We start from the raw sequence: 72,089 nt of genomic DNA, 5'->3' as shown, positions 1-72,089 counted from the left end.
GCGGACTCGGCTTGGGATCTTTTTATGCTGCTGTAATGATGTAATGACTTCAGCGAAAGAAAAGAATATAGTTGATATGACAGACATGCTGTCTCACAATGAGCTCCTCTGTTACTGTGCTGGTGAGAGGGAAGAGAGTCCCTTGATGAATGTGTGTGCCTGGTTCTTGTAGCTGCTATGCATCCACTGAGGTCTGCTGCTAAAAAACTCAAACATCCAGTTTATTGTACTTTTAGAAAAAAATCTCACAACACAACATATAAGGGTTGTTTAATGTTAAAGTTACAGTTTTTCTTTCTTTTTTTTGTACTTATTAGTGGTCAGTGTCTTACCTGCAGCTGTTAATGATCAGAGCGCTTCTTGCCTTGGGGAATTATAGCAGATTTGTTAGGGTGGGAGTCTTTAGGCACCTCACGATTTGATTGCATTCGATTATAAAACGATTATCAATGCATTTTGATTATCTTGAAACTTAAATGACTGTTTTTTTTAAAGACATAAACAGTGTTTCGTTTGGCCTCTTTAATTTTTCCTTTACAAGTAGTTTTAAAATTTACATTTCTGTCACGTTTCTCTTGTTTAAAGCTAAACTAAACGACAAGCAAGCTTGGTCTTCTCCGTCAGGTCTTCTCAGGCTGTTTTCAGTTTTGTAGCACATGACCTCCTAAAGGCTAAGACTGAACATCAAGAAAAAGGAGTAGTGGTCATCTTTGATCAAGATTAAAAGAGCTGCATAAAACTGCTACTTAAAAGAGGAAGTATCACAGAACAATTACATTAACATAAAATATTTGTTTGCTCCTAGGACACAGACGGTGTAGCCATTTATTTGAGCTGGACAAACATCCTGTTTAAAAACGGCCATCTGCCTTTGGTGAAACAGTAACAGGAGAACAAACTCATTTTGAGCCAGTCTTACAAATTAAACACGACAGGTAATCCCCTGATTACAAACCCATTCTTTTTTTATAAACAACGTGTCCAATATTGTTTGATAAGGAAAAGGTTTGATTTGTTTGTGTCTGAAAGTACAGGTGGGACAAAATATAGATAGGGCAAACTATTATCCTTTTTTTAAGTTGATATGCTAATATCTGCACAAAAATGGTTCTTTAATGTGAAAAATAAGATGTTTCCAGTGTTGTTACTTCCTGACTCTTTGCAGAGGTGCTGAACACCAAAATGAAGAAAACTTGACACTTTGATAATGGCAGACTGAGGAAAAAAGACAAGGAGCACTTTTCATTGTCACATGCCAATAAAAGGAGAAAAGAGTCATCTCTGTCTGCCTGTTACCAAAATACCTCATAAACCACTGGATTCATTTTAATGAAATGTTCAGAACGTATTTGATGTACCTCTACATCAAAGTTAACCTGATTCAAGACAGTCAGCACAGCTAATCAAACTCTGCAAACACAAAAATGACTCTAACCCAGACAGTTTTATAGATATTGAACTAAATTTTGATGCTTTAGTAGTGGAGAGGCATTTATAACACATACTGTACTCTGACCGCTAACAGGTCAGGAGATTTAATGCAAGATTGCTCACAATGGGATTTAAGGTTTGACAAAAACGACTACAACAACAACATTTCTCATCATGAGACAATTTTATTCTAAAACTCATGAATGAAACGTCGATCTGCATTCCTCCAAAGAATCCTAGTTCTTTATTTATGATTTTTTTTTTTATTAATACCTAGACAGATATTGTGATATGTCATTTCAGAATTGGCTAACATTTTATTTATCAGTACTTGTATTGTTACATGAACGTTTTCAGCCACATATTGTGTATTGTATCAAGTTAAGAGGTACTCTGGGAGTCCCATGCCTAGTCTATAGGTTGTAGGTCAGCTAACTTCACCCATGAAGTTTGCTATGAAAGTGAAACTTTTATCAACCCATTTTACATTTGTACACAAGCAGACTGTGTGCCAAACTAATATGGAGGATTCCATCTAAATGTATGCATGCAAGCTGAAAGGCACATATACACAAATGATCACAGTTGCATGCCTCATAGACACGTCTCTTTGGTCTCTCGGTGGCCTCCCACCACGCCAGCGCACATCAGAACTCACAAGAGACTCGGAGTATCAGTGACAGTGCACCCATTAACTTTTGACCCTATATGTGAAAGAGGAGAAGAGGTTTTGTTGGTGGGGTTGGGATTTGGTGTTAACTGGGCTACAGGTGGACAGCTACACAGTTATAATGCAGCTAACAGCAACACTGTTAGCATGCATGCTTCGTGCCAAGTTTTGTATTAGAAAAAAAGTGCAGCTGTGCATAAAACCTATTTCCCCTTCAAGCATTTTTCTAGTCGATGCATTTCATTTAGTGAAAAGCAACTAAAAATGACTGAATGTCATGCCTAAAATGACTGCGTGCACCTACTTCCTCAGACAAACAGTGATGTAAACCAATACTCCAGGATTATTTCCCTATTCAGAGATGAAAAATGGCACGAGGAGCAAATGGCACTGAAGCGTATCGTTTTTCCAGCTGTAGGTAGCGCTCATTAGCCCAGAGGCTAGCTACATTAGCTTCTTTTCTATGCTGTTGGCAGCATTTACACAAATAACTGGAAAAAATGACCTTTTACAGCTTTAAGATGGAAACAGTCTTCACTAAACCCCTTTTATAAAAACTCATTTGTGGAGATTAGTGGGAGGCCTGAGATCTTGCTCAAATCCACTTTAGCGTGTTATAAGAAGTCACTCCTACTGCTGCTGTCATAAAAATGCAACTAATGCTATTACCAACATAATGGATTAAATGAATAAATGCCATAAACATTATTTTGGCATAAACCTACAAATCAGTCAGCACATTTTTGCTCTCATGTCAATTTTGTTTTAGCTTTACCAACATGATTTAGGGTTGCATCCCTAAAGTTCTCTCATACACCAAAGAACTGGACCACTTTAACATTTTGAAGAGGAGGAATGTTGGATATTTGCCCAACACCCATCCACCACCATCACTCCCACAAGAATAAAAGTCCATTTCTACTGATGCTGTAGTCCTTAAAGATGCAATACATAGAAAATCTATTTTTAAAAAGGGGTTGGTGTTGTTTTGCAGCACTAAGCAATTCAATTTATTTACCGTAAGGGTAAGTGTACTTTCTAGAAGAAGCAAATGTTCCACATATAGAGCTTTTAATGTTGGCAAGTATGCCTATTGGGATGGACCAAAAACCTGTCCGGGGTGAACTTCTATGATGACAAGAGTGAAAGAAGGGAGTCTGCAGCCAAACAAACATAAGGTTCAGAGGAAACTCACACTACCCTGTGAAAATGAGCTGCCAGCCTGTTACTGGCACAGATAAGAACTTTTTGCAGTCATTCTTCAAGTGTGTTTTTGCTGTTAATGGGTTTTCAGCGCATTATGGTTTTTTATTTTTATTTTTTTTAAAACAGACCAAAGATAAGCTTTAATTTCAGAGGGAGAGTATTCAGTTTCTGTCTGACACACCATCCTCATCAGATGTATTTAAACAAGGTGGATTATTTTCATGAGATGTCTTGTTTTAAGTCCTGTAAACCTAAAAAGTTTGAGGAAAAGCAGAAGATGTTTCTGTGCATGTTCCGACTGAACATTGGATTAGTATGCAAACAGCAACATACCATTTTAATTTGCACCTCACAGCAGAGAGGGGAAGGCCCTTTCAACTTAAAAGACTGGCTTTTAGTCCCAGAGGATTCTGTAGTCAGTCAGAGATGAGCTGAAAAAAGCAAATGCACTCAAGCTCTGATTAAATATTCATCAATTGAAGGAATTAAGACTACTTTTTTGTACTCAGAGGCTCCCCTTTCTGAAATGAAAGGATCTTTACCTGAATGACTAACTTTCTAGTTTAGAGGTTTGAGTGTAAAATGTTCTCCCCTCGCCCTCATTTCACCAGAGCTTTGCCTCAACCTGAAACCTGGCAGGTTGTGACTGTGCACAGAAAAGTAATACATTCCAGTCATACCATGGGGTCAGGGGAGTGGAAGAGCCAATAGTTGGCCAGCTGAATGATCCCCGCCACAATAGAGAACAAAAAACAAAAAAAAATAGACAAAAAAGTATATATTTGAAACCCAAAGATTGACTCAAAGAGTGGAAATGAGTGGGGGGAGGCAGATACAAGTTGGCCTCAGGCAGCTTTCAGGTTGATCGGGTGCTGCTAACCTTCTTATTGGACACTAACTCCCATCTTGACCCTTGATTTAAAATATATTTTGTATTTTCCTAAGCTCACCCAAGAAATAAACTAATAAACTAATTAGATAATAGCAGACATCTTAGAGGGGTTTACGAAAAACTTTTTAACTGAAATAAAAGATTGGGGCCCTCAGGCTTAACTTTAATCCTAAACTCTGTCTCAGTCATGGATGCACCAATGATGCTTTGACTAGTTTCGTTGCCTCTTTTGGACATTTTTTTCCACAAATATCCAAACTACAACTCCTTCCACAGAAAAGGAAACTTGAAACAGCTTCTGCATTGCAGATTGCGGGTTATAAAAGACAAAAACGGAGGACTGGACTTTAAAAGCAGTTCAAACATTCAACATACAGCGAGTAAAATAAGTACTGAACACGTCACCAATTTTGTGAGTAAATATATTTCTAAAAGGTATTATTGACATAAAATTCTCACCAGATGTCCATGTAACAACCCATCCAGTCCACACAGGCAAAGAGATCAAACCATAGATGTCCATAAATTAAGTTATGTGTAATAATGAGAAATGACAGAGACACCAGCACAAATCTATCAGTAATTAGAAAGCAATCCTGCCAATTAGTGAAAATATTAGTTCTGTAAATGAAAGGTTGCCATTCGGTCACAAAACCAAGGTCCCTTTCTTTATATGTCAAAAAAGATTTTGTGTTTCTTTAAGACTGAAGCTTTAAAATAAAACAAAATATGGCTAAGACTCGGGTTGTTTCTTTTATGGTGCTCCCAAAAGTTAACTAAGACTAACATAAGTGTTTGTGCACTACACTAAACAGGTTCCAAACTTACTGTACTGAACCTGGAAAATATTCGGGAGTCAGTTTCATCGTCAGCTGGATCAGAACTAAACTTGTTCACTTTAATTAATGGCAAAAGTTATGTTTTATTTGGGGGAAAAAAGTGATATTGCACATTAAATTGAATGTTCAAAAGGTCATTTGATAGATATACATCTAAAAGTGATGCAAATTGCTCACACCTTCCTCATTTTGGGTTGCAGATGCTGACGATCCCTCAGACCCAGGGCCAAAGTGAGAACTCGTATGTCAGCAGGACAGTGCTGTCCATTCTATGAACTGTGGTTCACATTAGTCTGCTACTCTGAAGAGATTACACTGATAAGACACGTTTTTTTTTGCTGAGAACACAGAGGAAGTGGGCTGTGGTTTACAGTTTTCTTCCTGCATAAAGAGAAACAACGGTACAGATAAGCAGCTTATGAGGATGTTGTGTAGTCGCGGATGTGGAAGGATGGAGAGGCCGCTGTAATTAGAAAAGAGAAATCCTACACCGAACGACTGCCCAGTCTGAAGAACTCTCAGTAAAGATGCTGCAGAGGAAGTCACGTATTCATGTCGCTGAAACTCAACTAGGCCCATTCTCATGAACCACATTACTCACTTCTACCAAAAACCAGTCAAAGCTCTGTGGATTTATGTCTCGGTAAAAACAACGTCTGAGTGTTACAGACCAGCGAACACGTTTATGAGGAAACACAAATCCACTTCTGTCAAACAGACCTGATTAAAGGGTCAATGGGGAAAAAAAGTACAGACCACTTCCTCCTTTCAGCACAAGAATATACGTAGGCATCTTTTCCATACAACCTGTTTCTACGGGGACCTGTAATTTTTTTCCATTATTTAACCTCACCTAAATAGGTTAGGACACACAAATGGAACAGAGTTCAATGATTTGAAAAGCGTTGTATCGCAAAATGAAAATAGTAAAAAGAAGTTATTCGGTTATTAAAATAGAAATTGCTTGTGAAATAATTACCACCATATTATCTGTGCCTTCTTATAGCCGTTAGCGGATAGGTAGACTATAATGTTTTTGCCTGTGTCAGTGTTGGTTTGTCATATTAGCAAAATATCTCATAAACCAAAGAGCAGATTGTATTAAAACTCTCAGAAAATAATTATTTAATGTGCCTCTACAACTGATTAACTTTTGGAGTCAAGCCAAATCAAGATAGCCACAACAGCCAACTAAACTTTTAAAAGACAAATGGCAACAACTCAGTCAGTTTCACAGATATTGAGCTAAAATCTGGTATGGTAGTAGCCGAGAGTCATTCTCAACACGTACTCTCAGCACCACATTGTGTTTGATCTTAGTTTAAATTTTCACTATTAACTACTGGAGTCAACCCTGACTATCTGTTGGCAAAATATCTCATGAACCACTACACAGATTTGACTAAAACCTACAGAAAGTAATGACTGGATGCCCGTGTAAAATTGATTAACATTTGGAGTCAGCATGATTCAAGATGGCTGCCAAAGTGCTAACATTATGTGAGATCTATGATCCCTCACATTATTTTTTGTTTTGGCAGTCAAAGGTATCGAGCAATGGACATTCCCTCAAGGACAGCAGGGCCTTTTTTGTTTTTATGCAATTCTGCCTTAGAGGTCAAAACTTTTATTGATATAACATGTTGTTTGAAAACGACTAAACTTTGCTCCCTGAGTGTTTCACTGTGTGGTTAACCTCACCCAATTTAAACCTCTGAAAAAAACTCTCATGTTCAGTCATGTTTCTGAACTGCTACCAATTAAACTCATTAGTTTTGCAATGCTCCACCATGCATTTCTCACTGTTTTATTGCCCCTGCCACTCTTCTTTAATCACATTTGAACTGAAAGTACATTTTCTCTGCATTCTTTGCTAAAACAAACTTGATGCATTGAAATCACTATAGAGGCCAAAGATCAGTACAGTGCACCTGTCCAAATGTTTAAATACAAATAAAAAAAAAATGGTTTTTTATCAATTTTAAAAATCTATTTGACAGGTAAAAATTGCACCCAGGTTAAAACATAGAGGAAAACTGCAGCCAGCTCAGCAGTCAGTCTGGTTTTCAATGCCTTAAGGGCACACATACCAGAACACCTGTGCGTTTTTTTTCTTTTTTTCCAAATAAACACTTTATATACCTGATCTATAGCAGTTTGAACTAATTTGTTCTTCAGGAAGTCTCAAAAGATAAGTTAGTGTTCCCAAGGGAGCAACTGGAAGTTAAACACTCAGTCGCGGGGGTTTTTTGCACAGGTGAGCTCCTAATGAGCAGCAGGTAAAGGTTAGCTCATTTCCTGTATAACCTCGGACATGGTTCAACTCCTACATTAGAGCGACTGTGATTGAAAGCGTGCCCCAACCCAGAACTTACAGGTACTTTTTGGAGCCCTTCGTCTGCTCGTGCAGGGCTACAGAGAAGCCGAAGAAGCTGCCTTTGGTTTTCCCTTCTTTGATCACAGGAAAGCGTGCGTCTATATTAAATCCACTGCAGGTCCGAGTCCCGTGGTGCGCGGCCAAAACAGCGCAGAGTAGCGCCGATAGTCGTGGAAACAACATGTTTTGAGCTTCTTTTTTTTTTTTTTTTTCCTGTATCGCCCCCCTCCTTCCTTCTTCTTCTGTCCTCTGCTCCCCGATCAGCTCCAACAGGTAGCACCGCAGCTCCTCTCAGACTTCCCCCATTGAGAGCCGCCTGCTTCCCCCCTCACTGCCAAGGTGTCGGTGCGCGCCTCCCTCCCTCTCTCTCTCTCTCTCTCTCTCTCTCTTGCTCTCCCTCCCTCCTCTCAACACCTCCACACCCTCCTGAAACAAGTGCACTGACTCAGATTGGATGTGGTCGGTTAGCAGTGAAAACTTCCTGTCCGTGTGTCCCTCCGTGCAAAGCAAAACTCTGAGCAAACCTGTAAGTTGAAGAGAAAACAAGCGCCATCAGTAGCTCATTGTCTCAGTCATGCAACAGAGGACTGCCTGAACTACAAGTCCTTCTTATAGTTGAAGCTACTCATTGCAAAATATGAAATCACATATTTTAAAAAAAGGTTATCCTGAGCGGTATCAAATGGAGCAGTTTGAAAGAGTTTACTCCAGTAGTTTTCCACATACACTGATATGAAATTCAGAAATGTGTGTAAGCATTCATTGTAAACAAAGCACTCAAGTGAATCTGCTGAAAACCACGTGGAAGCTTGAGTCACATGACATTAAGTTAAAAATTTCAGATAAAAAAAATACAGACTTGATTCAACTCCTACATCTGAGTGACTGTTCTTGAAAACATGCACAGACCCATAACTTACAGTTTGTTTTGGAGCTCTTCGTCTGCTCGTGCAAAACTACAGATAACACAAAGAAGCTGCCTTTGGTTTTTTTGGTTTTCCCCTCTTTGACCACAGGAAACCATTCCAGAGTTTTTTGGAGAGTGTTAAATTCTCATCATTTGAATTGTTTAAATTTTTACTCCAGTATTTTAGTTAACAAGTGAAATATATAATATCGGTTAAATAATAACTTCTTCTGTTTTTCCAACAAAAAAAGCTCATAAAATTTACTTTTACTGTTTACATTTTTTTAACCAGAATTAATTTGCTTTACCAACTTTTCTTTCAGTTTCTTTCGATTAGAATGATGAAGATTATTATGATGATGATTATTGCCCTGAAAGCTGTGTTTCTTATGTATTCAAATAAACTTTTAAGACATTTTAAAGTGGAGATCTGTTGCAAGAATAAAATAAAATATTTTACCTATAATAGATAGCTATATAAACAGCCTCAGTTTAAACAAATAGTTTAAATCAGAGACAATTAATGAGCTCATGACTAGACAGTACAGGGCTGATACCAAAGTGGATTGCTGTCATTTTTATATTTCTTTAATAGCGAAATGCTTATGTTTGCCTCAGCATGCACTTCTAGTTCTTATAAGAGACAGCAATAGATCCAGCTATAGATGTAGCTGATTGTGTGTATTGTTGGAGGGACTAAAAAACTAGTCCTCTCTGAGCTTACAGACTCAGTCCTTCCTCACATGAGGACTCTTGTGACAGGCACCCTCTGCCCTGCTTCACTGCCTGTTTCTCAAACCTGTGGCTTCCAATAGGCAGTTCATTAAATCCTTAATCTCCTTATAGAGCTCCTGAAGCAAACCAGAGGTTTTCATTTTCTCCCTTTCTCTTTTGAATCTCCCCTCATTGCTGATTTTTTCTTTTTGAAACCTCTGCTTTTACCCAGACTTTTCCTCAAATCTCCTCTTCACCTGTGTGAACATCCACAAAGCAATGTTCAACCTTTCATCATGTCTGCTTTATTGGCCCAAATCTGGCTAAAACGTGAGATCAGTGACCTCCTCTAATTGAAGAGACGAGCTCCCGCTCTGCATCTCCTCAAGCTTCGGGAGTTTCTCTTCACCCTAAAGTAATCAGCCTTTCATCTCAGGTGAAATAGTTCCTTGAGGGAGTTGTTGTTCAGTGTGCACATTCCACAGGCCGGAAGCAGAAGCTTTTACTTTTTCTGAATCAGATCCTCAGGTATTTTGTAGATAACACTGTTTTGTAGATAACACTGCTCTGATGCGGGGGAGCATTTTGTATAAGATCTGCTGCGCTGCACACAGGGCAATAATTAGACAACAGTGAGTCAGACAATAGAGCTGTATACTGATTTTATTAAAAGCCTAGCATTCCTTGAAGGAACGCATATGGCCGGCCACCTTTCATGCCAGAGTTTAAACTAAGATAATCTTAAGCTGAGAAAAAATACATTTGGAGTTGTTTTGGTCAAACCTTGAAAATAATATTCTGCACAATTTCATGCATGTCACACTAACCATACTTGTTCTAAATGACGCTCAGCTACTACCACATCAAGTTTTAGCTCAATATCTATAAAACTGACTCATTAATTGCCATTTTTGTGTTTTTTATAAAAAATCAGTTAGCTGTGGCGACCATCTTGAATGAGGTTTGCCCCCAAATTTAAATAGCTGCATATGTAGATCCAATGATTAGTTTCATAAAAATCTGTCCAGTGGTTATTGAGATATTTTGGTAATAGACAGATGCACACTCAAACAGAAACAGGTAAAAGCAGTATCGTTATTATCGTCCACCTTTTACCTTTTGGCGATAGGCAATAATAAAAAGTGTATTTGTGTAACAAAGGAGCCTCGTATTGTTGGTGGAAGCCACATGCCTGACACTTTATACTACTATGGTAAACCAAGAAAGTCATAGTATCTGTGCAGCCCCACCCTGATTTTAGAATACTACACATTTTTACAGTTTATCCAAGATTAGGCGCTCACTTTATCCTGCAAGTGGAGGCTTCTCATCCCAAAGGTGGCTGCGTAACATGCCAGTAATTAGTGTGTCAACATCCTGTTGCATGTGACACTAAATAGATTCGTGTCATCATTCAAGTACAGAGCCTGTCTTGCTTGACTCGATAGAAGACAAATGCCCAGAGAGGGGAGGAATTTTAAAGTAATGATAGAACAACAGGCAACAAAATCTGTCCACTTCACTCCCACATCTCTTTGTTTTGGTTCATGCAGTTGATTTATTTTCTGAAAGGTCTGCCAAGCATCTGATCCTCAACCCCATTTCTCCCTTTTAGCATGATAGCATGATACTGACCATTATATCAATATGTATTGGTAAAATGTCCTTACTAAGGTGTTAATCATTAATGTCTGTGTCTCCAAAAGAAGAAAAATGTGACAAATTAAATGTGTTCTGAAACCTTTAGTTAAAAGGAAGTGATTTCACTTTCAGTCCCTGCCCTTAGAGTTACAATAGAGCTAAAAACATTTAGTTTCGGCCCTTAAATACATATTCCCCAGCCCTGAATGTAAGCCAACACTTTGTGAAGCACAGGGACAAAGGTCTGCACGCAGCTCCAGAATCCCCCCTGTTCTAAAACCCTTTACCCACGCAGCACACATGGAATGTAATTTGCAATTTATCTTGCAGTTTCCTGTTTTTTCCACACCAATGTGACCACCATCCCCACCCCCGTTGTCATAATTTGACCTCCCCCCTTTAAAAAAAAAACACCTTCAAAAACATTGATTTTCCTCTTTTTTCCTCCTACTTCTCCTAACACCCATGTTTGCCTTTTCGTCTCATAAAACCCATTTAATTGAACAGATTGTGGTGACACACTAAAAGTCTGCGTGCTTTCCAACAGCTTTGTGGTTTATCGTATATCCCAAACGGCTCCACACAGTCCTCCGAGGGCATCCTTTGAAACACTTAGGGCTGTGTGGATGCTTTGTGGAGTTCCTGATGTGAATGTGTGATAATAAAACTGCACTGGCTATTGCAGAATGCTGCTAAGAGAGAGGACTAAAAGTCAGAGTGCATCAATATGCTCCTTGAAAAAGTATTCACTTTTCCACATTTTGTCACGCTCCACACACAAACTTCAACGTAGTTTACTGGTATTTTATGTGTAAGACCAACACAAAGTAGTGGATAACTGTGAAGTGGAAAGAAAATGGTCAATACTTTGTAGAACCACCTTTAGCTGCAATTTCAGCTGAATGTTTTGGGGGTGTATCTCTACCAGCTTTGCATATCTACAGACTGAAATATTTGCTCATTTTTCTTTGCAAAGTAGCTCAAACTTGGTGAAGAACAATTTTTAAGTCTTGCCAGATATTCTCAGTTGGACTTTAATTGGACCATTCTAACACATGAAAACACTTTGATCTAAATCTAAACCCTCCATTGTAGCTCTGGCTGGATGTTTTGTATCGTTGTCCTGCTGGAAGGTGACTAGCTGTCTAAGTCTCAAGTCTTTTGCAGCCTCTAACAGCTTTTCTTTCAGGATTGCCCAGTTCCAGCCATGTTCCAGTCAACTCTGACCAGCTTCCCTGTTCTTGAAAAGGATCCCCACAGCACAATGCTGCCACCACCATGTTTCACAGTGGGGGTGGTATGTTCAGGGTGATCTGCAGTGTTAGTAATCCTCCACATGTAATATTTTCATTTAGACCAAAAAGTTCAAATTTGGTCTCATCTGAGCAGAGTAGCTTCTTCCACATGTTTCCTGTGTCTCCTACGTGGTTTGTGGCAAACTGCAAATGGGACTTATTATGGTTTTCTTTCAACGATGGCTTTCTTCTTGCCACTCTTCCATAAAGGTCAAATTTCTGAAGTCCCTGACTAATAGTTGTCCTGTGAATAGATTCCTCCACCTGAGCTGTGTGTCTCAGCAGCTCCTCCACAGTCACCATGGGACTTTTTGGTAGCTTCTCAGATTAATGCTCTTTTTGTCAACCTGTCAGTTTACGTAGACAGCCATGTCTTGGTAGGTTTGAAGTCCCATTTTTTCGATTTTTAGATGATTAACTGAACAGAGCTCTGTCAGATGTTCAAAGCTTGTGGTATTGTTTTATAACCTAACCTTGCTTTAAACCTCTACAACAATTTTATGACCATGACCGGTCTGTGTTCCTTGGTCTTCATGATACTGTTTGATCACTAATGTTCTGTAACAAACCTCTGAGGCCTGCACACAACAACTGGATTTATACTGTGATTAAATTACACACAAGTAGTCTCTATTTACTAATTAGGTGACGTCTGAAGGTAACTGGTTGCACTGGGTTTCAGCTAGGGATATCAGAGTTAAGGGGACTAAAAACAAATGCACACCACAATTTTCAGGGTTTTATTTGCAAAAAATGTAAAAGACCATATATAATTTTCCTTCAACTTCACATTTATATGATATCACATAAAATCTCAGTAGAAGACTTTTAAGTTTCTAATTATAAGCTGACAAAATTTAGGCTTTTCTGCTGCATTTTGTTTTCATTGGTGGTTATACAGTCATAACAGAGTAGATTGCATGTATCCATATGAGATCTGCACAGAACAGCCTTTTGAGCTTGAAAATAACAGATTGAAAAAGGAACAGCTGCCTGAAAATAACCACAGCAGCCTCGTGTCACATTTTCATGAATATTAATCTGCATTAGTGAGACTGGGTGAATGTAACATACAGACAAGGACATTGGTTGGATATGAAACACAGCACGCTCTCAGACCGAGACCTCGCTGCACAGTGACGGCCAAGCTGCCCGTTGCCATGGCGCTGGGAGTTGCTATGAGGCCAGTATGTACCGAGGGGTGGCAATGGGCTCTGTTTAAACACCAGCCAGGACTCACGCTGGGATAAAATGACTTTTTGCTTTTCGAGAACAAAAACATAAACAAAGAATTAACCACAAGAACTAAACATATTTATGCACATGTGCAGAGCGCAGAAATGGGTTACAATAACAGTGATTTGAGGCACTGTGGTGGCAACAAATTTAATTTTCCAGTTGACTTTTGGCACTTTTGCAGAATGTCAAGTGAACTTTTGCACACCCCAAAATACGAGAAAAGACAGTAAATCTTAACATTTATACTGTAAGTTAAACTGAATGACAAAAATACAGGAAATGAGGATCGTATTTCCTGAGCTTGTGCATGGATGATGGAGTCATCAACCTCTACTTTGCAGACAAAGCAATGGCAGGCAGTCTCTTAAAGGAGGGAGAATAGAAATTTGTAACAGGTACTCTACATTTCCTCTTGAAATGGTTAGTCACTGTGGGACCACAAACTGTGTTAGTCTATACGAAATACAGCAAATAGTATAGAACAAGTGGGCTGAGTGATTCAATCAATCAATCAATCTTTATTCCAGACCAAAAGGTCCATAAAAAAGGTAAGAAAAAAAAGAAAAATAGGAGAAAAATAATAAAATAAACATGACATTCACTGAGTCACAAATAAATGATGACACCAATTGTTTGATTGTTTCTGCTGTTCGATTTATATCTTTAAGGGGTGGGACTGGGCAGGGTGGGGGTTTTCTTACAGATGTATAGAACATGTTCAGATGTGTTAATCCGAGTGTGCAGGCTGTGTGTCAGCATCAACGTGTGCTTTTTCCATCATGTGTGTCGTATACAGTTGTGGTCAAAAGTTTACATACACTTGTAAAGAAACATAATGTTATGGCTGTCTTGAGTTTTCAATAAGTTCTACAACTCTTATTTTTCTGTGATAGAGTGATCGGAACACATACATGTTTGTCACAAAAAACAGTCATAAAATGTGGTTCTTTCATAAATTTATTATGGGTCTGCTGAAAATGTCACCAAGTCTGCTGGGTCAAAAATATACATACAGCAACATTAGTATTTGGTTACATGTCCCTTGGCCATTTTCACGGCAACTAGGCGCTTTTGGTAGCCATCCACAAGCTCCTGGCAAGCTTCAGGTCGAATGTTTGACCACTCTTCTTGACAGAATTGGTGCAGTTCAGCTAAATGTGATGGTTTTCTTGCATGAACCTGTTTCTTTAGCACTGTCCACATGTTCTCAATGGGGTTTAAGTCAGGACTTTGGGAAGGCCATTCTAAAACCTTAATTCTAGCCTGGTTTAGCCATTCCTTTACCACTTTTGATGTGTGTTTTGGGTCATTGTCTTGTTGGAACACCCAACTGCGCCCAAGACCCAACCTTCGGGCTGATGGTTTTAAGTTTTCCTGCAGAATTTGGAGGTAATCCTCCTTCTTCATTATCCCATTTACTTTCTGCAAAGAACCAGTTCCACTGGCAGCAAAACATCCCCAGAGCATAATACTACCACCACCATGCTTGACAGTAGGCATGGTGTTCCTGGGATTAAAGGCCTCACCTTTTCTCCTCCAAACATATTGCTGGGTGTTGTGGCCAAACAGCTCAATTTTTGTTTCGTCTGACCAGAGAACTTTCCTCCAGAAGGTTTTATCTTTGTCCATGTGATCAGCAGCAAACTTCAGCCGAGTCTTAAGGTGCCTTTTCTGGAGCAAGGGCTTCTTTCTTGCACGGCAGCCTCTCAGTCCATGGCGATGTAAAACACGCTTGACTGTGGAGACTGACACCTGTGTTCCATCAGCTTCCAAATCCTTGCAGACCTGCTTCTTGGTGATTCTTGGTTGACTCTTGACCATCCTGACCAATCTCCTCTCGGCAGCATGTGATAGCTTGCGTTTTCTTCCTGATCGTGGCAGTGACACAACTGTTCCATGCACTTTATACTTGCGTATAATTGTCTGCACAGTTGCTCTTGGGACCTGTAGCTGCTTTGAAATGGCTCCAAGTGACTTCCCTGACTTGTTCAAGTCAATAATTCGCTTTTTCAGATCCACACTGAGTTCCTTTGACTTTCCCATTGTAACTTTTGTAGCTGACTCTAATCACTGGGTCAAATGAGCCCTATTTAAATGGGCTCATGAGAAGTCAACAGCTGTAGTCAATCAGAATCACTTACAAGAAGTGAAGAGGCCATGACATGAAGCTAATTTGATTGACACAACTCGCTACATCACCAAAATTGACAAATTTTGTTGTTGTATGTATATTTTTGACCCAGCAGACTTGGTGACATTTTCAGCAGACCCATAATAAATTTATGAAAGAACCAAATTTTATGACTGTTTTTTGTGACAAACATGTATGTGTTCCGATCACTCTATCACAGAAAAATAAGAGTTGTAGAACTTATTGAAAACTCAAGACAGCCATAACATTATGTTTCTTTACAAGTGTATGTAAACTTTTGACCACAACTGTATATGACAGAGAGTACAGCAGGGATTTTAGACACACACGGGGCTTCGATGGTTTCCAGGTCTCCAGTTTGTGCTGGAGTGTAGGAATGTATAGCCTGAGGAGGAAGGTGAGGCTGTAGACACCCTCCCTCGGTCCTGCAGCACCTGTTTTTCAGCTTAGTGTTTTCAGATGGAGTGATGTCAGACAGCAGCACATACTCGAGAAACAAAACAGCTGTTACACAAACTCATGCCGGTATAAAAGTACAAGGACTTGTTCTTTATTTCTACTTTTTTTTTTGTTATAAAAGACAGTTCTACTTGCCTTGTTATGAAGCTTGCAGCTACATTCAGTTCAGTTTACTCAACAAGGCTGTATTCTTAGTTAAAAATGGAAACTTGGAAATGTGTCGAGTCCTTTCTTCAATTAGCAATTTGCATAGCACTGATTAAAATTAAGCATAAGCAAAACACATCTAAATTGTTACTCGTGCATGACTAGGAACCTGTCAAACTTCATACTCACAACAATGCATGGAAACAAAATGAGAAAAATTGCACATTTTATACTTTTATGGTACAGATTCTTTTTTTTTACTTTCAGGGATTGTAAGGTAAGAAGTTTTCCATTTCTTGTCATTTTAAAAGCTTCCCATTGTTAACAGATATCCTAGTAAAACTGATCCCAAATCATAGGAAGACTAAAATAGAGCACATACTGTACATTTAGTCTTTCTTAATACTAAGGACAGAAATAAGTTTATTGTTTTTTTTAGACAAAATAGGCCTGATTCACTCACATTTTTTATACAATGTTGCTTTGCTAGAAATATGATTGTGAAATGAGGCTGTGCCTAAACTTGTTTTAGTTTCAGTTAAATGAGGTACACATCCATATCACTAGTGTTTGCTTTGCTGGGCTGTTTGAAGACCTATTTTTGTGTCACATTCTCAACATTAACAAAAACAATGTGCCAGTTAAGGTACCTAAATTGCCAAAGTTTTAAGTGTTCATTTATTTGCCAGGACATATGATTGCGACAAAACAGAAAAGAAACGTTTTTCAAATGGTCAAACTATTTCTTTACAACACAGGTGGGCAACATTTTTCCATAGAGGGCCATGTTGACTTACCTTATCGGATTGGAGAGCCACAAATTGAATGGAAACAAAGGCACATATCATCAGAAATACACAAATAAAAGATAGCGTGCTTTCTCACAGCAACATAAAGCTGAGATTTGTCGCGTTTCTTTAGATTGTTGAATGCTTTCTGATTATTCTTTCAAGCATGTATGGGTTTTTTGGTTTCTCTTTTTTTATAACAGCAAACTTACCATGCTTGGTCAAAATAGAAACATATGCTTCTATCTTGGCAGATCAAACATAGTGCCTGGGAACTAACTTGTGTCTGTTTGTCAGTCCAATTTATGGCCTTGAAAACTTAGCAAAGGAAGGCCTATTTTAGTCAAAAAAAACACTGTTTTCTAAACTGGAAAAAAAACCTGAAGAGTTATTACTAAAATTCTGGTTTTCATAAATTAATCTTCAGTTGTTTTATATTTGTATGATGATGTTGAGTTGCTAAAGGGCTGCTTCTGGCCCTCAAGCCTTATTTTGCCAGTGTGTGCTTTAATAAGTCCGACTGGAACCAATTACTGTCACAACTAAATGTAATGTTTAACTAAACTAAATCTATTAGATCAGACTGGCAATGCTTAGAGATGTCAGGCATTTTCTTTAATGGAAATAATAACTATCTTAAAGTGCATGTAAAGCCAAGTTATTTATTCTTCCTCCGGCCCAGAGTCAGTTTTAAAGCACTTTAATGCAAGAACAAATCATTGAAACAAGAACTGCATCAGAGAGGCCTTTGTCCAAAGTCCACAGCTTTGTCAAGTGTGAGAACAATAGCAACACGTGATGGAGTAAATGATCTACAGAGGGAGGGGAAATGAAATTAACCACTTACAATCTAACAAGATGTTTTTTTTTTTTTTTTTTTTTACAAAACCTGTCAATTCTCACCAGAAATATGAACTCAAAACATTTTGCAAGGTTACACTTTCTGCTATTATTTTATGATCTGAGAAAATCAGTGTGTGCAGCTCTCTTCAGATTTTAAAGGTGTGTCCATCGGGTCAAAGCAGGTTAAAACACTTGCTGTACAGTTGCAGCCTCTCAGAAATGTTCAGCCATTAAACAGGAGTTGTAGAATGCTGCATTCCTTTCTCTGCCAGCAGAGACACTTTTGTTTGCGTGAACAATTCTGTGTGGAGGAGTTGTATGTACAGAAAGAAATATTTTAAGGGGAGGCTGGAGGTGGTCTGGCTCCTTGCCCAGGTGGCTGATAACCTTGACCATCAGTCTGATAGGACATCTTTTTTTTAAGAAAAAGGGAAGTATCAACCAGAACACAAAGTTCTTCATGTGTATTTTATTAGTCATAGTTGAAGTTCAGCTGTAGATCTGTAACGTGAGTGTGTGCTTAAAGGGAGACAAGTTTGAAGTTTAACATCTCTCTGTGTTGTGTCTGAAGTAGAACTTTACAGCTTGGTCAAGACTAGACCTTTCCCTTCCTCTCATGGGACACATTAACTTGATCCAACCTTGTGAATACCACACAGTCACTTGTGTGCAATGTTTACTAAGGGAGCAGCTATCTGTATCCAGCTTTCTGACTCATTCTTCTGAATTTGCTGCTACCTTCACTGCAGAAAACATCCTTAATACAAATTAACTGTGTTATCGCTGGAGATTATGAATGCCCTGAAGTGATAGAAAATGTTGTCTGACAAATGTCCCTGAAAGCTGGACAAACATGATTTTATACACATTTATGTAATCAAATTGTTAACAGTCTCACCACTCTTCACCCTGGATAATAGGTAAATGTAGGGAGCAGTAAATCTGATGCATGGTGCAGGTAACAGGCCTAATGCAATTCTGTGGCCAGAAGGCTGAGTAATGACACAATCTGGAGGCTACGCACAATAAATCCGATCCACAAAACCAATGCTACCTCTGCGCCACGTCGCTTGTTCTCTCTGCTGTGTTAAAGTGAGACGCTGTGATTTACGGAGCTCCTCATAAAGCCTCCTTCCTGTCTGTGCAGCATCCAGGCTGCCTGGTTTCCTTGGTTATCCCTAATATATCTTATAATCCTTGAAGATTTTTTAGTCCTATTGCCCTTTGATCGCCTGTTTGCTGTGGATTCTTTGTAGTGCCATTTTGTTTTCTGACTTTTATGACCTGTTGATACATGTCGAGACATAAAAGAGTGGGTTTTTCATTACATACAGACTGTATGCGCTGATTCTAAACAGAGAGATATTTGGTCCCTGTCTTCTGTTGTGAGTGTAAGAGCAGCAGATGTTTCTGATATGTGTTCAGGGGAAAAGAGCAAGAGAGTAAATTGGATCCTTACATGACATTTTATGTTTGAAAACAGTGCCTCTCGTTCTGGTGACTTGTTAAATATTCAGTGCCAGCATGTGAATCCGCTGCGTCCCTCTCTGCTGTGCTTGCGCCTTTTGTTTGATACAACAAGTGGGGCTGTACTCTGCAGACCTGCACATTTTCCACTCAATTGAATGGCCCTCTCAGATCATTAAATGTCCATTCATTAGCGAGGGACGTGGCAAGACAAATACAGAGGGGCCTGTTTGGGGGGGAGTGTTTGCAGCCTCCCACAATGTAGCCTGCAAACACTGTGGGTGGTAACAGCACTCAAGAGTGTCATCTGAAATAATCACCTGATTCTAGAAGTGGATACAGTACAAATCTGTATTAAAATGTTTCCCAGAATACAATGTGTCCACACATTGTATTCAAATGTCCGGGCTCTTAAAATCAGCAAAACTAATACAATCTAATTTTTTTTAAACTATTTTAATTCAGATATGGAAGGTAGAAGTCTTCAAATTGGAGATAAAGATGAGAAAGCATGGTGAGATTTGTGTGTTAGCTTCTGAGGACTAAAAAGGAGAAAGGACGAAAACTCCCATCGTCCGCCGTGCTCCGACATGCCTGGAAAATTGACGGCTCTTCGAGCTGTGTTAACAAGCCCACCTAATAAGTAGGTAGATGTCTTACACAAGACTTTTCTGTGATTTTTCTCATGACAAAAGATTTTCAGTAAATGGCAAAGATAAACTTTTGTCCTTGAATGTTATAGCAGTAGCAGCCATTTAAGTTTGCCCAATTAGTTTAACAAAAAATGATGCAAAGATTGAACAAGTTACACATTGAAATGATTTAAGGAAGCCTAACTTAGTTTACATTTTTGTACTCATTTATTAATGTTAATAATTAAAAGTATTAAAATTAAAAATATCTAATGAACCACTGGACAGATTTTAATGAGGCTCTCAGAAAGTAATCATTAGACTTACATCTACAACTAATTAAATTTTAAAATCAACCCCAATTCAAGATGGAGCCACACTTAAGCAACCCTACAAGCACAGAATTAGCTATTACTCAGTCAATATTACAGCCGCTGAGCTAAAATTTGGTTGGCTGAGAGTTATCCCCAAACACATACTCTAAGCGCTTAATGATTACACAAGAGCTGTTTTTACTACTTTGCCATTTGAGTCGACTCTGTTTGTTACCAAAATATCTTATGAAACATACAATGGATTTTACTGAAACTTTCAGAATGCAATCAAAGGTTGTCTATCTACAACTAATTAAATTTAGGAGTCAACCCAATTTAGGATGGTCATCACAGCTACCTTAACTTACAAAACATATAAATGAGTATAACTCATTCGATTTCACAGATATTAAGCTATAATTTGGCAAGATGGTAGCTGAGGGTCAAGTACAACACATACTTTGAGCATTTACACATTGTGCAACATCTTTGCTAAAATCTTTGGCATTAACTGTTAGAGTCAAACCTGCCTGTCTGTTAGCAAAATATCTCATGAACCACAAGACAAATCTTAATGAAGTTCTCAGAAAATTGTTATTGAATGCACTTCTACAACTGATTAACTTTTAGAGTCACCCCAATTTAGGATGGCCTCCTCAGCTAATTCACATCCGTCAAAACAAATGTAGCTCTCACTTAGTCAGTTTTACATATATAGAGCTAAATTTTGTGTTGTAGTAGCTGATAATCATTTCCATGATATACTCTTGGTGCTGGAACATCTCAACAGTTCTCACAATATTGAAAGACTGCAATGGGACCAAAACGGCTGTAACTCCCTTCTCATCATAAGATGATTTCAGTCTAAAACTCTGGCATGAATGGTGGCAGGCGATATGCATTTCTTCAAAGACTGTTAGATCCTTAATTCTGCATAAAATTACCCAGTGACTAAAGAGGATATCCACTTATTTTAGATGCATATTCAAATAAAATATGCACAGCCACTGTGAGTTTCTGTGGCCTTGATAAACAACAAAGAAGGCCAAATTCACTAGAACCGCAGGAAGTTTATGTGGTTGTGTTCTGATGAAATCTGCTATCACCCTGCCTGCAGAGTTAGTACAGATAATGAGTAGACTGAAGGGAGCAGTTTCATCTAGTCCTCCGTTTGTTTCAATTGGTTTCAGGGTGGAGCTTCCTGCCAGAATCCTGGGAGAGCTTGAGTTAATCCAAAGACTCGAGGAGATGGCAGTCGTCAAGGGTATGTGTTCACTCTAGAAAGATAAGCACCAAAAATAAACCCAATGACATTGTGACAAAAAAGGTGAGGTGAGGGGTCAAGCTGAACTGTAGGATATGGGATACTTGGATTCCTTAGAGACATTTACAAATATTACAGCTGAAATAAATCTCAGCGGGAAGTAAAGACAGAACTCTGCCACTGCAGATGGGTTTTAAGAGGCTAAAGTATACGTGCATTGTACTGTGAATTCCCTTGGCTTGCAGCCCCACTTAGAAAGCTGCCCTGGTGAATGGAAAGGTCTGAGTGGAAGGTGAACAAAGAGGTCGTAATCAAAGAAGTCCCTCTCTTTCTTTTGATCACTCCCTGAACAGCTGTTTCTGCAGGCCTCTCTTACTCATGCACTCTTGGCAAAAGAGGAGCCAGATAATAGATGCATTCTTGTCAGGGGGGCTGGGGTTGCCAGGACGGGAACATTTATACAGATGCCTCTGTGCAGCCTCTGGATTTAGTGCCAGCTATGAAGAGCACTGGAAGGCAGAGGAAAGGATGATATTACAGGCACAACAAATTATTGTGTAACTTATTGTACAACTGAAGTGTGAAGGAGCAGAAGTGAGCTTAAACAGACAACACGTCAGATGTTGGTGAAGAAATTGTCTTTGTCTACCTCATCTTTTACCATAAAAAGGATGCTCAGCTACTACCATACCAAATTTTAGCTCAAAATTTGGACAATTGACTGAATTATAGCCAGTTAATTTCAGTTACAGCACATTCAACGACTACTTTCCGAGAGCTTCATTAAAACTTGTCCAGTGGTTCATGAGATTTTTTGCTAACAGACAAACAAACAAACACACAGGCCAAAGCTTTCAGCTTTCAGCGGTGGGTGATAAAAAAGTGCTTTAAATGTGGCAAAAGTGATCTGTACATAATTCTGAAATAGGAGCAACTGTCATGGTATCTGGCAATTTACGAACCCACATGCAGAAAACTACACTGAGGTGTAGAAAAGGTGTTATATTTATTGAAAACAAACAGGTAATGAAAAGGGTGTTCTGAAGCGGAGAACTGCCTGGCTGGGTCTCTGGGGATCTTGTAGGAAGTGGTCCAGGTGTATAGGGGGGAATTTGAGGCTCCGGGGTCGGCGGGCTGAGTTGGCGATGGAGGAGGAGGAGCGGACAGGTAGGTTGGTAAGTCGTCTTCTTCTGCACAAGGATAAATCTGAGGATTGAACAAGAGGAAGGATGTCACAGAGGATTCACAAGGATTCTACACAAAAGAGTTCACTGCGGCCGAAAGTACCATTACTGATCAACAATCAGGCATCGAAGTACCAACAGCTCCCAGTAGATATACCCGTCCACTGATGAGGAATCTGCTGCAGGTGTGTGCAGGATCATCATGGACACACCCTCCAGGAGAAACGCCTCTCAGCCCCCTCTGGTGGACAAAGAATGGGAGAACAACCCCAGAACCCCAACAGCAACATCTGCTGCCATCTACCAAAAGTCAGTTTTGGTGGATGGCAGTTTTATTTTTTAGAAACTTTTAGTTTTAAATATTAAAGCTCTACGCTAAATTAGTACAATAAGAGGTGTGGACTATTTGTGCCTGATTCTGATGCAAGCATTTATGGGTATTTCGTTTTTAAAGTGAAAAAATTTGGTGAGAAGGATTTAAAAAAACAAGCCTCTTAGTGCCTGATAGGACTGTGTTTTTTGTCAGAAACCTGCAGCTCTGTATGATTTTGTTCTTCTGTTTCTTTCTTCTTCTTCTTTATTTTATTTTGCTTCATTGTTTTGTACAATTGTCAGGAGATTTATTGCTAAGATGTTATCATCCTGACTTAATCCATGTCCCAGAGGAAGTGTAACAATGCCAGAGGGCAAGGATGCACTGATGCACGGCAGGTTTGTTATTTCAGTTCTTACTGGAATAAAAACTTATTTCCAGATATTGAATGGGTGGACAGAAATACTTAACATTTAGCTCAATGTAAAAGGGTTTCTTTTCTGAGTTTTGGCTCCATTGGAGTTGTTCATGACTTTTCTTCACACGCAGTAAGTCTGCTGGAATAATAAAAAAATAATACGTCTGAATGTAGTTACACTGAAGAGCCTCACAGCATTCGTGTGAGGGCAGGAGTTTGTTTGGTTTTTTGATCCGAGGATTGTATTGCGTGATGAAGGTCAGGTTCATGCTTGCAGCCTGTGTGGGAGCTACACAAAGGCTCTTGGCGCCAAACCAAGCAGCTGCTTATGGCCCCTTGCTGGCCTGGGGGTCCACAAGAGCATTTGAACATTCACATAAAGCAAACTGACACAAAGTTTAATCTACATTAGCTGTAATCAGAATGATAACAGTGTGGTAAATGAGTGCTAATTTATTATTGTCTGCTTCTTTGGTCTGAGCTGTATTTAATACACACTGTGCATATTTTGCTAACAGACAAGCAGGGTTGACTCCAGTAATTATTAGCACGATCTGTAATGCTCAGAATATATGTTGTGGACGACTCTCGCCTATACTACCTCATCAAATTTAGCTCAGTATCTGTAAAACTGAGTTATATGCATTTTTACTAATTTCTATTAGTTGTGGCAGTCATTTTGAATCAGGTTGACTCTAAGCATTAACCATTTGTAGATGTTAATTACTGAAAGTTTCATTTAAATCTATTTGGCGGTTCATGAGATATTTTGCTAACAACCAGACAGAGTGGACTACAGTTAATGCCAAAGTTTTAATGAATGATCTGGTGCAGTCAGTCAGTTACCACGTAAAGTATGTCTTTGCTTGTACCACATCGTATTGTAGCTCAGTATTTATGAAACTGACTGTTTTATCTATTTTGAGTTTTTTTTTTCTGAAGTCATCAGTCCAGCTGAACTGATTAAGTTTTGAAGACAACCCAATATAAGATGGCCGCTACCTTGAATTTGGTTGTTTTTGAAACTTTATCAGTTGCAGAGGTATCTCCAATGATAAATTTTCAGTCAAATCTGTCCAAATCTGTTTACATGATATTTTGCTAACATGCCAGATGAATCCCACATGCACCCTCCCACACACACACACACAGACATGGGCACAAGCATTATTGCTTTTTGTCTTTTGTGGCAGGCAATAATAAAACAAAAACAATATAAAAAGTTGAGCTTAAATTGAATTAAGGTCCCCAACCCTACTCGGTGCTGTAAGTCCCTGATTATTAACATGTCTGTTTGTTTGTTTCTCTGCACCAATTTGTGCTCCTGCTCTGAGAAAATAAGCTGTCAGGGTGTGTGTGTGTGGAGGTCGGTGCAGTTTTAGGACTTCACACACAAGTGCTGTTTCTGATTTGCAAACAGACACTCATTTGCATGGCTTTGTAAAGCTGCCTCGTGTTTCTTCGTCAGGGATAGCTTTGTTTATTTCAGCAATGCAATACAAATCCCCGTTCTGCACATCTTACAGAAGCATTACTTTGAAAACCTTTGAAACAATGGGGCAATATTTTACTTTTATAATGATACGATTTTATTTTGTTTGTTTTAGCTTTTCCATTCTCTCCCAGTTTCCTAAAACCTTGGTCAACTAAGTACATTTTATAAACAATTCTTTATGGGGTTTCAAAGACAAATCACAAACTCACTTGCTTAAATTTTTACATTTCACGTTGGCACAGCTTCTTTGGAATCCCAGTGGTTCAACAGTAAACAAGCAGCGGGTTGCTGGCCTTTCTATTGTCCAGCTCTTTTTAGCCAGCTGGGCTCACAGCTGAGCCGGTCCTCATCGCTCAGTTAGCACAGTCACTGTTTCAGATCCTGATGGACGTGGAATGCCTTTCAGGTCAGAGGCCTGTTGTCTCTGTTTGTGGGGTTGTTGGCTTAAGTCTCTGCTTTCAAAAAAGGCTCAAGACTAAATCCTTGTTAAACTTGTGTGCAGCCACAGTGGGATGTGTATTAATAATATCTATGCTGGGTGATCTTGTGTTGAGAAATGACAGTTACAGCATCTTTGGGCAAACATTTAGTCAAGTCAATTTATTTATAAAGCACATGTAAAAACAATAACTGCAACCAAAGTGCTGAACAACAATAAATATCAAAAATAAAACATTCGAAGAAAGCAAACCTATACATAAAACAATACTAAAATGAACTCACACAGGGTGAAATGTCAGTGAGAACAGATGTGTTTTTAAAAGAGATTTTAAAACAGGAAGTGAAGATTTCTGTCTAATGTTGGGAAGCAGATTGTTCCAGATTTTAGGAGCCATAACAGAAAATGCCCGATCTCTTTTGAGTTTCAACCTGGTTTTCGGGACGACCAAATACAGCTGTGAAAATTTCAGAATCTATTCTGTGACGCATGGGAAGCCAATGGAGTGAGGATAAGATCGGTGAAATGTGTTTAAACCCACGAGTTCCTGTTAAAAGTTGAGCTGCAGCACTTTGGACAAGTTAGACCTGACTGACCCTGGCATAAAGTGCATTAAAGTAGTCAAGTCAGGTTGTCAAGTTGATTCCTGCTCTGACACACCTGATCACCTGAGAAGTGCTCAGAGTATGTTTTGTGAATGCACCTCAGCTACTACCACATCAAATCTTAGCTCAATATCAGCAACACCGACTGACTTTTTACTCAGTTACTCAGTTTTGTGTTTTGTGTTTCTAAGGTCAGCTGGCTGTGGCAGCCATCTTGAATTGGGTTGAAGTCAACAGTTAATCAGCTGGAGATGTACATCTTACTTTCTGGGAGTTTTAATGAAATTTGTCCAGTGGTCCATGAGATATTTTGTTAACAGACACACACACACACATGCATGTATGCAGGCAAATACAACGTCTCCCACCTTTTGCATTATTGAATTAATTAATTGGATTAATAATTTTATTAAAGATAAAAAACACTGCAATTTCCTGAGATTTTGTAAAGAGTAATGTGTTAATTTAACGTGACAACAGTGAGACAAGTGTCATTAGTGCGCCATTAGAGATAGAAAATGTTCAATAGCTGTGGAGGAGCAGCAAGGATGGAAGACATCCTGCAGAGGAGCCTTTACCTCCAGACGGTGTTACTATGCGTGTGTGCGGGTTTGGCTGGAAAAGGAGTCATGCCCTTTAACATCTTGACACACATGTCTTCCATTAGGTCTCTGACTTTTTTGGCAGCTGTGCATCCCTGGGAACACATTATTCAGGCTGTACCTGAGAGCTTTCCTCTGCTCCCCTTAAACACACACATACACCTCCTCAACCCCGGCCCGTGTCCTGATGGGAAGCAGTCTGGGAACTCCGTTCCATGCTGCTGAGGCCCACTTCCAGCGCCACTGGGAGCCCGGAAAGATCATTTGTTCCAGGAAGATCCTGGATCAGGTTGTGTGTGTGTGTTTGGTTGCTCTGAAAATGTTCGCCATCATCAAGGGAACTTAACTGCTGGCCTTTTCTTTCACTTTGTACTGTTAGATTGTTCTTTAGATCATTATTTGAGGAGAGTATTTTGCAGATGATATAGATAATAAATTCTTTAACTTGTTGCTGTTTCTTTCCTTTTTTAATCTCAGTTCAGGACTCAGAAAAGGGAGAGGAAGAAAGAGAGAATTAGTAGTTTAAAGGACTTCCACGTCTCCCACTCATGAGAGTGCCATGACTCCCTGAAGGGGGCTGAGGTGGGGGTCGAGTGTTCAGTGAAATCAGCACAAACTTCATTATCTGCAGGAGCTCCTCGGTGCTCCCTCGAACTCTTCAAAGGGAGGTGAAATTGCGTTGATGATTGCGTGGGTGTAGGAAGCAATGAGCAGCGTTTGTTTTGCTGGTGTCCCCATCCCGCCATAATTACAGTCCCAGCATCCTCCACAGTGTAGGTGTGTGTGTTTAAGATTAGGTGCATGCTATTGATGAGGACCCCTTTGTTGTTTTGCGTGTGTGTGTGTGTGTAGGGGGGTTAAATGCAAAAGTAGCTGCTGCAATAAGAGGTTTTTACAGAACAAGCAGAAGAGTTCGCATATACAGTAAATACAATAGATTTAAGTTGTAGCTCTTTTTGTGAGACTGAACATATTTACAATGGGAGGAAGTTTTACATTTTAAACTGAAAAAAACAAATGTGGAAACTTTACGACACAGTTCAGAATTTCTTGGAGTGGGGCTTTGTAATGTGTTTATCAGCAGTCAGTATCTTACCTGCAGTAGACAGCTGTAATCAGAGTAAGCTCAGTTTGGCGACTCTGGAAGGAATTCCTAATGAGAAGTCAAGCTAACAGCAAGTTAGATTGATGCCTAATCCAGAGCCACTTTCAGTCATTTAAAGTCATTGAAATCTCAAAATATTTTCAAACTAAAGCAATGTTATGATCGTTTCTTGCCACATTACCTTGTATCAGACTGGGAATATTTAACACTTTCTGTTTTCCATGAAATATGATGCAACACACTGTGAACCTACACTTTAAGCTGCAATTTGTTTGAACTACTTGTATCTATTAGGAACTATGTTGTATTTAATAACAGGAATATAAGAACAGCTAGATAGTTTTTAAAATAACACATAAAAGTATTCCGGTGCTTTAAACAAATTGTAACACCTAAAACCTTTACCCAATGAAGAGTTTTAGGGTAAATTATCTTCAGCATTATTTTGTTTATATAAAAAGAGTGAATTCATTTATTAAAAGAATTCTTATTTTTATTTTTAATTGGCTTTATAGTGTTACTTTAAAATGAAAACAACTATTATTGCAAGATATGCAAGGATTATTTTCTCACTGCTTAGCTTTAATTTAAAAAAAGTGAAAAAATGCATGTAAAGTTTTACTGTTTTTATTTGTATTTCAGCTCCTGTTAATCTAATTTAAAGAACCATCTGATGTATTTGCTTGCATCAATATCAGACTTGATGTTTAGCACTTTGTCTTGTCTTTTTGCTGAAAGGTGCTATATAAATAAATTTGACTTGACTTGACTGAAAGGGCTGAAATTCACTTCGAAATGACTTCTCTCCTCTTCATACTGAGATTGTTCTAACTGATGTCTGTTGCAGGTAGGTTACTGACTAATAATAACTACTTCATGGAACCCCACTTCAAAAAAAATAAAAATAAATCCAATTCCTCCTACGCTATTGTCTTCTTATCCTGAATAATCTGAGCAAACAATCAGGCCTTATTTGATTTTCTTTCATGTATCATTTGTGAGGGAAAGTGTTGCTGATTTTGGCCTAAATGGGCTTCCTTAATCACACTGGCTTGATAGAAAATTACTTTCACTGGGGGAAAATTGCACCATTTGTAATGCACAGAACAAAAGGCACCTATGGGAAATTCTTGCCAGTGATCAGACTTAATCTGCTGGTAATTGTAGAGTTTCGTCTGTCCAAAGTCTGAGCTTTTTGTGTTCTGTTGGATCAGAGCCAGCTGCTCCACTTTTACACACTGCGATAGAAAGAGACAAAACACTTCACTGAGCGCTGTGTCGTCTTACTGCGTTGAGACGTTTAAGGTTTGTGGGGTTTCTGTTTTTAGGAAATGCACTGAGACAAATTACAATGTAATATTATACTAATGATACATTTGGGCCACTCTGATCATATCTATTTATAAACTAAAAATCTAGGAGTAAAAGCTGCATTTTCTTTTTTCTGATGCTCAGACAATAAATTGTGCATCAAAGTAAAACAGAAACCTTCCAGAACTGACTTCTGAGACAAAGAGTTCCTGTCAGCAGCTATAGAAAATAATTATTTCTGTTACCTCAAGTGTTAGTATACTACTAACAAAGAGCAATTTTCATGTAATTGTAGCTTACCTGAACTTAAAATCTGTTTAGAAATTCAACTCACTTTGAAAGGAAATACTGACAAATTTAGTTCCTTTAGTTTGAAAGCTAAAATTTGATATAATATATTACAGAAGTTATTTTTTAATATGCGATTTCTTTTCAGGATTAAACCAGTGGATTTTGCTCTGTATGCAGCATTCCCCTCACTGAAGTGAAAAACATACACACTGACACTGTTTGTTTTAAACTAGAGAAGAGACTGCTCCGTGATGATGTCACATCCTGTGTGCCCACAGTCTAATCCCCATGTTGGAAGACCAGCTCCACTAGAAAAACATAAAGGATACAGAAAACAGAGTGATCAGTTCAATCATAATGGTCATGTTTTGTGTAGTTTTCAGCTGTTTGAAGAGAGCTGACAGAGATAAAAAGTCATACTTCAGAATTCCTGCAGTCCAACAGAATGATTTGGATTATTTATCCATTTCTACACAGACACATCTTTATAGAGGTCAAAGTTCAGTAATCTCTATTTCTGCTAATATTGTTGTACTCTACTTGAATATTGTTGCTCTCCTGATGGCTCAAGTACAGTAGCCGACATGTGCAAACAAGCAGAAAATGGCTAAATGTGACACAAACACATGAATGATGCAAACTCCAAAGCACACAAACCCAAAAAACAAATGCAAAAGAAAAAGTACTGCAAATAAAAAAAGCACCAGCAAGTACGAAATGCTTTGCATTTTTGTATTTTAACTGTTGTCAAAATACAAAAATGTTGAAATGATCAAGCTTTGCATTGTTAAAGATAAAAGAAAAAAAAAATTAGAACAAAGATATGCTTTAAAACACATTATTTTCTTATTCTTTAAATGCACTGCGCTCATCAGCTTCATCTTCTGTTCCAGGTTTTGTTTTGTTTTTAAACAGAGCACCACTTCCTTGAAATAATTTACTGTAAGTAATTGTTTAGATAATTAAATATATATTTTGTAGTGTGATTATAGGAGGTACAGACATAAGATAAAACTTAACTGTTCTCCAAAAAACAACCTCACAAAGAACTGAATATTTGTTTTACAGGTTTGAGGACATTTTTGTTGTTTTCTTTGGTTAAACAGCAAACAAAATGACTGTTTTTGAATCTTCTTTATTGGGGAGTAAAGTCAGTATTTTGTAACGCATCTTGTGTCCTCAAGTGTCAGAGCATTTTAAACTGACTCCCTAACAATTATTTTTAGGACAGTGTTCCACCTACTGGCTGCTCTGTCAAACTATAAACAGGAACTCATCGTTTAGTTCACATTTTATACTGCAGGTCTGAAGTAATTTGGTGGGTTGTTACAAAGTAGGATTTTTATCATTTTCCAGAGGGTTTTATTTGTGCATGAAAGTATACAATTGTAAAATATTTTGATTTTGGTGTATTTTGGAAAATGTTAAAAAGAGTCTTTAAATTTCAGGCTGAAGATGTGACATTTAAGGTGTTTTTGATGACGCTGAATGTCAAAACGGGTTAAATTTGACCAGGGTCAGGGTCAGGGTTAAAGTCTGATTAAAAGTATTCAGATGTGAATTGTGTCTCTTATAGACTGGCACTAAAACTGAATCACATTAAATATATTTTAGATTGTTTATTTAAATAGAATAATACACATGGCTTACATTGTATTAGACACGGGCATAGCTATTTTTCCACTGCAGCTCTTGGACAATCTGAAGAATACATAGTTTCTTTACAAAAACTAACTCAAAGTAAATTTACAACTAATGAAATAATCTGACTGAGCAGCACAACAACTAAAATAACAAATGTTGCTGTTTTGCTTAAACTGTGAAGAATTATAAGGCTGCAACTAAAATGATACAATGCCACTTTTCTATTTTTATTAGTGTTTTAGTTTTAGCACTCTGTTATTATAGATTTTACACTTCATGTTTTAATATTACATTCATAGCTACTGTGTTCAAACCTTTCATTTTAAGTATCTCACATTTCCTTATTAAGGGCTTGTGCTTCCTCAGTTCTTTCTCTTCATATTAGAGTCATCATTAGTTATTCCTTTTGCAGCTCCTATCCATCCTAAATTAGTGTGCATGTACATTTTTTTGCTTGTTCCTATAATTTTGTTAGATTTTATTTTTATTTAGTCACTTTACTGTATTAAAGGTGTTTTACAAATGAAATTTGATTTCATTGTTGACTGTCTGTTAGTGTAAATTTGAAATATAAACAATCAGGAGAGTTGAATTTAACTGTTGTGCTGTATTTTAGAGAACAAGTAAAAAAATATAATTAAAGCTAAAAAATCAAATATTTATTCACATTTAATTAGTAAATAATGAAGGCATATTCGAACAACCACTAAAATAAAATAAAAATATTATTTTAGAATAAGGTGAATAGATATTACTACTATTTAACGGGTTAGAAATATGATTCTGTGCTCTTTTTTAAATTACAGGAGAAACTTGCTCAATAAAAGCAAACATTGGATGTAAAAAAACTGCATATTTAATATCGGCGAATTGCATTAACTGTCCCTATAAAGGAGCCTTTAAAACATTATGTCTGCGCTGCAGCCTTTGGTCGCTAGAGGGCGGCAGAGTTTCACAGCTGAAGGCTTCCAGAGCAGCTGATGCTAAAGTTTATGTTGTTGTTTTTGTTTTATTTAAAAAAAAGCGCAAACCGAACTTAAAGTGTTATTTGTAGGTGTCAAACAACACGGTGTGGGGTTCTTAAAGTCTCTAAAACACCATTTATTTCCTTTACTTGAGAGACACAGGAAGTTTATTTCCCATAAAATACACAAGGAGGCGCTGTGCACCGCCTAATCAACATGACCAACAGATCTCAATGCTGCAGATAAAAAAGAGAAAAAAAACTAACCTCTTTAAATTGCAGATGTGGTTATATTTGAATTTTTGTTGCTGCAAAAATATTCCTCAGTGGGAGTTAACATGTATGTATTTCCTGCAGAGTCTCTGGACGTGACTCTGGGATGATTTTTATCATTTTAGTCATTTTCTAACTGTTGATTTGCATATTCTCCTGCAACAAGAACAAAGCAGAGGAATTCACCCTCAGGCGATATCAGTTGAACTAGTTTTTTTTTTTTTTTTTTTACATATCTCCTCCATCTCTTTTTACATAAAGTTCAGCTTTGAATGACAAAAGCAGTCAGCGGGAGGCCGGCTAAATGGGCTGAATAAAGTGTTGATCTGTGTTAAGAAAACATTGCATAAAACATTAAGGAGACGGTCTGGCTGCGGGATTAGTCTTTAGAAAACATGTCAGCTACGTGTTGCAACAGAAGGACGCCAGCCTAAGTGAAACAAAACAAAAAAAAACAAACCCTTAATCTGGATTGTGATTATTTAGATTTATTATTTTTTAGCAAACAAAACCTGCACGCTTGTCAAACTGAACAGGTAAATGTGAATTTTAAAAAATCAGAGAGGTTTTCAGGCTGAAAGCTGCCAAGACTTTGCAAAAGTAGGGGGAGAGGAGCAGCAGCCAATCAGGAGGCAGATTCCAGCCCAGCTCTTTATAACTCTGTGCCACAGAGGCTGAGCAATGCCACAAGTTAGTGTCTGCAGCTGGAGGAGTTTCAGTGGACTATAAGCTCCGCAGAGCTTTCCAAGAGCGCGCGCGCACAGCTGCTCGTCTCTGATTTTGCTTCTTCACGCATCGACCGACTCCAATCCAAGGTGGGATTGCCTTCCTTTTTTTTTTTTTTTTTTTTTATTCCGGAGCGCTGCTGCCACCATGAGCGCCGGACAGAGCTATGAGAAGAAGATCGCGAGCATTCTGACCGACCTTCCCGGATCTATGAGCTGCCACCCGAGCTCCAAGGACTCCCCGACTCTCCCCGAGTCCTCGGTGACGGACATGGGCTACTACAGCGGGCAGGCGGCGCACCACGAATACTACCAGGGCCAGCCGTACGGACAGCCCATGAACTCTTACCACCACCAGTTTAATCTGAACGGAATGGGGGCGGCTGGAGCGTACGCCACCAAATCCGAATATCCCTACACGAATAGCTACAGACAGTACGGACATTACAACAGAGATCACCTGCAGGCCTCACCTCCGGGCTCAGGTAGATATCATCTTCATCCACTGAACAGAAACAAATATCAGTTCGGTCTCTCTTTTCTTAATCTCAAATAACTTGTTTTTACTTCCCTTTAAACGTTTGGAGCTCTTAGACTGACTAAGACAGAGTTAAAACTTCAACAAAACAGAAATCCAGTATAAATTCACTTGGTGCTGAATTAATTTAAGGTTTAAAACTAACTGTATTTGGTAGCAGGTTGTGTTCATGTCTCAGCTTTTTATAAAACTATGACTTTATAGATAATAAGTCAGTAAAATTCACTTTAATAATTTCTTATTTTTCTCTGTCACTCCTTTGTCAATTGGGAAATTCAAATTGAAATGAAATTTTAGGAAAAAGTAATGAATTCGTTTTAAATATTGCACTTTTCACTTGAGTGTTTATAATAGTGTTATAGTCATGAAATATTTATTTTCCATTCAAAATGAAGAGGGAAATATTTGAAACGCTTGCAGGGTTTTTACGCAGAGACAGAGTTTTTTTTCACCCTTAAAGTTACGATCAGTGGCTTAGTTTTGTTTATTTATTCGATTTCGATGTGATTGTAATTTATTTTTTATTTTTTAGTTAAAGAAGAGCCAGAGCCCGAGGTGCGCATGGTGAACGGAAAGCCGAAAAAGATCCGCAAGCCGAGGACGATCTACTCCAGCTACCAGCTCGCTGCTCTGCAGAGGCGCTTCCAGAAGGCGCAGTACCTCGCTCTGCCCGAGAGAGCGGAGCTGGCGGCGCAGCTCGGCCTCACTCAGACGCAGGTACGCGCTGTTTCACCTTGTGTACCACCTCATATTATACTAACTAATTATTCCAAAAAGTCACGTGAGCCAGCGCTGCCGAATGTGGCCAATAATTAGCCTTTTATTTACACACTGGCGCGTAATTACGCACAGCAGATTGGATTTCCGCCTGTCACTGTGTCATAGTAAACAGCTAAAAGGTCCTATATTCATGTTTCATTTTATATACTTTATATTCAAGCACTGTTTTAAAAAAATACATTTGTTCAGAATTTTAATGATTATCCCTTTTTTTCCAGGTAAAGATCTGGTTCCAGAACCGGAGATCAAAGTTCAAGAAGCTGTACAAAAACGGCGAGGTTCCCTTAGAGCACAGCCCCAACGCCAGCGACTCCATGGCCTGCAACTCCCCGCCCTCCCCCGCAGTGTGGGACAACAGCACCCCCCAGAACACCCCGATCAGCCGGCCCCAGGTGCCGCAGCCGGCGCACAGCTCGTCGCCGCCCTACCTGGAGGATTATAACAGCCACTGGTACCAGCAGGGATCCCACCTACAGCACCCGGGCACCGTGCACCACCCAGTCCCGCAGCAAAGCGTGGGAGCTGTTTATTAACGGACTCATGGTTTCAGTATATATATATATATATATATATATATATGTGTGTAAAAAAAATCTCCATAAAGACTCTGCAGAGCAAAATGGTGTCTGGACCCGGAGCAGGCCTGAAATGAAACCATGATTTATTTTTATTTTTTTAATTTTTGGTTTTGGATGAACAGGAATCTTTCAGAACTGCGGGGTTTCTATTAAAAAAAAGCATATAAAGGGATTTCCAATCACTTTTGGCAGCATTTTTAAAAGGACATGTGGCGTGTTTTTTAAATTATTTATCGCTTCTGTTGTATGTAACTCTATTTTTTGTTGTAAATGAATATGCAAAGTTTTTTTTTAAACAAGTAGCCTAAAACATACAAAAAAAAACAAACGTCAAAAGACAAAACTGTGCTGTCGATCCATGCTGCAGTCAAATCATGCATGTGGGTTTGTTGAGAAGAAAAACTCAGGACATATTTATAAGGATTTGTACAAAGATGTTGAAGGTTGTAAATACGTGTTTATACTCAGAACCACTATGATCATATTTGTTTGAACCGGTAAGACTGCACGGTGGTGCTATCGAGACCATTTTTATATTCATGTAATTTAGTCAACTTGTTGCCTTTTACTGTTAAATGTATAAAGGTGGTAAATATTACATGTTGTGTGTCCGTCCCATTTGTAAACACTTTATAATTAAGTTTGTGTATTTCAGTAAAGCCTTTTAGAAGCAAGATTTTTTCAAGTTTATATTTTTTAAAAAAGGGCAAAATTATGAAAAAAAGCGCTTTGATGTGTTTCGCAATGGAGCAGAGGTAAATTTAAACATTTATTTGTTGTAATACACTGTAAAAAATAATTAGCTGACTCAGCTTAGCCCGACTTGTTGTTTCAAAGTGAGTGAATTTATGTCAACATTAAGCATCAAGTTCTAAAGACCTTAATTAGTAGCTGACTCAACCTTTAAAGCAGCAACTAATTTTACCAATAAATACAAGATATTTAACAGAAATGTTGATCCTAATTATTTAACAAGTTGGTACAGATTTACAATAGGTTGGCTCAAATGACAGTGTCTAATTGTAACCAACATACTTCACCATGTTACACAAACTAATTTGATCAAGTTTTTACAAATTTTTGGAGAATTGGCCTCAAATGAAACTCCTAGCACACCTGACTTAAACTGCCATGTTAGTATAGTTAGTATTTCATGTTGTGTTAGTAGCGCTCTGTATTACAAGTTTGCACAGTGAGTTTTGAACTGGGTCAAGTTTTAAACCCTTTATTTTTTTCATCTGATACATGGTTTGAGCTTAAATCAGAAAGCTCTCACGAGCAAGTTGCTTATCTTTAAAATGTTATTTAAAAATAGTCAATAACTACATACAAGACATCTTTAAGGGCGCAGTAAGACAAAAACTTAATATGACTGAAACCCTAATATAATTTTTACAGTGTATGCTATACTACTACTACTATTACTACTACTACTACTACTACTACTACTACTAATAATAATAATAATAATAATAATAATAACAGTAATAATAATAGACTATTGTTGGGGCATTTAATGAGTTTTTGGTGTTTTTGATTAGGTGCACCTATTTGCAGACATGTTGGAGTCAGTTGCTTTTATTAAAGTTCTGTTTCTAGATAAGAGAAGCATTTAGATAAAAAGAGAAACCGCAGGTGGTGGTGGTGTGTGTGCGCGCGCGTGTGTGGGGGCGTGAGTTTGTGTGTGCGCGCGTGTGTGTGGGAGGGGTGGGGTGGGGGTGGTAGAGGCAGACGCACGCAATCGCAACATAATGGCGCATTAACTGCCAAACATTTTAATTACGAACCAAAAAAAAAAAAAGAAGAAGAAGAAGAAAGAAAATGCAATGCAAGCGAGTTTTTTTTCTTTTTTTTTTTAAAGACTCCAAATAGGCAAATTTCCTCTATTTAGTTTTTCCTTTTCTGGTCAAATAAATAAATAACTAAACTTTTCCCGTATTTTCCGTGTGATAATGGGAGCCACCATGACACCTCTGGAAACCTGGGGTAAATACCGAGTCGAAAAAACCTGAAAGGTGCTGGATTGATGAACTGCTCTCTTAATGAATGTTGTGACAGCAGCAATGAGAATATCACATTAAAACATAAAAGGACAAAGGACAGGAGGGATGGGGGATGGGGGGTGGGGGTGCAGCTTTGAGCCAACTGGAGCTCGTGTTTGGCCACATGAAGCAGGTTTTATTAAATATGCTGAAAAAATAATGAGACAGTGTTTAAACTGCTGATGGGGATCTCGGCCACATGGACCACCAGGGTGCCATTACGCACGGAGAGAGAATGTACCCACGGCGTTGGAGCTTTTATAACCTTTTCTACTGCTTTTAGTAACTGGAATGGTATGCGCTCAGCAGTGGAAGTGTTGCTGGATGAAACACGATGGAAGCGTGACAATAGAAAAGCTTTACTTGGTCACACGGTCTGCCAGATATATATCTATCACACTACGATCGTTAATCATTATGTTTTATTTTCTTTTGTGTGTGTGACCACCTGCCTTTATTTTTTAGTGCTTATTTGACTTCAGACACGTTGATGCGCCAAACTTTTTGGAAGGAGCACAACAGTCTTACTCACATTCCATATGTATTACTGTTATCATCACTGCCAAGAATAAAACTACATTCTTCAGTAAAAAATGAAATTGATTTGGCAAGTCAAACTTCAAAGTGTAACAACACACCTGAGAGTTTCAATATTACAGAAGGAAACCATATTACCTGCAGGAAACAAACACAATCCAACAACAACAACAATATTAATAATAATATAACAATCAGAACTGTAGTTTCAAAAGGCCTTCACCGCTGGTCTAAACCAGTCTATGAAGCAAATGAAAATGTGACAAAATTTTGGTAAATTATTCTCAAATTTGATTAGAATCAATTATGCAGTTTACCATTTTTACAGGGATGTTTTCTCCATCATAATTTCCTTTTTTTTTTTAACAAATTATAATGAGCACACAAAAATATAGAACATCCCTCATAATCTTAATTTTTCTTTTAAGTTTTTTAGGTATAACTTAAATAATTGAAATGATGACAAAATGTATTATTTCTATACAATAACAGATGTTATTGTATAATTTTAGACTTTTGTGAGTCAAATTAGAGATTCAGGCTTTTAGAAAATATTAAAAATGTTATTGAGCAAAATCAAGACTGCCCACAGTTTTTTCCACATTCACTGCAAATGTTATTTACTGCATGCTGTCTTTGTCCTCTTGTGTCATTTTCTCTGTGCCGAAACTTCAAGCACATTTTCTCCGAATTAGCTACAAGCAGTGTAATGTGTCGTGGCTCCTAATCCCATTTCCCTGACGTCCGAGTTTGTTTAATGTCCCTGAAATCAACCCCAGTTGTCTGTGGAGCATCAGTCGTCTTGTAAATCCCCCTGTGCTGATTTGACAAAAGCAGCATGATTACTATTGCCTTTTAATACCAATAAAATCTCATCACACATATATGTGACCTCCCTATGGGGTCCCCCCTCAGCGTGTGTGGCCCTGTGACTGTGAAGCATTTGTGCTGAAGACAAACATGCGTTCAGCTGCACTTGTGTGCCGACATGTCCATATATGTCATCTCGAAACATTTACAAGTGTAACCGCCGAGGACACTGAGGGTGAACTGTTGAACTTGAATGTGATCCTGCGCGACACGGCATCGCAACAGTCTGAGGAGTCTCGGTGCCCGGGCCCCTGTGACCCCTCTTATCATTGCCATGCCCCTGCAACAGTCGACAGTGAGGTGTCAGCACTTGTCTCTTGAGTGCAGCCATAAGGGTTGAGGCAGAGGTAATGCACCCATGGAAAGACTTCCAACAGCTGTCCCGACAGTTAGTCCTGGGCTGGGCCGGGCCTTGGCCACATTAGGATCACTCAGGCTGTCCAGTTTGTGGTGAACTTGGACGAAATGAAGGGAGAATGGCATCTTTGACAGCTGTGGAGTCACGAACTCTGGTTGACCTCTTAGACCAGGACAGGACAAGTCCAGGCGGATGCTTCATCCCTCTTAGATAAAGCTTTAGCCGCTTGCCTCATATTTGTGTATCTCTGATATGCAACCCTTGTTTTAGTGTCTATTTGAATCCCACCCTGCCTTACCAGACTGCATCTCATTTTATACTCTCTACGCTGTTTGAGCCCCAAAGAATAGGCCAGCCCTGTTTTCTGAAACCACGCATTCACTCTCTTTAACAGAGGAGCTGCGTACAATTATCCGAGATGTCAGATCCCTCAAGTTAATAACAATAATCACCCCGGAGACCTGCACTGCCTTTCACCCATTCAGAGCCACTGGGATTTAATAACAAGCTATTTTCCCTCTTATTGCTATCCTGCAATTAAAACCCATCAGACACCTCATATCTGATAACCCGGGACCATTCACATAGTTGATACAGTCAGACCTGCCTTTATCATTACCCTTCAACCCATCTCCCAGCCTGCCACCTACACCCCCCCACTCCCCCTCGACTCAGCTTGTCTGATACACAGGGAGCCTTTTCACTTTCCCTTCAATCTGCCTACGTGATAATTGGCCCCCGTTTGAAAGGTCCTACTCTTCTCTGTCCAACACCACGAGCCATTATTCTAATCTGGAGATGTGAAATTGCCTATAATTTTCCCTGATGCCCCCATCACTTGCCTCTTCTTCTTCTTCCCCGGGCTTGCGTGTTTAACAAGGCACATAATCATCAGGAATGAGGAAAAAGGGGGCACGAGGGGTGTATATATGTATATATATAAAGAAGGAGATGCTAAAATATCACAAAGCTTGTCGTTATGTGGGGGGAAATCAACTCGGAGGGGTGAAAACGCAGAGATGTGGTGTTGGCTTTGTTCTTCACAGGCGCACCAGTGAAGGGCTTCAGCTCTCCTGGAAACAAGGCTGCAGTTCTGGGGGCAAGGTAAGGACTGAATGTTGGCTGAATGACTGAGTGTTCTGGAGAGAAAAGCAGCATGAGAAGAAATGTTGTTTTTGCATGCATTCATGCGTGCAACTGTGCTATATTTAAACAGCAAAACATATTAAACAAATACAGACTGTTTTTCTCACATGCAGCAATGAGCTACAATACTTTCTGTGCTTATTGCACAGGTGTAAACAAAAAAACTTGGAAGTGTCTATTCTTAGCTTCTAATATCAGAGCAAACATCTCAGGGAAATCTGACGCATTTATTTGTTATTTTTCTAATCCCTGATGTGACACCAGACAAATGGCTCCCAGTGTTTGCCAGACAGCCCTAACGGCAGGGTGATGAATGAGAAGCGTAAAAGAAAGTCACTGGATTGTTTCTTCAGCGCACTTTTCAGCCCTATTAATCAGAGATCAGCTCTCCATTTAATCAGCTCGAACTGTTTGGGAAGACATAAACAGCTGATTCTCGTTGATTAAACAGCGCCAGACTGAGCAGATCGGCGCGTAAAATTAGGCGCAGTCAGACGGAGGGATGGCACACTCGTTCATCATGGTATTATGACAGCGGTGATTTTTATTTGAACTCGACGTAGAGGGATAATATTGTTAAAATGCCTCTTTGAACTTGGACTCCTTCGGCTCTCACGCAAGGACTCTATCCTTGATAGGAAAAGATGGATGCCGTCGTTTATTAGGTTTCCACAGCAGATAAAAAGAAAAAGACATTAATTTATCTTCCCTTTAAAAAAAATCATTCGTTTCAGATTTGGTGCGTAAAAGTTGTTCCGTGCGTAAAACTTCCTTTTATGCATAAAAGTGTCGCTTCGGATCGTTTTAGTTTACCTGCAGTAGCGGAGGGCTCATGTTGGCATTTAGGTTTATTTCCCTAGAATTTAAATATATTGAAATATTAAAATTACAGAAAATAAATTCGATTTTTTTTCTATAACTGATCGAATTTTGTTGATATATTCGAGGTACTATAAGAGAAGGTGACCTTCAGTGCTTAATATTTCTGTCAAAGTGATGAATCACTAAGAAACCATTAAATCATAAAAGCGTTTACAAGCACGCAGAGTCTCGCAGACTCATTAGTCATGAAGAAGTTGTTGGTTTTCAGGGACGAATAAAAAATTAAAGGCTTTTAAAACTACCTACCACTAAAACACAACAACCAGTTTTAATTTAAGACAAGAAAATGTGTCCCAAGTCAAATTTATCTCAACACACAGCTAAAATAAATCCATGCACACGGTGTTTTGTTTTTCTAAAATTCCTTTATGTCTCTTGAAGCTGCGAACACATTTCATGCAGTTGGAGCTGCAAACAAAGCAAACCTCAAAGAACAGTTTGGTACCTGCTTGTATTTTGCACCAGAGAGCACGAGCAAAAGTCTCTTAAACACACATTTAAACAGCTCCGTGTAAGGAAAATCAGTCCAGCTCAGCCTGAATGTTTAGCTCCAGAGAGGCCGAGCGGCTGCGACGTCTCCTCCCCCCTCACATCAGCTGAGGCCTCGGCATGGCGTCCTGGTGAGGGTGGTGGTGGTGGTGGTGGTGGTTCGGGTACCAGTGGCCAAAAGTGTTCATGTAATTGTTCGGGTGCATCGGGCCCCCTTTGGTCGCCATGGAGACCTCCCAGAGCTGGGGGAGAGCGGGGGAGCAGGGGGACACGGAGCTGGTGCTGTGGAGGTGTTCTCCCTCCGAGGCACCGTGCTTCATGATCTTCTTATACTTGGAGCGTTTATTCTGAAACCAGATTTTCACCTGGAAGACAGAAAAAAGGGAAGAAAAAAAAAACTGGGTAAAACTGTCATTGAGGTGAAAAATTATATTTTAAAAACACGCTCTATAATTCCATCAGATCTGCACTAAGGCACTTTTTTATTGCGCTGCTATTGTTAAGTCCAGGCCTTCTCTGGGGTAAAAAAAAAAAAGGCTCATGGTGGCATTTATTAAAACCGAGCTCCTATATTTCTTGACTGAAGGAAACTGTAACTGAGAGTATTAAGTAAAAATAAAAAAACCCAAAAGAAACAGGCGGACGACAGTGCTGTTGGTCAGATTTGACCCAAATCAGGAAGAACAACATTAAGAACAACATTTAGTCCAAAGAGGGGATTAGGAACAGAGGGTTCTGGTTGTCTGCTGTCCGCTTCATCTTTCTCTGCATCTGCTTTTTGTTTTTATTTCACGTCGGGAGTTAAGCGCGCACACCTGAAGGCCCAGAGAATGAACGTCTGACACGTGCACCTGTTTCCCTCCCTGAGCGCGCGAGTGCAACTCACGCAAGAAGGTGGGAGATTCATACACCTGCAACCCCCGTCCAAAAGAAAAAAAAATCTCCGCAAAACAGCATTAAAAACCTAAAACAAGTAAGTGAGAAAGTAAAGGAATAAATACAGATTGTCACAAACTCTGTGGCCATCTTTGAAATGAAGCATTTCAAATTTTAAAAACTGGAACAAAAAACTAAATTTATTTTCTGTAGTAACTGTAATTCCCCCGACCCCCTTGTAAATTTTAATGTTAATTTTTATTTTAGTGAAGTTTTTTAAAACGCTCGTCTGTTCAGACATACCACTTTAAAGATCAACGCTGACAAAAAAACAACAAAACAGGAGCCACCACAATATAAGTTCAGTAAATAAAGGACGCATTAAAGGATTGAGCAACAAGTAAGACTTTCTTTTGGGTGCTCAAAATCTCTGTGATCCCAGAATAAAAACCCTTCCCCTTCAACACCCTCTATTAGCCTCCCGAGTCACTTTTTCTTTTCTTCAGGCATTTTTTAAAGTTAATGTAGAGGAACAATAACAAAAGAAAAAAAGGCACAGGAATGAGTTACGACAGACAGACTGGCAGGCTGGAAACTGACGCACATTTATCTGAAAGTACAGGATCACGCACTCTGAGCAGAGGAGGGTCTGAAAGCTCACCTGAGTCTGGGTGAGCCCCAGCTTGGCCGCCAGGTCTGCGCGCTCCGGTAAGGCCAGATACTGGGTCTGCTGGAAGCGCTGGTGCAGGGCCTGCAGCTGCAGGCTGGAGTAGATGGTCCGGGGCTTCCGAATCTTTTTGCCTTTTCCGTTCACCAGTCGGACATCCCTGTCCTCAGTCCCCGAGGATTTGTCTCGATCTTGCAGATTGAAACAGAAACAGTTTAAGTCCAGGAAAGAGAGATTTGGGGTAAAGACAAAATAGAAAAGTCCCATTTGAGCAGACTTGTCCAAAAATCGAATAAATCAAACTTTACATAATCTACACAGAGAAGACATAAAGTGTCTGCAGCTCACGGAGGGCCACTGCAGGATACTTCCTGCTGAGGCCCTACAAGGTGACATTTCTGCGTTAATCGGCGGATTTAAAGTTTCAGTCTTTGGTTGAAAGAATGACAAAGGTTTCAGGATTGTTCCTAACAAAGACTGCAACAGGTTTTTCACACTGTGATAAATCAGAACTCCCGCGCAGACTTAAAAGGGTCTTTTTTATCCCGGACTGGGCTAATTAGCACCAACAGAGCAGGTAAAAGCGCGTTAGGGCCAAATTACAGAGGCCATCAGTGTAAATAAAGGTCAGTAAAACAGATGGCACCATAATTCTTTTTTATGTCACATAGGTGATGAATACGGTGATTCTCTTCAAGCGGCGGTGCTAATTTTCCTTTGGATAATTGAGTTTATGCCCACTGTGATTCATTCTTTCATCAAATTATAATTATAGTGTATTTCAAATGAATAAAAGTTATCTTTATTGACTTTGTATGCTTTAAAACGAGGCATTTATTCCACCAAGGGGGGGAAAGAAGCGCGTCTTGTGCGTAATTACGCACAGGAGCGATGATAAATGAACTTTATGGTATTTAGGGAGAGTCAGAGGCCCCTCAGTTAGTGTTCTCACATACCTGTCCGTTCTAACCTGCTGTGGGACAGACTGCTGCTGCTGAGGCTGCTGTGCTGCTGGTAGGACATGTAGGCGGACGGGGGGTGAGTGTTCACCGAGCCTGGGTAGGCGTAGCCCAAGGAATGGCCATAGGACGCGTTGCCTGTGGGAAAGGGACCTTCGTGCTGGGTATGGCCGGCAGCGTGCAAGCCATGGACGGGGTAAATGTGGGAGAGTCCAGGGGAGTGCTGCTGGTGCGCCGGGTGTCCGTGGGCAAACTCTAGGAAGGCCGATTTGGAGGGATCGGAGCCGTTCAGACTGTCAGGCATGAAACCCATAGACATTATTAGCTAATACACAAGTCCATCAAGGCGTCGCTCTGAAGAGAGATTCATGTCAGAAAGCAAAGAACAGGAACAAATCCGCGGCTGAATCCAATGAAAAAACGGTCGCGAAAAACAGATCCGCGCGGCAAAAGGTGCCGCCGCGCATGTTCGCAGGTGTTCCGGGAGGAGAAAACGGATAAAAGCAAAAGGTATCCCGGTTTACATCAGAGCTGACACGGTTCTTCAAAGAGCTGCTGCCTGCAGAGGCTCAAACACACACAGCGGAGCATGAGCGGGCTCTCTGATTGGTCCTGAGCTGCCGGCTGTCACCCGAGCTCCTCCATTAACCTCCATCAGAGAGGAGATGAAGCTCCGCAGACAGCAAGCACCTCCTCCCATCAAACAGCACGAGTCCAGGTACACTCTCAGTATTTATCATAAAAAAAAACACGTTTCTTATTGCCGGAGTATAGAATCATAAAAAGAGAAAAATTTATTTTTCTTTAATTTATTTTATTTAAAGAAGTAATTTTCAGAAACTTCAAGACACGGATACCAAGCCAAAAACATTCGTTTTATAGATCATATTATAATGATGGCGAATTCATGACAATTTAGTGTTAACATGTAAACTAAAATGAAAGACTTGACCCCAATTTTCTTATTCTATCAAAGTGATTATATTTGAGTTTTTCTTCTTTGACGAAGATTTTTCATCTTATTTTATAAGAAAATTGCTTAAAGTTTATTTTTAAAAAGGCTTTTAAGCTAAACTTTTTAATTAAAATGCTAAAATAGGTAGTTGTTCATTTCTCTAATGTAGCACAAATTATATATAGTTAATTTATCCAGATGAAAGTCTTACTGAAGTTAAAAACCTTTTTCAAAAACGACCTGGCCAAGAAGCCAGTAAAACATCCAACAAATATTTTACTTAACAATAAAAATACAATTTATAAACAGCATATAATCTATAATATAATAAGAGCAACACCAAAATCAAACAGTGACAGTAATCATCAGATCTACTGTCTCTCATTTGAAAATGGATTTTTAACTTGATTACAAGTTCTGACAATTTCAAGTTTAAAAAAAATAATTATTTCAGGAAACAAGGGCAGCATATTTAAATGCCCTTTTCCCATCCTAATTATGTTCTGTTGAGATTCATTTAAAAAAAAACTGTTATCTTTGAGAAAATATTTGGAATTTTGCTTCTATAATTTTGTTGCTTTGATCCAGCCTAACAGACACACATATCTGAAATATTTGCTGTAAGAATGTTGTTTTTTCCTGTCTAATCTTTTCCAATTACGTTCTGTTTTTTTATGTGGCACCGGTTAATTAAAATAAGTAATTTGAGGGCTCATACAAAAAAGAAAAGAAAAAGTAAACAAGTTCAGTTCAAGTTCAATCCAGGTTTCCTCATTCCTAACCTCACCAATTTAATTGGCCTCATTGGGCAACAAGATTGTGCAGGAAGCCTGTGTAAAAACTATTAGAAAGTCTTTAAAAGTAGTCGGACAACTGCTTTCACACAGCTGCAGTGGACTAACTGAAGTTTGTATCCAAAATTATGTTTAATTTAAATTCTTTGTTGAAGAAAATTATAAGTTAAAACAAACCTTTATATATATATATATATATATATATATATATATATATATATATAAAAGGAAGTATTGTGGTGAGCCTGTTTTTGTTAAATTATTCCAGCCTGTTTTTATTCACTCTGAAGGTGGTGGCAAATAAATAACAATAAAAATCCTCACAGCTACTGGATGCACGGCCCCAGTGTGCCACAGCAGAGTCTAATACACACTTCACTTTTCATCGGAGATAAATCATACACCATGAGCTGCAGTCAAATTGCAAACAGAGCATTTGGTGGCTCGAGCCGCCGTCCAACCCCGTCATTTTGGTCATGTCCTACTCTTGTCTGCAACTACTGGCAATCATGGTGGCATTAAAGAATGGCCTGCAATTCCCTCCACAGGCCACAGACACAAATTATTATCACTATAAAAAAAAAAGAGAGAGAAGATCAAGTCACAATAAAAAGAGGCGGGAAAAAACAAGGCTCATGTGCACCAAGTTTCTGCCTTGTGGCTGTAAACTCTCACTGCTGCTGATTGATTGTTGTTTGTTCTGATCAGAAAGTCATACACGTGATCGTAATGCTCACGGCCTCACATGACTTGAGCACCGACCAGGTCTCTTTGAAGACACGGATGTGTGTGTGCTTTCTCCTTAGGCACATCAACAACTGAAAGCATTGAGTCCTGCATGTGTGTGTGTGTTTGTGTGTGTGTATGTCAGAGCCAAAAAGAGCTGAGTACAGAGAAGGTGCATGATTGGGACACAAAGGAAAGGGGGAAAAAAACTCAAGGTGAGGAGGTTCCTTAAAGCTTGTAATTATTTCAGTATTATGGGTGAAGAACAAAGATGAGCCCTGCAGTCACGGTGCAGGGATGGGTCTTTGCTGTTGCCCCATTTCCACACGCAGACAGGGAACGAAGTTAGAAACAGTCTCAGTCCTCAATGCAGGTCAGACATTCTGGCGTCTGCAAAGTTGGCACAAGCGCCGAAGAGGTGTGTTTGACAGAGGTGTGCTCGATCACTCTCTCTCTCACACACACACACACACCAGTTGAGTTTGTCCATCAGGCTGCTTTGATGCAGAGTGACAGCATTCTTTTGTGTACAAACTAAAAGCACATTCCCATGCAACTGCCGCAGCTGTGATCTTCCCTTTCTGGCACGTCATGTTCTACAAGTAACTCTCTTGTTGCTGGGGGCTGGGGGGAGCTGGGGAGCTGGGGAGATGGGGCCTGGGCTCCTGTCGAGGGTCACAACAGGAGTTAATATCACCACATCATAGGCATGAATACAGACCCACATTTCAGCTGCGCATTGCAATGAAGCTGACCCCAGAATCAAAGTGTGAGCAAAACAAAAACATGTCTGAACAACGATTTATTTATGTGTGAGGCTTCATGCGTTCCCCACTTCTTGCTGTTTTACGTTTAAAATAAAGGTGTCAAGGCGGCTTGTCAGTCCTTTTGCATCAACAAAGCCAGCGCAAACAAAAGGATTTTACATTTTTCTATGACTGTTTTCTGCTTTAGGCAAAAACAAGAAGAAGAAGAAGAAGGGAGCAGAGGAGGAGTTGCAGCAGAGCAGAGGATGATCGACCCCTAATCTCTCCTCCAGGCGCCTTCACACGCTCATATCTCCACGGCCGGAGTGTCATTCCTCAAAGTTCAGCCACGTTAGCAGGAGGGATGTGATGAAGCTGCCGGCAGCGTCTTCATCAGAGCCACATCATCAGCACTCATCAAGCTTCTTGGCTCACGTAGAACAATTGTTTTACAGCCTGACTAATATAATAAAGAAACTCTTGTTTATTGTATTAGTTATGATGGTGTACTTCTACATGACGAGTTGATTCAACAATATGAGTCTAGAGAAGCTAAAGAGCTTAAAACTATACTTTAGTTTAAGTTTCTTCTCTAGTTTAAGTTTTATTTAGAATATAATTAAAAAGTTTATATATATACATTTTTACTGAATTAATTGAAAAGAAAAGTATTTATTTTACATTGTATTTCTATTACATGTCAATATACATAAATGTTTTATTTGTTTTCTAAAACTTTCTGTATTAAACTAAAAACCTTTAGGTTTTCAGTCAGACTGATCTTTTCTTTGCTGTTATTTAACCCATTTAGTTGGCTTAATTTTACCTTTTGAATTATATTTGATGTTTTGGTGTAATATAATGTGTCATATGAATTTTGTCACTGTGTTTGCATATTCAATACTCTGGTTAAAATAAATCTTAAAGACTTTGAAAAATAAACTATCCCTTCTTTTAACAAAAATAAAACACATTTGTTTTTCATGCATAATTTTAGCAGAAATTTGTGTTTTTTAAAAAAAGATTTTTTTGGTTTGTTTATTATAAAACACCTTTTTATGAGAGCATGCCAGAGAAAATACTAAATGCCTTTTCTCACTTTAGATGATTCACTGTGTAAGCTTTTTTTAAAAATTTGTTTTGTAAAAGTATCTTTTTTTTAAATGAAGGAAAGATAATTTCTAAACTTCAAATAAAAAACCAACAACTAAGTGTTCAATCGGTTATAGTTTGTCATCTTTTTAGGACATAATTAAAAAAGAATCAGAGGACACACACTCCAAACAAACAAGCAAACAATAGATAGATAAATAAATAAATACAAGCACACAAAATTTAGTTACAAAAACTACATTTACTAAAAGTGTTGCAGGTATTGTTGTGTGTGTGTTTCTATTTTCAAGTGGAGCTTTGAACTTGTCATCAGCTGTTATTTGTTGCCAGAAAGCAGATGACACCAACTTTTTGCTGATTGGTCGAAATGGAGGCCAAAAATGAAAAATGTGAAATCTACTGAGAATAATCTAGTATCCTGAGCTTGACGACAGGCCCTCTGACGTAAAAGGCTTCCTTTTGGCAAAGGGTCTGTCACATGACTCTGTTTATTTCAGATCCTTAGGTACAGTCATTCAGCATCCTGCTGACTCAGGCAGGACACCCCCCCCCCCCCCCCCCACACACACACACACACTGGCAAAGTGTGTGTGAGGCAAAGCTCAGGGGCTCGCAGCTCGGCCCAAACAGCTGTGCTCCTGCTCCACATCTGGAACAAAGAAGCCAGTCTGGGTCTGTACCCTCAGTGTTTACAGCTCTGTTGTTTTTTCACACTCCTCGCAAAAAAAAAAAAAGAATCCTGCCTTAAACACACATTCCAGACTCACCAGCTCAACATGGGGGGAAAAAAACATGCAAGAGTTTTCCACTGTAAATCTTTCCCTCCGGTGCCAGGCAAGGCTGGTGTGGGAAGGGGAGGAAAGATTTACTGGGAGAGTGAAATAAAAAGGCCTGAAGCTGGCATGAATCAGACGGGGTGTCAGGGTGGCACCGGGCAACATGTGAAATGTTTCTTTGGGAGAATTGTAACCCAGCGGGTGGCTGGGATGGCACTGGAGTCAGAAACAGCTGATCAGCATCTTCAGATGTGATTTATGGCAGTGTTCCAGCAATATTTCATTAAAACACAGACTGAGGTCTTCTGTGATGATAATAAAACTGCACAGACATTGTCTTCAAGATGTAAATCATCTGTAAATGATCTGTAAATCATGCTTATAAAGTCACCCCAAAAGATTTAGCATGCTGCAGACATTTCTAGGAAAAAAACCATAACCTCCCAATCATTGTTTTCTTTCTCGTGAGCAGATGAGCTGACAGGTGGAGGTGCTACACAATGATTTGCTCAGGGGAGTCACACATAACGCACACCCTGTGACACATGGCTCAAGGTTGCCAGGTTTAAAGACCGGTTTACCAGGTCCGAGGATTATCCATCTGAAGTTACCTGCCCCTCTGGTAACGTGAACCCCCTTTTGTGGTCTATGGGGCAGCAGTTGGTTTGGGATGGCACAGGTTGAAAACACTTTGGAGGATGGTGTGTCAGCAGCAGGACGGGTCAGCTCTGAATTGTTTCCAGGTTAAGTGACACAACTGCAGAGTCACTATAGTCTCTCGTCGGCATAAAAGAGAATTGTGAGAATTCCTGTCGCAGGAAATTTAAGCACCAGCAGCAGCAGGTTCTCAGCTGCAACAGATCCTCATGTATGGCACCTGGATATGTTTTTAGCAAAGAATAAATATTTGACTGCTTATAAAGCTTTCAAAGCCGTGAGGTCAAAGCCCTTTCTTTATAGCTCTTCAATGAGAACAACTTGACGGGATCAAGTTCAGCTCCTGACAACAAGGCCTGGCTCTGTCAAGTGTTAAGTTCCATTGTGACCTACAATGGGACACAATGGCCCCGCAGGACTCGGCTTCTACTGTGCTGCCTATCAGGTGTCACACCATGAAAAAAAAAAAACCTGGCAAATTGGCATCAACATATACGTGTTCACCACTGTGTTTATTTTAGGTCCTTGCTCTATTTTTAGGTTTTATGGAAGCAGAGAATACAAAACAAATAAACTTTTTAAGAAATGATTTTAGCCTTCGGATTTTCTGTTATTGTTGGCCGCTGCCAAAGGCGAAAAGGCAATTATGTTTATATCTGTGTCTGTGTGTGGGTGTGTGTTTCTTTGCCTGTAGCAAAAACAAAATATCTCCTAAACTAATGGTTGGATTTTAATGAAAACTAAAGGTGTTCCTTCTTATTGTAATATGATTTTAGCTTAAATCTCTAGCATGAAAGGCTATGGGCGATATGCATACCGTCAAAGAATGCTAAGCCTTTAATTCAACTTTGTTTTGCACAATTAAACATTTGCACGGGGACCTTGTGAATAAAGATAAATGTTGCTCTCTTCGTGCAACATCAGCACTTTGATCTATATAGAACAAAATTTTCTCTAGGGGCATTTTATTCAAAGAAAATATTAAAACTGTAGGAAAATAAAAAGCAGAAAGCTGTAAATGTTTCCTTCTACCATTGTGTTAAGCTGTCAAAACAGTTAATTATGTGGTGAAATTAATAATTGGTTAGTCTTGTTTTTTATTGACGTTTAACTTCAAAAAGGATTAAAGGTGAAGGCCTTTGAGAGCCTTTTTATAAGATGTTCTTCTCGTATTTATATTTGGAGCAAAATATTAAAACCTTTAAGAAGATTTATCTACATCAATAAAATTTTGCCAGTTTACACAATTATCACGTTTCAGCTTCGTACATGGAACAACAATTAAGTCTTTTTTCTTGTTGTTTAGCTTTGTTGTTTCAGCAACTCGTTCTTTCGAGGCTGAATGCTCCACGTTACGAGCAGGCCTTTTATTTCTCCTCCCCTGTGTGACATGTAGTGGTATAGCATAGGCCAGAGCAAATTTATGAAAACTATTTAGCTGAAGAAAATCTGCTTTCTGTATCTGTAAATAGCCCTGGGTGTGAACCGAGGACACAGTGATCCAGAAAAGCAAAAGAACAAGTTTAAGGAGGCTCTGAATACCTGAGAAGAACACAAATGGTGATGATTCTCTGCTGGTTAGTCACCATAAACAACTGCTTTCAATTAGGAACAGCATCTGAGACAATATTCGTGTGAAGATATTGATCGCAGCAGCTTGATTTGTGGACTTGATTCAGAAACGAAGGTTATCATGGACAAGTTAATAGTCACACGAAGCTCCTTAACAAATTAAAGCTGCTCCACTGATCCAGGCTTCGCTGTGACATTTTTCTGTGGTGCTTCAGGTGTTTAACCCCATCATATTAAAGCATTTGTCACTGGAGGGTGAGACGACTAGGGCCAGAATGGCCCAAAAAGAAAGAAAGAGAGAGAGAGAGAAAAAAAAATAGGGGGCCTTGCTCTCAGATCATCAGATTGTCAGCCCGAAGCCTGCCAAGAAACATCAAAGCCTCCGATACTTGCTCATTTCATCTTTGAACCTCACCAAAAACACGCCCTCCCTGCTCCCTTCCTGCCTGCATCCCCTCACTGTTAACAGCTTCATTTCATAACTGAAAATGACTGAAACAAAGGGATGGGGAAGGGGAGAATACAATCAGACCAAGTTGAACGAAAAGGAGATTTTGGTGCTGCCTTTTGTGGGATTCGTCTGACATGTCGTGCCGTGGAGACAGTCCCAGTCTGAGCAGGCCTGTTCTCGGAGGGAGCAGCCTCCCATCAGTTCCCGGCCAAGATTGATGGCTGTGAAAGAGCTACCTGAGGCGGAGATCAAAGTCAGACAGGATACATACGCCTCAGCGTTTAACTCTTTCATCTCTTACCTCTTCCACATGAGTCATGACCCTTCCTTTGTCTCTTTGGCCTCCGGTTGACGAAAGCTATTGTCACAGAGTGTCACTGAACAAAAAGAGTCTAAATAAAAAATTCTGTAGAAATTTTGAAGGGTGCCAAGTAGGATACTACCTGAAATTCCACCATCAGCTTTGAAATAATGTAAGCTAAGAAAAAAACAGTGCTTAAAATGTATAAGTAGTATAAAAAGAACCAGGCTCAAAAGAAATGTTAAATCTTCTGCCAGTGGCTCATCAAAGTAAGCCTCAAACAGTCAGCGTTGTATCCTAAAAATTCTTGAATCGTGAGAAACAAAGGACTTTGTTGGTCACACATGGGAATTTTTATGTTTCTACTGTGTTTTCTGAAGGAAATATGACAAGTTAAAAGAAGTGTCACTTCTAGTTTTGAAAATATCATTTTGAAGTTTATGGAAACTTGGGTGTGCACTCTCTGCCTTCTGGGGGGATTTGAGTGAAAAACATAAATCCTATTGCAGTGAAAGACACACTGGGCGAAAGAAGACAAAAAAAATCAACATTTTGATGTATAAGGAGTATCTGTACTAAGAAAACCTGTAGGAGTAAGAAGAGTTTGGAAAGTTTAGACAGCTGAAAAGTTCATGTGTGGCATAATCAGTTGAATATTCTGCAAATAAAATCTCCAAAAATCATAAAACTTTAACTGCAATTGTGTAAAAAATCATTAAAGATACTACAATGTGACATCTAAAGTCCAACTTACAGTGACCTGTTTAAACTTTAAATGATGGTTCTAGCTCTATAGCCCGAGCTATACAGCTCCCTAAAGAGCTAGGTTTTCACATTGGTTTTGTCAAAATCCCAGTGTTGTGTATGGGAAGATTTCTCACAAATCCTTATGAATTCTGTCCACATTGTATAACATTGTACTATTAAAACTCATAGAACATTGTTCCTGTTGGAGATTACATCTTTTTTCTTTCAAAGCTGTGCAAAAACAAATAAAATTGAATGAAATAGTAACTACAGAAATTAATGATTGCTGAAATTTGATAAAAAAGATGAAATTAAGTTCCTAAAACTAAATAAAGTAGAACACTAGCTAAAAGCAAAAAGAAGCAAAAATGCTAGCTAAAAAAGAAAAGTAACAAAATGCTACCTCAGCTAAAAATAGAAAAACACTAGCTAAAAGTAGCAGAGTTGTAGCTAAAAGTAGCAAAAGACTAGCAGATTTGAAAGAGGACAATGTTTTTGAAGGAACTAAAAATATTTTTATGTATTTCTATGGGAAAACATTTGTAAAAGAAATTGAATGTTTTAAAAAAGTATAAAAGTTACAAAAACTAAAAGTCACAGCACCCACCTCCTGAATGAGCTGAACGTTTGGATATAAAAATGGCTAAAATAGCACAAAGTATGCTGAAGTAGTTAGATTGCAAAAAAAACATACCAAAAATAAAAATAAAAAAAAAAACAGAAAAATAGTGAGAATGCTGAGTCAGGATTCGGAGGAAGCAATGATGCATTTTATTATATATTTTTAGGATAAATAGTGGCAGCTTTGTTTTCCAGGGTGAGATTCTCTTCACAGAGGAGGTGCATTCCAGCAGTGAGAGTGTGGACAATTATGCCATTTCCCCTCCAATCTCCAGCCATCCCAGTAGATCAATGGGAAGTGCAGCTGCATGGACCATGTGTGCCAGGCTGTGACACAAGAAAGGAGAAGATTGGGGTTAAAACCCCCCGCCCTGGCCCTCAGATTGGCTCCATACCTGAGTCAAAGCTGAGACACACCACCAGCTGCTGCCAGACAGAAGTCCCCCCCACATTCTGTAAAAGCACAACCCTGTTTCTGTCTTTGGCTCATTGTTTATTTTCTTAACGATTATAGGTCAAAAGTCTTTATTTTTCAGTTAAAATTATGCACCAGAGAGCAGCGAGTAAAAGCAGCAACAGGTTCATTTCAGCACCTGCACTGCTCCACACAAAGTTTGGTCACAGTCTCTGCTTTTATTTCCGCCTCAAGCACTCTAAACTGGCCACTCCAAAATCAATTAGCCAAATCACATTTCACAAAAGTAGATGGGTTCTGCTTTCAGTGGCTACAGGCCCTCAGGTGACACAAAATCAGCTTAAAGTCGCAGGCGGCGAGGCTTGGCTTAAATCGGGTGGGATTAGAACAAACAAAGACCCACAGATATCTCACCACACCTGTGCAACTCGTCCCTCAAGGACCGTTAACAGGGAGAGGCTTCGGTCCAAAACTGCTCGCTGCGCAGAGCTCTTAGGCCATTACAGGTATCTGTTTCCACTGTTCTCAGCACCGGCGACTGTCCTGGACGTTTGACATCCTCGCAGAGCCGTCCCTTGTGACAGAGACTTCCATCTCTGCTGGGTCCTGCTCAGGCTCAGGTGATCAATCATTTACATGTGTAATTAGCAGCAGGTGTCAAAACAGAAACTGTACACTCTCTCGGGGACCCCATGTGCGGCGCGCTGACATCAGACTTGGCATGTCATGGGTAAACAGGGTCAGGGAGGGCAGGATGCAGAGGGGGAAGAAGAAGAAAAATGAGATGCTGAGATGTGCAGGCTTTCCCCAACACTTTCAACTTTATACCACCCAAGGCGCAATCCTCTTTTTAAGGCATATCAAGTGATGGTAAAAATCAGAATGGTAATCTTCAGTGCTACTGTACATAAAAGGTCTAGCAATCCTTGAAGGAATGCATATTGTCCATTCATGCCAGAGTTTTTAACTAAGATCATCGTATGATGACAATGACAGATGATGAGTTGTAGCTGTTGTGGTCAAACCTTGTAAATCATAGGTTTATAGCCTGTTTGGCATCAGCTTAAAACAAGGCAACTTTCCATCATATTAGTGGTGAAAGGGGTGGAGGGGTGGATAATCACATGCATAACAAAATGTATTAATGTATATAACATAAAGTTTAATTATTACTTATAGAAAATGTAATAACTCCGACTGAATCAAGTGCAGTAAAGAGGCACAAACAGAAGGGGTCACTTTTCAAAATAAAACACCCTGCAGACCCATTTATAGCCTATAAAAATATTTAAATAGACTTTAGGGGGTTTCAGATTGGATACCCATCTACAGCGGGTTGTGTTCAGAGTATGCGTTCAGGATGAGTCGCAGCTACTACCACGTCAAATTTTAGCTCAACATCTGTAAAACTGTCTGAGTTTTAGCCATTTGTGTGTTAGCTAAGGTTGCTTTGTTGTGGCTGCCATCTTGAATGAAGTTGACTCCTAAAGTTAATCAGTTGTAGCTGTACATCAAATAATTACTTTCTAAAAGTTTGATTAAAATCAGACCTCTGGTTCATGAGCTATTTTGCTAATACAACAAACAAAGAACACACACACACATGCACACACACACAAACACAAACTGAACTTTTTAGTTCTTTTGCCTTCAACGGCAGGCAATCCTGAAATGAAACTAATATCCCTTCTCACATATACAGTCACCGTATAACAACATCCAAGGCCATTTTGTTACAGATATAAATATGAACAGAGTTACAGCAGATGGGCTTCCCTGGACAAGTCAAACTACTTGTGTTTGACTCAAGTGGGTCAATGGGCCTTGGAGTGGACAGCCCGTCACACATCTGAAGCCACAACAAGGGATTACAAGGCAACAACAACAAAAATTCCAGCATATCCGAAGCAACGTTTTCCCACACTCAGTGGGCGTGCTTCTACCTGGGCAGGATAATGCAGAAATACCAGCGCACAATAATCCTCCTGTCACCTGAGGGGGAAAGGTGTGGTGCTGCAGGGCTGAGGAGGGGATATGTGCAGGCTACCGTGACTTATGTGGACTCATCCAGCCACCACCTCTGTGCCCAGGGGAGGGGGTGAGTAGGTGTTTTTTTTTTTGTCTGAGGTCTAAGTTTAGTGTTTCCCTGTGCAGAGTGGCCACAGCTTTGAAGAGGCAGGTCCACTAATGAATTGGAGTATTGTCTCGTTGAGGGGGTAGAAGCCTCTGGGTGGGACATCAGATCAAAGGAGGATGGGCTTTATTACTTACTGCATCAATTAACTGGACAGGGGAGAGGGCAGACACACTGACCCTGAAAAATGAACTCCGTGCTACAACTTGACAAAAAAAAATGTTTAGGATGAAAGTTTGTTTTTGCGGTAATAACTGGTGCTCATCAGATTTGCCAACAGAAAATCTAAATGTCTTTAATTTTCTCCAGAGATTGTTTAATAAATGGTACTCACTCCTCTTGTGGCTGACTGAGGAAAGACTATACTCCTATTCCTTGCATTAGTTTTCATGTGCACTTGGACAAAAAAAATAAAAAACATGTTTTTGAGGACAGTTCAGTAGATAAAACACGCAAAAATCGGGTTTGCCGCAGCTTTTTTAAATCAAGGGCATTCAAATCTCACCTGCAATAAACAAACAAACAAAAAACAACAACAACTAAAACACAAAAAGATTTATTCTATAGCAATGGAAAAAGCTAACAAATATGCATGTTGTGTTTGTTAAAACCAGCATTCCTTAAAGCAATGCTTATCGCCTATTGCCTTGCAGGCCAATTTTTGAAACAAAGATCTTGTGTAATCTATTAGTGCTCAAATTATGTATTGGAATAACTCTTATACCCTAAAACACCCAATTTTAATTCAGTATTTGTAATAGACAGAATTATCATCATGGGGTGGTGTTGTACTGCAGCTTTCTATAGTACTCATAACATATATGTACATTAACATAGCATACTCAAAGTCAAATAACCTGAATTTTCTCTGTAATAAAACAAGTATTTTGGTCTTGTGACATCGTTGATGTTGAAACTTAACCTGGGCGCACAGTTCAGATTCAACTGTTCTTTCTCAGACATGTGATAACCTCTCGTCCAGTCATCGGGCTCTTCAACCTTTACAGTCAAATGACTCCTCTCAGGTGGCTCAACTTTGTCCCGGGGCTGCAACAGCCTCTCGCAGGGTCATTCTCCCGTAACATTCCTGTGGAGCGTGGAGAGGGAACAACACACCTCTGCTTTGATTTCAAAGTGGTCGTGTTTAGAGGAGAGGGCAATGATGCAAGAGATACAAACACCTGGATGCAGCTCAGAGGGGATACAGTATCATGTCTGCAGCTGAAATACTAAACACTTTTGTATTTGCTTAAAGCACAAAACCACACAACTAAGTCAGCAAAGCTGAACTCAGCACTAAGATTGTGAGAAAGTAAGTACAGTCAGTGAATACATTTTTGCATTTAATTTAGTCATATCTTTGGGTTTGGAGGAGATTATGATTTGACTTTACCCTCCCGTCACATTCAGGTCAAATGGACCCAAAGTTACAAGGGCTTCTCTTCCTCGCTTCAGTTATAAAGGCTTCAGAAGGGTTAAAATACATCTGGGATATAATTTTGCACCTTAAGAGAGCAATAGATAGGATGGTGGGTGGTTGGGAACTTGAGAAAGGCCAGAAGACTTATTGAGACTTACATTTCTGGGCCTTTGCTCTTTATTTTTGAAACAATAAAATGTCCTTATTATTTGTTTTGTTGCTGATTTTATGGGAAATTTTCCACTTTTAACAAGAATCAAATGAATGAACAAAGTAAGCTTGCGGTACAACATAAAAAAAAAACATAAATCAGGTGATTCTCTGGCGTAAATTGCACTGGCCCTATAAACCTAAATAATGCACTAAGGAATGAAATGATAGCCAAGCCTGGAATTTATTGAGCATTTATTGTATTATTGGAGAGTTATTTTGCACTTATCACTGGACAGTCAGTCTGCCAACTTAACGTTTCTATCTGTCCTTTGTTTAATTATGAAGTAAAATACCCAGAACGATGTCTCACAGGGAAGGGCTGAAACTGATAACGGTTGATAAACAGAGATATGACAAACAGATTGTACCATCCTTCATGGTTGCTAAAATACACAGAAGCTGTGTTGATCAGAAATTGTAATCCATCACTCCCTGTAATATGTGTAAGTTAACGGCTTACAAGTTTGTCCCCTTGGAGAAAGTAATATTTGTTGAACATAACTCATTTGTGAGTACATGTGTAGCCCTCAACACACTGCATGTACACACACTGCTGCTGGCAATACAAACGGAATTAACTGCCTTGTATTAGCAGGTGCTCTTTTGTAAAAAAAAAAAAAAAAGTATACATATAATAAATAAAAAGAGCTGTACTATCAGTGTTAGGTGTATAAGTGTATATGATATGTAAAAAAATATTAATTAATTAATTCCCAGTAAGACAAACTGTTGCCAAATCTAAACTGCTGCACCAACACCCACAGCAGCCGAACCTACAAGACAACTCTGTTTGATGATTATCTGGTTTTACCTGCCTTTTATGTGACATATTTAGTGGTTTAGTCTTGCAAACACAAATTTATGTAAAGGTTTGTTCATTCTGTTAGGTGCGTGTGTGTGAGAAATACGGTACAACAACAGCTGAAATGAAAAAAAAACTGTGCTGTCACAGAACAGCTAAGCTGCATGTTTTCAAGTATTTGTTTTTTAAAAACTGTGCGTTTAAATGTCTACACTGCTTGTCGAAAAAAAAAAAACAACACTTTGTGGTATGTATGTAATATCTCACCAAGAAAGCTGCATTTTGAGTTTTGTGCATATAACCTTTTTGTATTTGGAGTTGATCAAAGCTTTTGGTCAACAAGTCATATTTTAAATACATTATTATTAATTAAAAAAATAACTTTGTTGAATATAAAAATCTAACAATAAAACACAAGTAACAATAGGAAATGGTAATCAATAAAAGGTCATCTTTGAGAATAAACTTTCATTTTCAGAATATCTGTGTTTTAAAATGTGCTTCAAAAGAAAATGTGAGAATTTTGTTCCTGTTTTATTAATGTATATTCTGTTGGTTTTATGTTGAAGTGTGGAAACCTCCCCATCAAACATAAATCATGGAAAATGTGTTCACCTGATGTTATCCTGCTTGCCAAAGTGTTTGTTTGTGTAATATCATTTATTAGAGCTAAAATTTTTATTTTAGGCAAACATTTTGCAAAATGTGTAGTGCTTTGAGAATGTATTGGGGAAGATCCTTAGCTGCTACAATGCCTCTGTTTTTCTGTAAAAGTCACTTGGTTACAGCCATTACTGCATTTCTCAAGATTAGGTAACTGTGGCAGTTATCTTGAATTGTTTTAATGCTAAAGTTTAATTAGCTGTAGATGTACACCCAGTCATTGTTTTCTGAAAGTCGCAGTAAAATCTATCCAGTTGTTCAAGAGATATTTTGCTAATGGTACAAACACACAGGCAAAAACATTATCGCCACTTTGCCTTCTGAAGCAGGCAATAATAAAAATAAAAATAAACTGAGCAACATAGAGCACCTCATAATAAAAGTATTATTTTATTAGGACATGATGTGATTGCTTCTGACGAACTGATCCAGCCACCAGAACCCAGCTTGATGAAGACAGACACTCATGTGGTGGATTGCTTTCCTGTGGGAGCAGTCGCTCCCAGTTTGCCCATTCCTCCCATCTTGCTTCTTACCAGCTGGGAATGCTGTTCAACCACCCAGCTATAATGTCATAATTGTCCTGTTCCTCTGCTCCTCTTCACCACCCAGGACACAATGGGTAACAGCTTATAGGCAGACTGGAAATGGGGGTGGGGTGGGGGTTCCAGCAAACTGGGTGGGTCCCAGATTCTTCCCACACCTGCTGCTCTTTCATCATCGCTCTAATGCAAGACAAGAGTGGGGATTTTTGTAAAAATTCCTGTATAAACTATCACATAAAGTCAAATTTTATACCACTTTTGGTGTAAGATGATGCCTGGTGTGGTTTCTGCACAGCATTAAGAAAACCTCAGTAAACATCATCACCTGCGCTGGCAAAACATCCAACAGGGGTTGTGGTACACCAAAATAACATCTTCATCGGAGCTCCCCAGGTCTTAATTAGTCTTGATGACTTACCTACAGGGAACTTCTGTTTAACCCAACCCAGGGATTTAATGCTGGGGAGGCATAATAATTGATTCTGGGCCACAAAGCCACACAGCAATTACCAATTACTTATTTCTATTTGTCAGCTACGACATCAGATGGTTTCAATAAAACAGCAGGAGGGGACAACAAAACTGTACACAGGGGACCGAACCTCACAGCAGGAAGAACTGGAAGGAAAATCAGTTTGTCTATACACATTACATGCAGAAAAATGTACTTTAATGTAGTTGTAGCTGAGAGTCATCTCTAACAAGTGCTAAATGATTGCACAAGATCCTTGATCTACCCCTGATGAGAAATGTAAAATATATATGTAGACATCAAGTTATTTGTTGTAAATATTCTTTTAAACCAATACATGCAAGCAAATGTGAGACAAAAAGGGGCCCTGGGAACAGGTGTCGTGAACTCATATGCCTTGATTACATATGAACTGAAGAAGATAAGCTTACTAAAATGATTTAGGCAGTGCAAAAACTATTTTAAGTGAGCACCTAACGTTTTAGCCCAAATGTCTTTTCTTTTTCCAGATTTCCTTATAAGTCAGTGTAGCTCACTTGAAGCAGACGTGACTGGCGTCAGCTGTGATGTATTTCCTGTGGGTTTGTCCCTCAGTCTGGCCCGTGAAGAGATCCCGTGATAAAGGCTCAAACCGAGGCCTGTTTCTCGCCAGCTGCCTCCTCCAGTCACATTAAGTTGGACCTCATTAGTCATAATCTGTTCTCCAGGGGCTGTCTTGAAAAATCTCGGCCTGGAAACTGCATAGACATTTGCCTCAAGTGAAATGTACGAACTATGTACTGTATGTTCCTGACAAAAAGAAAAAAAAAAAGATTTTTTATCTGATGAATGAAGCTCTGGTAGTTTTTCTACAACGGAAACTCTCAGCATGCCACTTAAAAAGAAAGAAAAAAGGCATTAACTATCTGCATGCACTCAGTAGATAAATACACAGTGCTATGGGATTCACAGGCAACTGACTAGTTATTTCTCTGTCATGAAGCAATAATTGCAGTGTAATTAGCAAAAATCATGCGTAAAATTTAGTTGGCATGTGTTCTTTATTGCAGCTACTCCTACAATGATTTATTTATGTTTTTTCAAATGGCAGTGACAGAACCGGAGGAAGGAGCATTCACCTAAGGAGAGTAACCTTCGACGAGTTGAGGAATTTTACCTGAGCTTCAACAGACGTGACAAACAGGTAGCGATAACACCGGCAGAATGACTGATCCTTCCTCATACCCAAATATGTAATCGATGTGGCTGTGGAGGAGCTAGCACTTCAAACGCATCCATATTTCAGTGACATTAGGCTTGAGGCTAAAACAACCCATTTACCTGTAATCTGCTGCGAAAATACCCTGAGAGAGCTGAGCCGAGCCTGCGACTTTGGGAAAGCTGTAAGAGAAGATCTGCCCTGGAACGAGAGGCAAAACCCAGAAATACTCAGAGATGGTTCAAGGTTTAATTGACCGAAGCTTGACTGCATTACTTCTAGCTGTGTCACTTCAGGCATGCTGATGACATGTGGTTTTCACGTTTGAAGGAAAAGAGTTTCTGAGAATTTGGACAAACCACACCTTTGAGATGAGCTGAAAACCCCTTTGAAGTACAGCAGGAACACATCTGAGACATGTGACTAGTGACACTTAATCATTAAAATAAGCAGCACACTTTCAGGGACTTTTGTTTATAGCTGCTGTTCAGTTTGTTGGATTTGAAAATCAGCTACAGAATAGAAGAGCAGTTGTTTTGTTTTTAACTTGTTTTGGATTTGAAAATGGATCATGATTTGTTGTATGATTGTCACTAAAGCATCTTTGCTTTTGTAGAAATCTCCTTTTTCCTGTTTACCAAGACACAAAGTCCCACCCTGGGTGGCACAGCAGAGCAGTGGTTAAAGCTGTTGCCTCGCAGCAAAGAGGTTGTCCTGCTTCGGGCCTTTCTGTGTGGAGTTCTGAATGTTCTCCCTGTGCACACGTGGGTTTTCTCTGGGTACCCTGGTTTCTTTCCACTGACCAAAAACATGCACACTGGGTTAACTGATAACTAAATTGGCACTAGGTGTAAGTTTGAATGGTTGTGTGGACCTGTGATAAATTTGTGGCCTGGGTGTCTTTATTACTTTCCAAAGCATTTAGCTTTATTTACAAAAGATTTTCCCCATAGACATTTAGATCTCTTCAATTCTTTTCAAACACTGTTTTTTAAAAATATATAATACAGCTTACTGGCTCTATTTTTGTCTTTGTATGCTCCATTTAGCTTTTAGTTACTCTTTTGCTAGTTTTAGCTTTTGGCCACTGTTTTGATGATTTTAGCTTCTGCTAATTTGAAGGTTTTGCTACTATTCTGCTGTTTGTTATTTTTGCTACTGTTTTGCTCATTTTAGTTGTTATCTGCTGTTTTTCATGTTTTAGCTTTTAACTACTGTTCTGCTTGTTTGCCTTGCTCATTTTAGCTTATGTTCTGCTTGTTAGAGCATTTGTTCAGATTGTTTCTGCTTTCACCCTGCTCATTTTAACTTCTGCTTGTCCTAATTTCAACAGCTCAGTTTCAGCTTCTTCAAAAGATTTAAACAAAGTCATACAGCGCTCAGCCTTCACACTGTATTTTCACAGAAAATGTACAAATTTCCAGTTTAATTTGGTTTGGGACATCCATTTAATGTTTGATTCAAGAGGTAAATACAGTGTGAAGTGAATGTTTCTTCAGGGTGACTTTTCAAGGGTTACACATTTCTTTGCCCATCTGCTTATATTGTCATGCTGTCTTCTGCTCAAGGCCCTAATGTCCACAAATCCCAAACTGGCTCAAGGGGACACCTTTTATTGTTTCCCATAAGATTTAGAAACCCATTTGTTTTGTCGCTTACCTCCCCCCCTCTCGCTGGTGTGTTTCTTCACTACACACTCACTGCAGAGCCGAGAGGAATGCTGAATGAAGTCTGACCAACAATGACAGCAGAAAATTTACAAAAGCCAAATGACCATACCCAGCTAAGTCACCTCCCCTAAACACACAATGCCCATACTTACCTCAATGCTTTACTCTGCCTCTCTGTTTCAACCCAACCCTTGCCCCCCTGCCAAGTGAGGAATGCTGTGGGGGCAGTGACCCTTTTACCCAAGAGTCTCACCTTGATTTCTCAGGGAGATTAGGACGTGGTAGAGGAACTGGGAGTGTCCCAATGAAGTAAACTGCTGATTCTACTTGGAGAACATTTTGGAAAAAGATCAGGTCTGGAACACTCAGGTCTTGAGTTTCATGCTATAATCCAGCAGCCTTGTAAGCTTTTTTATGCTCTATTGGTTTGGCTGTTATTCAACAATGTGAAACCAATGCAACAGCAACACAGCAGTTTTCTATTATCTAGCTCGCCTTTATGTATAACTTACAGCAGCCTTATTAGCAGTGGGCCTCCTCAGTGGCAACACACTGTAGGCAAACATAAAAAGTGTGACTGATTTTATGAGCTTTGCTTTCAAATTTGGTTTCCCTAGACTTCCGTATTGGTGTTGGAGAGTCTCTCAAAACCAGCATTCCAGCTGCCTGCAAGACTCCCAGGAGAAAAGTACCACGGGGCACACCTCCAGGTGTGTTTGTTGAGCTGAGGTGCTCCTCAGGTGGCCTGGGGCTCCAACAGCAACTGTCTGGGTGGTAACAGAGGGACACCAACTGCCTAAAATCACATGAGCCCCACGGCTTTCATGACATCCAGTCCACACCCTGTAGAGTCAATATTACCAAAACTCTCAACAAACTTGGGTAGATGGATAGATTGTAGCCTATATTTGAAAGCTGATATTACTACTCAGTACAAAAAATAGCACTAAAGTCTACAGATGAAAAATACTTAAAACGAAATAAAGTGCTAGTAAAAATCCAGAGCTCAAGATGTTCACACATTCCAGTCTTTGCCTAAAAATGTACCGGTGTTGAATGATTAGGCTTCCTGTTTTTTTTGTCTAATGTGTAAAATAGGTGACATTTTAATGCTGACAAACTGAAATTGTGTCATTCAAATAGTATTTAATTAAACATAAAGAAAAACGTTTTATAATGATAAAAAATTTGCATTAATGTTATTACAGCTTTAAAACTGTATACACATAAGTATAGCTAGCATCTAACTAGCTCAAACAGATAGATAAAGATAGGTCATTAGGGTTGCCAGCTGTCCCTTAAAATAAAGAATTAAAAAGACACACTTCTTATTGGGTTGATAATGATCGCATTTTGTTCCTTGTTTTTAAGAGCTAGTCCAGTTCTGTTTATAGGTGTTAAATGAAACAGGAGAAACTGATTTTGTTTAATCGTTGCTGAAGATTATTGCTTTTTCTGTGGAGAAAGGTGTCAAACACAGAAAAATATACTTTGGTTAATTTAAGTTACTATGTTGTTTATTTTGCTTTTTGTCTAATGAAGTAGACATTTTCAAACAGACATAGATAGATAGATAGATAGATAGATAGATAGATAGATAGATAGATAGATAGATAGATAGATAGATAGATAGATAGATAGATAGATAGATAGATAGATAGATAGATAGATAGATAGATAGATAGATAGATAGATAGATAGATAGATAGATAGATAGATAGGACTAAAACTTAACCAACAATGTGTTTTGTTTGAAAGAAATTGAGTGCATGTGCACGGCACATTTCAGGATTACCTCAACTATAAAAAGTCACACCATGTTACACTCTGGTGGAAAGACAAACAACAGCAAGAGTGTCTCGAGAAGCTTGTGACGGAGTCCAGATTTTTCAATCTTGACAACAGCTGGGTGTTAGCTCTGTAAGCCCAAACACAAAGAGAAACTTTCTACAATGAGAGCTTTCACAAAGCACAGAGTTTTAAATTCCAACGCCGAGATAAAAAGAGTAATCCACATTTCTCAGTCCAGATATCCAGGGTTAGCAGCCATTATTACAAATTATTGCCAGATGCTGCAGCAACACGTTCATCTGTCTGCAGGTTATCGCATCTTCGCTCTTTAGTTTCTTTGTATCACATTTTGTTTTTCATATTGCTGTTTAGCTGCTATCAGTTTGATTTGAATGTACAGATCCAAGTGTTTGTCAGTCTTTTGTCATACACTGTAATACTTCCACTGCACATATAAAAGAAATAATACAATAAAGAAACACCCATAGATCAAACACATAGACCACTTTATTATGTTTTGGAAAGGATTTATCATCTGTTGGACTAGAAAACTGATTTTTTTAACACTAGGTGGACCAACATTGTGACAGGAAATGTTTTAAACCTGTTATGTTTTCCACACATTAACAAGTCAGTTTTTATTGACTAAAGTTAAACTGGAGTTTACTGCCTAAACTTCACGTTGAACAGACGGAGATTGGGTTTGTAATGTTTCCAGCTACAACTTTAAGATATATTTACTCTCCAAACAAATATGCTGCTTCACAATCTAAATCTTTATCATGCAAATCAATCTAATGTCATGATCAATCTGTTTTAAAACTGCCAGATCTATACCATCTTACGTGTGAAGGCATTTTTTTTGGCTGTTGACCAGAAAGAGAACAGGTCTGCCCATGAGGCTCAGCCTTTGATATATTCAAAGTCATTTGTTTGCTCAGGAAACAGGACAACACATAATTGCTACCTAAAAGTCACAATAGTATAATGCATTGCTCTCAAGCGAATATCCATTTGTACCCATGTGGTGATTCATTTCTGCAGGAAGCTGCAGGTTTGTGTGCATCGAGGTGCAGAGGAAACTCAATCCATCAGGGTAAGGCGAGTCGGGTGGGCCTGTGGTGTCTGACAATATCCAGACACCATCCTGACAGCTCTGGATTAACAGCTGACATGAAGCGGTTCCCTTAAACACACACTGGAACTATGGGAAGGCAAGAAACATCAAAAGCTAGTTTTTTCATACAAAGAATGCAAATTAGCACACATGATTCTTTCCCATTTTAATTTAGATTGAAAATGTAAAATTCTTCCCAGTTTCTCAGTCTTAAAATAAACTATCATGCTTTTTTATTTTGAATCAAAAATTTATTGGGGCCTGCACAGGAATTCATGGCGAAGCCAACACTATCTGTCTGTTAGCAAAATATCTCACAAACCACTGAACAGATGATATTTTCAGAAAGTTTTTGATGTACATTTACAATAGCGTCAATCTAATTCTAGATGGCTGTCAAAGTGAATGGACCTTAGCCAACAGTACTTGGTGTGGTAGTAGCTGACAGTTATCCTCATCACATACTTTAAGCACTAGCAGATCTTGTGGGGTCTTGTGATATTGCATTTTGCATAACATTTGTTAATAATCTGACCAGAACGGCTACACCTCAGTCATCTCTCATCATAAGATGATCCTAGTTTAAAGGTCTGACATGAAATGCAGTGACCAATATACATTCCTTCAAAGAACACTAGGCCTTTTATTTCATTTGCATTCATTTATTAACATGTTTCTAACTTTTGTCAGGTTTGCCGCTCCTCTAACAGACCCTGAAACTAGACACTGACATACACTGTGTTTGTCCAGACTAATGTGCTAATCCACACACCCAGTTTCCTACTGCAATCAAACCTTTGTAAACTTCACAACTTCAGCGAGCTGTCCTCCTCTGCTGCTTTATTTCAACCTTCCTTCTGACCACAAACAGGCTTAAATCAAGCCAATTACTTAGTGTTTCCCTAAATGCTCAAACCTAATTTTCTGATGTTCCCCAGCACTATCTGCTTCATCTGTTGTCTTCTAGCCTACCATGTAGTGTTAACGTCTTCTGACTAGATTTGCTGTGAGTCTAGGAATTAGGAAAGCAATGAAAATTTTATTTAATAAAGCTATATATTCACTTTAGAAGATGTGACCCAACATTTCCAGATTTTGGGCATCGGTGAAGATATTTCAACAACATGCCCTTGTTACAACGTTTCCATCCAATGTTGCTTTGCAAACAGAAACTCCACACAGAGACAGTGAAGATGACAGATGAGACTCCTCCTTGGGTTAGCATGTGGTAGCAATCAGAGAAAGTGAGGGTCTCCTGGCCCAACAGTAATTAGCAGACGGCCTCATGTTCATGTTTCTTTTAATAGCTTGACACGGCCCACTGTGGACTAAAAATAAACAGGGCAATTAGAGGCAGCAAGGAAGATCGTCATTTGAGGGTCTCACCTTTGAACCTGGGTCACAACACATACTGAGGTGTCCATGTAGACCACCTGCAGCTCTCTGGGTCACTGGGGAAAGAAGCCATGTTGTGTTTATTTTAGGGGTCAGGAGCAGAGGCAGTCCAATGTAGAGTAAACAAGAAATATGTGTAAACAATGTCTATTTTTATCCTAAAAAGAATTTGCAGACTTGTGTTTTGTATCCAAAATGAAACACTTCACCCAGTACCCCAATGGCTGATGGGGACTAATTGCAGATGGAATTCACAGGGGACTTTCCAAAATGTTTTGAAAAGTTTGCAGGGGTACCCAATTACCCGCAGGGCCTCGCTCTCGTATCGCAGGAAGTTTGAACATGTTTGAAAATTTTGCAGGACAAATTTGCTCTCAAAATAGTCATCGAGTAGTTGCAATCATCTGGAACCCATCTCTAATCTGTCTCAATTTAGTTTTCATAATTTTAGAGTGATAGGTGTTTTTGCCAATATGTACGTAAACTCCCAGCAAATTTTGGCCCAGAGTTTGCTTAGACTTTGTGCAAACGTATAATTCAATGTGATTCTGAAAATGTGAAAATTTGTATCAACTAATTTTGAGGTAGCTGACAAAGCTAATATGACCTTTCTAGCAATATGAAACTAATAAAGTGAATGTAGAAGACATGTGACTTGGCAGCCAATAATGTTCCTTAAAAATAATATAATTTAGAAATGTTGCAAGTTATATTTAAATCAAAACAATGCTGTGAAGCTAAAATAAAAAAAAACATTTATGATAATTACCATTAGCACTTGGTTTAATGGGCCAAAAATAATGTTAGCAAAACTGGTTTCCTAATTACTACCTTACTTAAGACACATTTACATGAAATAAAAATGAAAGAAATGCCCATTCTCATTTACAAAACACTGTTAAGTTGCATATTGTTTGCCCATTAAAATGTAGGCTTTCTAAGCTATATCAAAACTTTTTATGTTACTTCCTGTTTACAAATTTTAGACAGCACTGTTGATGTTAACCAGCTACTTTCTGATTATTAAAGTCGCTCTTAGCAAAGTATTGCTGGCAGTTTCCACACACTTACAGAGGCTATAGAAGACAATCTAAAAATTATTATGTTGGTTTTGTAGCTGCTCCTTAAAAGTAGGAGACGCTAACACCGAAAGCATGAAAAACTAGTTTCCGGAAAGACTTCAGCATGCCTAATGTGTCAAACTTTACATCGCTAAAACACAACATCACAAAGATGTTCATTCTCAATCTTCTTCCCGTTCCATACAATACAGTATATGTGATTTCTCAGGATCACTGGGAGTAATGGGAAAGTTGTGAGCTCTTTTTGACATGGCTGCCTTCGTCTGCGCTAGCTGTGTTGTGTGGAGCAGATGTTCAAATCGGCCCAAGAGCAACAAGGAAAGCGTTTCACACCTGGCAACTCTCAAACAAAACTTGGCACCAAAGAATCTCCAAGGTTGTCCCAGACTGACCTTTCACCTCTTGTGATGTCAATGATCCTCCTGGCCAATTAGATGCTGGAAGCTGCCCTTGGACTTGCCGGGCTCCAGACACAAAGACAAATGATTCTATCAGATTAAATGTTTTTTAATGGGAGACAGAGAAGCCAAATGTGGGTCTTTTACTAGAGGCCATGTGTGCATTTTTTGAGGTTATCATTTAAAATGAGGCTCATTTGTAGCCAATGCGAACGTAAGGCCATTCTCTGGCAGACGTTTAAAGAAATATTTATTGTCACGTACTAAGGGACAAGACGCACAAAAACAATGTATGTTAATTACCTTTTGTAAATATTGCTGCATCATTAGGAAAAAACTTAAGACTGGTAGCTTTGCATTTGATGCAGATTGTGGGTAATGTGCTCGGACCTCAGCCTGCCAAGAGAAATAGTGAAAACAGTGAAAGCAAGCCACACATCCAGAGACTTCTCTATTTTTACTGCCAAATGTGGACACAGAGCTTGGTGGCTACCACAGCAAAGGCTGTAGGAGTTATTATTGAACCCAACACAAAAAACTCAGTTCGTGAGGCTGGAGCTTCAAAGGAGCAAGAAGGTCAAACAATTTAATTGTTTATTTTGTTTGTTTTTTTTACATTTCAGGGCTCCACTGGAGAGACAGCTGAATCTCACGCATGGATATATACTGTATGTTGAAGACTTTCTACATGCATCATTTTCTGATCACCAAAGAACTGTCCTGTTCTTTATCCAAACCAGCTTTAGGGTCTTTAGTCTAGCTAAAGGATTGTCTGGTCACTTCTGTAGCCCCCATACTCAACAGATTAGTCTCCCACCTTTTATGAAAAGAAAGACCCCTGCATCACTTATGAAGTCCTTTTTTCCCCTTCCTGACAGCCTTCAATTGAGGATAATTGTCTCTTTAAAATCTTGAGGGTCTGTGATCTACCATCCATTGAGCTCAGAGGAGGTTATATTTCACCTCGAGTTGGGGAGGAGGGCAAAGATCCAGGTTTAACAAGGAATGCATTGAGAGCTGATCAAGCAGTTCAAACTGGATTCGTTAGGGGAGCAGTTATTTTTTTGATTGTGCACATTGTGCCACACTAAAAAAAAAAGATACTGAAAACATGTATATGCAGAGCTAAAAGCAAGAGGATTCATGGATTCAGGTTTCAGGCCAGAACTGTGCGACTTTTGTATGGGATGTATTTGTTTGGCTTTTGTTTGTTTCGTTAAAGGGTATCTTTTCTGGTCGATCCTCGCACAGTACAAAAGCTGGAGATCAAATGTTCATTTTTTTTTCTCTCTCTCTCTCTGCTGACATCAGACAGAGTTTCCTGCACTTTCTGCCCTTGCTCGTACACCTGCAGCTGGTCGGGTCACATAATCAACTCCCAGCAGCAGTCCTTTAGCGAAACAGCTGTGGACCACTGAAGGGCATGTGGGAAATTAGCATAAGCTAAGCCTCTCAATTGCTCTGTGCGCCTGCACAACATAACAACATAATAATTTTCAAGCTTTAAACTCAGCCTCGGTGTTGCCTCAGCTCTCAGGGGTCATGCATGCACCCACACAACACATAAACACACCACCCCACCTTTTTCCTCTCTGTCCCACACACCCACACACACAGACTGTGTGTTGCATGGGTCAGTACCTCATGTGGTGACAATGTGTGCGCTGTGCTGCGGTGGTGGAGGGCGCAGTTGGTCTGTAAAAAGAGGAAGTAGCGCTGTATACCCTGGAGGAGTAAGGTCCTGGGGAAGAATGTTTATCCTGTCCGCCGCCTTTGATCTTTTACTGTTAATAACTTCCTGCACCCTGTATATGAACCGACTGGCGCAGTATCAGTGCAACACTGACGCAAGGAGAGAGAAAGGAGGAGTCCATGCTGGTTCGGTGATGCTCTTACCAGCAGGAGGAAAATATATCAAACTTTTCTTGCCATTTCGAAGGAGATGAATCCTGGCGCTGGACTTCCAGGAAAAGAGAGCACAGAGAGTTACAGTAAAGCTAACAAACTTGGGAGTCATGAGGCCCTAATGTGCATCTGCCACACTGTGTGGTTTGAGTGGTTGTGACAGTTTGAAGCCGTTGTAATTTAGAAGTTTCCAACTACAAAAGGTTACCGATCACACAAGAAAAGACTCAGTAAATCTCTCTTATACAGTCTGTTTTTTCTTCTTTCTTAAAAAACAACGACTAACAGAAATGAACTTTATGTTCCAGAAAATGCCACAACAAAACAGAAGATGAAGCAACATTTTTTTACAAGCAACGTTGGTTTTGCTTTATTTACGTTTTTTTTTATCAGTGTTCAAAAGTGGAGGTATTAATTTAAAGGGTTTTTTTCTGTGTACCTTTTATTTTACTTCTCTTTTAAGCCTCTGCCATACATTGACTTTGATTAAGGATGTTTATTCTAAGGTGTTTAGCCAGCTAAGGTCAAAAACACGGACATGAGTAACTAAACAGATGAATCTTCCAAGTCTTTGTTATTTGATTCAGATTTTATTACAGCAGTAATAAAATGGAACACTGCCAGCTTTTCTATATACTTCTCTACTAGCTAAAGCTTTAATGTACTGTTTTGATGATGCAGAAGTGACACATGCCACAATTATGTTGTTTATCGATCCCACCCTGACAAAGCCAAGTGGGTTTTGAGTCTCTTTATGTGGAGCTCAAGCTTCTTTGGATTCTCAACTTGTGGCAAAGTTACCAAATGATTTTGTCAGTGTTTTACTTGCATTGTTTTGGGAACAAGTTTCACTTCAGGGTGATGCTGTAAACATGTATGAATTTGTATGATCCTAAAGGCCTAAATGAAAAATATCATATCAAAACTATGCATTTAAATGCACTCTGGCAGTGCATGTTGTCGTATCTGAATCTGGACATTATGCTGTATATTTTGAACAGCCAACATTTATATCCAGTTGCCCACTTTTTGCAGGTTTTAAGTGGGTGTGGAATTTTGCATACAAAGATACAACAGTTCAAGATTAATAAAATTCAATAACATCAAAATATTACTAGAATCTAAGCTTTTGCAGCAATGATAAAAAAATGTTTTTATTCACTTTTCCATAGTTCTTTAGTAGTGTATTTGGAAATGCATGTCCTTAAGCATCCATCAGTAGGTTCTACAGCACCCTCAGGACCCCTGATTACAATACAAGTTTACAAGTTTAACTTTCGGCAAGTTAACTTGGCTGGGCGAGTTTCTTTTGCCTTAAAGAGAGACGGGGGTTTTGATATAAAAAGTTGCATTAAACCAAGCATGAGCAGAAAATGTTTGTGTTTAAAGCTGGTTGGTGTGCAGATGGTTGATGTTGGCTACTTCATTGTTTTCTCTCAATAGAAAAATGTGATTCTTATTTTTTTTTATTTTGTTAATGCGCGCCAATAGGCAAAAATTGCACTACAAGCGCATTTGCATTAAAATGATTTTATATTTAAACTATATATGGTTTGTATTATTGCGCTTTCTGTTAATTGCTCTGTTTCAGTTTTGTACTTAATGGGCCAGGACTTTTTAAAAGGTACTTTCTAAAATATTGTTGTTTAAAAAAAAATCATTGTTCCACACTTTTTTATGTTGTCTATTGCGTTTACCAAAAATGTCTTTATTTTGAAGTCAACGGTTGTGCCTCAGGCCCACCGTACCGACATCTCCCCAAGTAGACCACCTCACCCTTGTCCATCTGAGAGCATTTACACGATGCTGGAGTTCAGAGGGGTCTAAACCCCACAGCTGGCAACTGAAATGAACAATCTGCAACCAAGGACACTCGGACTTGAATAAGACCTTTCTGACCTCCGGTTCAAACTTCTGCGCCTTATCTGGGCTAATTCGCTACACTCAAAAACACACACACACACACACACACACATGCACACACACGTGCTCTTCAGACATACAATGACAAAAGTCGGTGACAGACTGAAAAGCGCTCGCTG

General features: G+C 39.1%; 3 protein-coding genes and 1 long non-coding RNA gene across 4 annotated transcripts in view; 1 reads left to right on the top strand and 3 right to left on the bottom strand.

The window, feature by feature from the left end:
* Positions 1-7,750, bottom strand: part of itga3b (integrin, alpha 3b) — a 30,555-nt gene extending 22,805 nt beyond the window's left edge. Inside the window, exon 1 of the mRNA XM_017418571.3 lies at positions 7,414-7,750. Within this exon, the coding sequence (XP_017274060.1) occupies positions 7,414-7,598 (185 nt within the window). The 5' untranslated portion in view covers positions 7,599-7,750. The remainder of the gene's footprint in view (positions 1-7,413) is intronic.
* Positions 7,751-32,593: 24,843 nt separating this feature from the next.
* On the top strand, positions 32,594-35,140 carry dlx3b (distal-less homeobox 3b). The gene is made up of 3 exons (XM_017418270.2): positions 32,594-33,131; positions 33,717-33,901; positions 34,183-35,140. The coding sequence occupies exons 1-3, from the start codon at positions 32,795-32,797 to the stop codon at positions 34,495-34,497; spliced, it is 837 nt and encodes a 278-aa protein (XP_017273759.1). The 5' UTR covers positions 32,594-32,794; the 3' UTR covers positions 34,498-35,140.
* Positions 35,141-40,722: 5,582 nt separating this feature from the next.
* Positions 40,723-44,006, bottom strand: dlx4b (distal-less homeobox 4b). Its single transcript, XM_017418257.3, has 3 exons — positions 43,366-44,006; positions 42,404-42,600; positions 40,723-41,231 (listed from the first exon to the last, which is right to left on the bottom strand). Exons 1-3 carry the CDS (start codon positions 43,685-43,687, stop codon positions 40,965-40,967), a joined length of 786 nt encoding a protein of 261 aa, XP_017273746.1. The 5' UTR covers positions 43,688-44,006; the 3' UTR covers positions 40,723-40,964.
* A 14,839-nt stretch (positions 44,007-58,845) lies between these two features.
* On the bottom strand, positions 58,846-60,980 carry LOC119617862. The gene is made up of 2 exons (XR_005234281.1): positions 60,812-60,980; positions 58,846-59,199 (listed from the first exon to the last, which is right to left on the bottom strand). It is a non-coding gene; the product is annotated as an uncharacterized LOC119617862 (long non-coding RNA).
* Positions 60,981-72,089: the final 11,109 nt, after the last annotated feature.

The sequence above is a fragment of the Kryptolebias marmoratus genome, linkage group LG17, assembly GCF_001649575.2.
Source record: "Kryptolebias marmoratus isolate JLee-2015 linkage group LG17, ASM164957v2, whole genome shotgun sequence".
NCBI classification, from domain to species: Eukaryota; Metazoa; Chordata; class Actinopteri; order Cyprinodontiformes; family Rivulidae; genus Kryptolebias; species Kryptolebias marmoratus.
The sequence above is the reverse complement of the archived record's forward strand: the minus strand, read 5'-3'. Positions and strand labels throughout refer to the sequence as shown.

Excerpts from the sequence above, each read along its gene's own strand:
- dlx3b (XM_017418270.2), top strand. The coding sequence starts at position 32,795 with ATGAGCGCCGGACAGAGCTATGAGAAGAAGATCGCGAGCATTCTGACC. Across the intron at positions 33,132-33,716 it reads GGCCTCACCTCCGGGCTCAG|TTAAAGAAGAGCCAGAGCCC; the intron begins GTAGATATCATC and ends TTTATTTTTTAG. Across the intron at positions 33,902-34,182 it reads TCGGCCTCACTCAGACGCAG|GTAAAGATCTGGTTCCAGAA; the intron begins GTACGCGCTGTT and ends CTTTTTTTCCAG.
- dlx4b (XM_017418257.3), bottom strand. The coding sequence starts at position 43,687 with ATGTCTATGGGTTTCATGCCTGACAGTCTGAACGGCTCCGATCCCTCC. Across the intron at positions 42,601-43,365 it reads CAGCAGGTTAGAACGGACAG|ATCGAGACAAATCCTCGGGG; the intron begins GTATGTGAGAAC and ends TCAATCTGCAAG. Across the intron at positions 41,232-42,403 it reads TGGGGCTCACCCAGACTCAG|GTGAAAATCTGGTTTCAGAA; the intron begins GTGAGCTTTCAG and ends TCTGTCTTCCAG.